Raw genomic sequence first — 72,089 nt, forward strand, 5'->3', positions numbered from 1 at the left:
TAACGACCAGGTCCGTGGCGGCCACCGTGGGAGCAGATCTCCTCACGGAGCCCCTGCTACACAACCCCCAACTCCGTGTGCAGGTGGCGGAGTCCCGCTTGGTGCGCCAGAGGTTGGTCCTGGCGGAAGTCACGAGGGTCGGAGACCTCCTGGACTACGACCGGAGAGACTGGCTGGACCCCCTGACGCTCGCTCGGCGCATGGGGCTCTCCAGCCCTCGTACTCCCCGGCGCGTACTTCAGGAGGTGAAGGCCGCCTTGACCCCCGCTGCTCGGGCTTATGTCAACCGAGCCTTGCGCGAGGGCGCACCCCGCCCATCCTCTACCCCAGGCCCGCCGGACCTTTCCATTGGGCCCCTACCCTGCCGATCCCGACAAACCCCTCACCCTTTCACTGCGAGCCGGCTGCATGAATTGCCGCCGGTCAGTTTTCAACTTGCACCACGGAAATATTTGTATACACTCACGCTTTACACCCTTCACGCCCACACCCTGGTGTCCCGCCCCGACACAAAGTGGCGGGACCTCCTGCCACCTTTGGAGGGTGAGCAACCTCGGTGGGCCAGCCTGTACTCCACCTTGGTCCCGAGGCCCGTCGGGGACATCAGTTGGCGGCTCCTTCATGGAGCTGTGAGCACGGGCGTGTTTTTGACACGGTTTACTTCCATTCCGGATACTTGCCCTTTTTGTAATGTGAGGGAAACCCTGGCGCATGTCTATTTAGAGTGTGCCAGATTGCAGCCCCTTTTTCGGCTCCTCACAAATATTCTATTGCGCTTCTGGCTTCATTTTTCCCCCCACCTCTTTATCTATACACTCCCCATCCATGGCCCCACAAAATCGCGGGATCTCCTGGTTAACCTCCTCCTAGCTTTGGCAAAAACAGCCATTTATAAAACCAGAGAGAGGAGGTTGGCCCATGAAACGTCCTGCGATTGTAGGGCCTTTTTCCGATCCTCAGTACATTCACGTATCCGGGCGGAGTTCCTCTGGGCGGCGTCCACCGACTCCCTTGACACTTTTGAAGAGCGGTGGGCGCTGTCCGGGGTTCTCTGCTCGGTGACCCCATCCGGTTCCCTCCGTCTAACCCTTTGATTGAGGGGAAGAGCGAGAGACACCAGCCCCAGCTGTTGCCACTGTGGATACCATCGTCACTGTCATCTAGGAGGGGCCCTATAATACGTGGGTGTCTACCCCCCCACCCCCAAACCGCCCACCCCGCAGCCGTGCCCATCTTGCCGGGCACTCTCGGGGGGGGATAATCGGTGACACTGGGCGCGGCACTAGGTAACTTGAGGGGGTGGAAGACCATGAGTGTCGAGGAAGCCCCCCCGCTCTGGGCCCAGGCTAGCCTGAACACTTCTCCCTCCTGAAAGCTGCTGTGTTATACCTTCTGTTTGCGTTGTTTTGTTGCATACTATGGTTTATTTCTTTGGTAATTTTTGCAAGTGTCACAATAAAATTCTTTTGTTTCAAAAAAAAAAAAAAAAAAAAACCTTCCCTGTTACCTTATCCAGGGAAAAGGGACTTACTAAGCCTGCTCTCCTGCTGCTGCCCTCTGGCCTGGGCTTTCCTTGCTTTTTGCCCCTGTTTTCAGCTTCCCCCCTGACCAGGCCAGATGCTCCCCCCCACCTTCTCTTCCCTTTTTTTGTTGATGTTCTTTTTTTTTTCTTTCCTGCTATTGCTAGAGTACTGGCCGGCTGCTGGCCAGCTGTTAGCACCCTCCTGCTCGCCCTCGGACGCTGCTGCCCCTTCAGCTGAACCTCCCCCCCAAGAGAGGGGGGGCCTGCCGGCCCACTCCCCAGAGGGGGGGAGTGGAAGAATCCAGCCCCCAGACCGAGCCGCTTGCTGTTTGTCTGTGGACCCATTTTCGGTCGAGAGGATTCTTATCACTTACTCCGGCATTTCTGGAATGCTGTTGCTGAAAAAAAGAAAACCTGGAATAGACAGGAAAAAAGCCGTCCACCAGAGGAACACCGACCGGGGAATCTACAAATCGCCGTGGAGGGGGCCTAAGACTGAGTAACTTTCGAACTGTGCTCTCGTGTGTGGGGAGGCCTTGACTGTGTCTTACTTGTGTTTGTATGGACATGGGGGGTGTGGCACGGAGCTGCCCCCCGATCCACCTGTGTCCTCCTAACCCCCACACTACGACCTTCCTCACTGCCCCCCCCGCCATCTTTGCTGGCTATCTAACATCTTCGGGCGAGGAGTACGGCAGGGTGCCCCCTCTCGGGCCAGGTGTACGCTCTGGCGATCGAGCCCTTCCTCTGCCTCCTCCGCAGGAGGTTGACAGGTTTGGTGCTGCGGGAGCCAGAGCTGCGGCTGGTCCTGTCAGCGTAAGCTGATGACGTGCTCCTCGTGGTCCAGTACTCGGGCGACTTGGCACGGGTGGAGGCTTGCCAGGCCATCTATTCGGCAGCCTCCTCTGCCCGGGTCAACTGAGTCAAGAGCTCTGGCTTCGTGGTAGGAGACTGGCGGCAGGCGAGCTCCCTCCCACCGGCGCTTCAGACCATCCAGTGGAGCGCGGGTCCGCTGCTCTACCTCAGCATTTACCTTTCTGCCACACATCCCTCTCTGCCGGAGAACTGGGAAAATTTAGAGGGCGTTTAGAGGGCGATGGAGTTTCCTGTGACTGATAGAGCAGCTCCGGAAATGGACGGGACTACTCTGGTGCCTCTCCCTTCGAGGGAGAGTGCTGGTGCTTAATCAAGTAGTCCTGTCCATGCTCTGGTACTGGCTCAACACCCTGGTCCCGGCCCCGGGTTTCCTGACCTACCTCCGGACATCGATTCTGGGATTCTTTTGGTCAGGAATGCACTGGGCCCCTGTAGGGGTTCTTCATCTACCCCTGAAGGAAGGAGGACAGGGCCTGAAGTGTCTGCACACTCAGGTCTGTGTCTTCCGCCTCGAGGCCCTACAGAGGCTCCTTTATAGTGCAGGCAGTTCGGCATGGAGCATACTGCCGCACGCCATCCCGCGCTGCATCCGAGGGCTCCAATATGACCGGCAGCTCTTTTATCTCTGTCCGGGAGGTCTTCTGCGAGACCTCTCCGGGCTGCTGGTCTTCTACCAGGACCTCCTCCGGACTTGGAAACGGTTTTTAACGACCAGTTCTGTGGCGGTCACCGAGGGAGTAGATCTCCTCGCGGAGCCCCTGCTACATAACCCCCAGCTCCGTGTGCAGGTGGCGGAGTCCCGCTCGGTGCGCCAGAGCTTGATCCTGGCAGAAGTCATGAGAGTCGGAGACCTCCTGGACTACGACCGGGGAGACTGGCTGGATCCCCTGACGCTCACTCGGCGCATGGGGCTCTCCAGACCTCGCACCCTCCAGCATGTACTTCAGGAGGTGAAGGCCGCTTTGCCGTCCACTGCTAGAGCTTACCTCGATCGGCTCCTGCTCGAGGCCACACCCTGCCCACCCTCTACCCCAGGCCTGCCGGACCTTTTAATTGGACCCCTGCCTCCTCGACCCAATCGACCCCCTCACCCCTTTACGGCAAGGCGGCTGTATGAACTGCAGCCGGTATGTTTCCAAACCGCGCCAAGGAAACATCTATACACGCTCGTGCTCCGCACCCTTCACGCCCTCACTCTAGTGTCCTGACCCAACACAAAGTGGCGAGACCTTCTGCCACCTTTGGAGGGTGAGCAGCCCCGGTGGGCCAGCCTATATTTCACCTTGGTTCTGAGGCCCGTCGGGGACATCAGTTGGTGGCTCCTTCATGGAGCTGTGAGCACGGGCATGTACTTGGCGCGGTTCAACCCCATCCCAGATACCTGTCCCTTTTGCAGTGTGAGGGAAACCCTGGCACGCATATATTTGGAGTGCGCCAGACTGCAGCCCCTGTTCCGGCTCCTCATAAATCTTTTATTACCTTTTTGGTTGCATTTTTCCCCTCACCTTTTTATTTATGTACTCCCCATCTGTGGCCTCACAAAGTCGCGGGATCTCCTAATTAACCTCATCCTGGCCCTGGCTAAAACAGCCATCTATAAAACCAGAGAGAGGAGGTTGGCCGATGGAGTTTCCTGTGACTGTGGGGCCATTTTCCGATCCTCGGTCTGTTCACATATCCAGGCGGAGTTCCTCTGGGCGGCGTCCACCGACTCCCTTGATGCTTTTGAGGAGCGGTGCGCGCTGTCCGAGGCTCTCTGCTCGGTGTCCCTGTCCGGGTCCCTTTGTTTTGACCCTTTGATTGGGGGAGAGAGTAAGGGACCCCAGCCCCAGCCCCAGCCCCAGCCATTGCTGCTGCGGACACCACCACCTTAGGGGGTCCTTTCACATGTGGGTGCACATGCCCCCCCCCCGGGTTGTCCACCCCACAGCCTGCCCCTTTTGTTGGGTGCTTTCAGAGGAGGGAATTGTTGGTGACACTCTGGAGTGGCGCCAGGTAACTCGAGGGGGTGGCAGACCTTGAGAGTCGATGAAGCCCCCTCGCTCTGGACCACCAGGTAACTCGGAAGGGTGGAAGACCACGAGAGTCGAGGAAGCCCCCCGCTTTGGGCCCAGGCAAGCTTGAACACTTCCCTCCCCTGAAGCTAATGAGAAAACAATTGTGATTGGTTGCTGTGTTACACATTGCACATGCTTTGTTTTGTTTTGTAAGTGTGTTATGCAAATAAAAAAAATTACTCTCCTAAAAAAAATAAAACACTCTCCTGTAGCCCTCTGGCCTGGAGGCAGAAGGAGGGAGAGGACTGATGCTTCTGCTGCTGATACTGCTGCTGTTAGGCCCTGGGCTCTCCCTGCTGCTCCAGCTACTCCCCTGGCTGGGCCAGATACCATCCCCCTTCTCTGCTACCTGGTTGCTGGCCGGCTGCTAGACCCCCCACCCTCGGGTGCTGCTACTGCTCCAACTGCAGCCCCTTGGAGGGGAGCCTTCTAGCCCGCTCCCCAGAAGAAAGGAGTGAGGGACCCCAGCCCCAGCCATTGCTGCTGTGGACACCACCACTACCTGAGACGGGTCCTTTCTGCCTGCCTGGACCACTACTTGTAGTTCCTAGAGCTGCTGCTGTGGAGCTTGCTGCCTGGAGCTGCTGAAGCCCCGAGGAGAAGAAGAGGACCATCTCCTAGTGGGGGAGCACCTAGAGACTTTACAGACCACAGTGGAGGGGGCCTTTTGAACTGAGTAACTTTCAAACTGTGTTCTTGTGGTGGGGGTTTTGACTGTGTTTGTAGGGACACAGGGGGTGTGGTGTGGAGCTTCCCCCCAATCCATCTGTGTCCCCCTCAACTCCTACCACTACCACCACCGTTGCCCCCTCTACCACCCCCACTGGCTGTTTACCATCTGCCTGAGCTCTTGCCTCTGGATTCAGCTGCTTGCTAGGTTTGCTACGCCCTATTTCCACCCTTTGAGCCAGAAGCAGCAGCCAGCCAAATTGACTTTGTGCAAGTGCACATGGGCGCACGTGCCACCCCACTCCCCGGACTGCCCACCCCAGAGCTTTGCCCTTTGCTACCTGCCCCATTTGCCCCTTGCAGCCTTCCCCCGGTTTTTACCCCAGGCCCCCTTACTAGCTTCAGTTTGTTTGCCTGCCCCGCCCATTTCCCTCTGCAGCCTTTGTTTTATTTACCCCACCCCAGTCTCTGAAGCTAGCCCCTCGGTTTCCCTGATCTAACTCCAGCCCACTTAGCTCCTTGCTCCGTGCGCCCATGCCCCCTCCCATGCACTTGCACCACTCCCCTTTTTTAGTTTAAACCCTCCTCACTGCACCCCCAATGCTGTTGTTTCCCCCCCTCCCCTAGTGTAGCTAGAGGAGCCAGAATCCCAACCAACGTTGGTCATTGACCCCTAACCCCAATTGCCCCCCTCCGTCCAACCCACCCACTTTGGTGCCCTCCTCCCCTGCCTGCAGCCTAGCGGGGAGGAGTGCTCGACCTGCTTCCCCTTTGTCCCCTTCTGTCTCTGGTGCTCCCCTTCCCTCCCTGCTCATGATGGCAGGGGACGAGACGGGTGGGGCCCCTCTAGTAAACCCCACTGCCCCTCCCCCACCTGCCACCCCGTTGCCCCCCCGAGCCTCTACCTCCGCTGCTGCAGCCGAACCACCTGCTACTGCCTCCGCTGGGGCACCGGCAGCGGTGGACACCGGGGTGACCTCCGCTGCTGCCACGTCCCTCACCCCCTCCGACCCTGGGGAAGCCCCCCCAGCTGGTGGGAAGGGCCAGGGAAAAAAGAAGGGTAAGGGCCCCTCTGACAGGTTTCACTCGGTCCACCAAGCCTCTAGGGGGCGATGGAGAGCTACTGTCCCACTGGCCGGCCTTAGTTACACCTTTCGGGCACTGGGGAATTAGCAGAGAAGGTGTGCCGGCCAGAGTCTGCGGCACGCCCCTCAGGCAGGGGAGCGCCGGCCAGAGTCTGCGGCACACCCCTCAGGCAGGGGGAGCACCAGCACGAATCTGCGGCACGCCCCTCAGGCAGGGGAGCGCCGGCCAGAGTCTGCGGCACGCCCCTCAGGCAGGAGAGCGCCAGCACGAGTCTGCGGCATTCGGGATTCTGCTACTTCCTGGTCCACCCCTCCCCTTCTGGGGATTGGAGTAAGCTTGGTCTGGCCCCACCCACTCAGGCTGAGAGGGTGGCTCTTTATCCTCTGGTTCGGAGGGAGGCCACCCTGGCTCCCTATATCCCCGCAAAAAAAACCAAGCCCTCCATGGCAGGGGCTGCCCCCACTGCCGCGGCCCCACCACTGGCTACGGCGTTCCTCCCCGCTGTTCCCTCCACCAGCTCTGCGGGTGTCCCTCCCCGGCCCCCAGGGCGTACACCCAGGTGGCGGCAACCCCCCCCCCCGCCTGCCGCTACATCATCTTTCCCGCCCACCACCTCCACTACCATCTATAGCGGCCAGGGCCCCTTCCCGACCTTGACCAGGAAGCATGGCATCCGTTGCCTCCTGGTGCCCACCTTGCCCCATGTGGAGACCTACGTGCGGGCGTTGGCGAGGGTGGTGGGGCCCACGGCCATTGTGGCAGCCTCCAAAATGTACGGAAAGGTCGTCTTCTTTTTAGCTTCGGAGGCCGCCGCCCAGGAGGTGGTGGAGAAGGGCCTGGCGGTGGGGGGCGTGTTCGTCCCCCTAGAGCCGCTAGAGGACCTGGGCATCCACCTGGTCCTGACTTCCGTCCCTCCCTTCCTTCCCAATGCCGCCCTGTTACCTGCCCTCTCTACCCTGGGGAAACCCATCTCCGTGGTCAGCCCTCTCCCACTGGGCTGCAAAGACCCCGCCCTCCGTCACGTCCTCTCGTTCCACTGGCAGGTGCAGCTTCAACTGCCGCCGGTGGCATGTGGCGGAGAGGCACTCGAGGGGTCATTCTTGGTCCCCTACCAGGGGACCCATTACCAGGTGCACTACTTTACGGGGGAGGCCCAGTGCTACCTCTGCCAGGCGATGGGGCACGTCCGGACTGCCCATTGGCCCGGCAAGGAGGGCCATCCGGGACCCCCGAGCCCCGGCAGGGCGCCAGCCCCATCATCGCCGGTGCACATGGCTGCCCGGCACACGAAGCCACCCCTCCTCCTTCCCAGTCCACCACTACTCCCGCTCGGGGCCAAGGGGCACCTCCCCCACTATGCCCAGACAAGTGGGAGAGTCCCACCTCCACTGCTTGCAATCTTGCGGGGCCTGTGGAGGAGGGTGCGGCAGGGATACCGCCGCGCATGGGAGAGGGCCCGCACCGGGGGAATCTTCCCTCCCTCGTGCTGCCCCACCGTTACCACCCCGAGTCCCTGAGCCATCACCCCTGCCCCCTGACCTGACCCCTGCTAGCCAGCCCCCAGATGATGCCACGGCAGGCTGGGCCCTAGTACAGGGGAAGCGAGGCAAGTAGAAGGCTCGAGCTCCACTCCTCCCATCCGATGGGGAGGCCCCCCGGAAGACCAGGAAGGGGAGCACCGATGCCAAACCTTCAGCTTTGCCCGCGGGTGTGTTCCATCCACCGGTGCCGGCTGGGGAAGACGTGGCAGCACCGGAAGGTAGTATTTCCCCTCCACCGGAGTCCCTCCCCTCCGAGGCCCCTGAGGGAGCCGTTCCTGCCCTGGTACAATCTGAAGCCTCTGTGAGCCCCGAGGTGACCATTGCGTCTGGTGGCGGTGGGGAGAATCTTGGGGTGGTGGAAAGCAATCTGCCCTCCATATACGAGGAGATCGAGACCCTAGGTCTGACCCTGGTCACCCAGGGGGAGGACAACCCTTTGCCAGCGGGCCTCGATCTGGGCGACCTCACTCCAGCCCCCCTTTCCCAATGTTCCCTCCCCCTAACCGTTGCTTCCGCTCCCACTTCCGCAATGTTGCTGCAGCTAGGGTCTGTGCTGGCGGACGTGGTCCACCCAGGCCAGACCTACACCGTCCCAGGCCGCAGCATCTTTGACATTGGTGAGGCCTCATCTGGAGTACTGTGTCCAGTTTTGGGCCCCACACTACAAGGAGGATGTGGAAAAATTGAAAAGAGTCCAGCAGAGGGTAACAAAAATTATTAGGGGACTGGAACACGACTTATGAGGAGAGGCTGAGGGAACTCGGATTGTTTAGTCTATGGAAGAGAAGAATGAGGGGGGATTTGATAGCTGCTTTCAACTACCTGAAAGGGGGTTCCAAAGAGGATGGATCTAGACTGTTCTCAGTGGTAGCTCATGACAGAACAAGGAGTAATGGTCTCAAGTTGCAGTGGGGGAGGTTTAGGTTGGATATTAGGAAAAACTTTTTCACTAGGAGGGTAGTGAAACACTGGAATGCGTTACCTAGGTTGGTGGTGGAATCTCCTTCCTTAGAAGTTTTTAAGGTCAGGCTTGACAAAGCCCTGGCTGGGATGATTTAGTTGGGGTTTGGTCCTGCTTTGAGCAGGGGGTTGGACTAGATGACCTCCTGAGGTCCCTTCCAACCCTGATATTCTATGATTCTATGACAACCTATATCTGGTCCGGGACCTTTTGGAACTCGGATGTAGGGATGGTCTGTCGTTTGCCCTCCTGTCCTTGGATCAGGAGAAGGCGTTTGACAGGGTGGATCATGGGTATCTCCTGAGCACTCTGCGAGCGTTTGGCTTTGGACCCCAGTTTGTGGGTTTTCTCTGGGTGCTGTACGCCTCTGCAGAGTGTCTGGTCAGGATCAACTGGACCCTGACCAAACCAGTCAGCTTCAGGCGAGGAGTACGGCAGGGGTGCCCCCTCTCGGGCCAGCTGTACGCTCTGGCGATTGAGCCCTTCCTCTGTCTCCTCCGCAGGAGGTGGATAGGGTTGGTGCTGCGGGAGCCGGAGCTGCGGCTGGTCCTGTCGGCGTATGCTGATGACGTGCTCCTCGTGGTCCAGGACTCGGGCGACTTGGTACAGGTGGAGGCTTGCCAGGCCATCTATTCGGCAGCCTCCTCCGCCCAGGTCAAATGGGTCAAGAGCTCTGGCCTGGTGGTCGGGGACGGCTGGCAGGCGAGCTCCCTCCCACCCGTGCTTCAGGCCATCTGGGGGAGCCCGGGTCCGCTGCTCTATCTTGGTGTTTACCTTTCTGCCACGCATCCCTCTCCGCCGGAGAACTGACACGATTTAGAGGGCAGGCTGATAGAGTGGCTCCGGAAATGGACAGGACTACTCCGGTGCCTCTCCCTTCGAGGGAGAGTGCTGGTGCTTAATCAAGTAGTCCTGTCCATGCTCTGGTACTGGCTCAACACCCTGGTCCCGGCCCCGGGTTTCCTGGCCAACCTCCGGACATTGATTCTGGAGTTCTTTTGGTCAGGACTGCACTGGGTCCCTGCAAGGGTTCTCCATCTACCCCTGGAGGAGGGATGGCACGGCCTGAAGTGTCTCCACACTCAGGTCCATGTCTTCTGCCTCCAGGCCCTGCAGAGGCTCTTTTATGGTGCAGGTAATCCAGCATGGAGCATACTGGCGCATGCCTTCCTGCGCCGCTTCCGAGGGCTCCGATATGACTGGCAGCTCCTTTATCTTCATCCGAGAGGTCTTCCGCAAGACCTCTCCAGGATGCCAGTCTTCTACCAGGACCTCCTCCAGACCTGGAAACTGCTTTCAATGACCAGGTCCGGGGCGGCCACCAAAGGGGCAGATCTCCTCGCGGAGCCCCTGCTACACAACCCCCAGCTTCGCGTGCAGGTGGCAGAGTCCCCCTCGGTGTGCCAGAGATTGGTCCTGGCAGAAGTCACAAGAGTCGGAGACCTCCTGGACTACAGCTGGGGAGACTGGCTGGATCCCCTGACGCTCATTCAACGCATGGGGCTCTCCAGACCTCATACTCCCCAGCGCGTACTTCAGGAGGTGAGGGCTGCTTTGCCGCCCGTTGCTCGGATTTACCTTGACCGGGTCCTGCACGAGGGCGCGCCCCACCCACCCTCCACCCCAGGCCCACCGGACCTTTTCATTGGGCCCCTGCCCCATGGACCCAACTGACCCCCACCCCTTCACCGTGAGCCAGCTGCACGAGCTGCAGCCGGTCTGCTTCCAGACCGCGCCAAGGAAACATCTGTTCACGCTCGTGCTCCACACCCTTCACGCCCTCTCGTGTCCCGCCCCGATACAAAATGGTGGGACCATCTGCCACCTTTGGAGGGTGAGGAGCCCCGGTGGGCCAGCCTATATTCCACCTTGGTCCCGAGGCCTGCCGGGGATATCAGTTGGCGGCTCCTTCACAGAGCCGTGAGCATGGGCGTGTACTTGGCGCGGTTCACACCTATCCCAGACACCTGCCCCTTTTGTGGCATGAGGGAAACCGTGGCACACATATATTTGGAGTGTGCCAGGCTGCAGCCCCTATTCCGGCTCCTCACAAATATTTCATTATGCTTTTGGTTGCACTTTTCCCCTCACCTTCTTATTTATACACTCCCTATCTGTGGCCCCACAAAGTCACGGGATCTCCTGGTCAACCTCCTCCTGGCCCTAGCTAAAATGGCCATCTATAAAACCAGAGTGAAGAGGCTGGCCGATGGAGTCTCCTGTGACTGTGGGGCCTATTTCCGATCCTCCGTCCATTCAAGTATCCAGGCAGAGTTCCTCTGGGCGGCATCCACTGACTCCCTTGATGCCTTTGAGGAGCAGTGGGCGCTGTCCGGGGTTCTCTGCTCGGTGTCCCCATCCGGTTCCCTTCATTTGACCCTTTGAGCACACTCCTGTCCCTGTTATTTCATTAGTTGTCCCCCGTATTTATTTGGTGTCCAGGTCCTGTGGATCCCCCTCTTAGGCTGGGGGGGGGATCCTTTAGCACTTCCCGGATCCCAATAGGATTACTCTCCTATAGCCATCTGGTCCGACCCTGTCACACTACATAAAACTCAAAAATTGTTAAAAATAAACACTGAAAAATGAAATTAATAACCCCCCAGAAAGCAAGCCCTAGTTAAGCTACAGTCTTGCCTAATATTAAAGGAAGTCTGTTACAGAGACAAGAATAGTATTCAGCTCTCCTGAGTCCCAATCTGTTGCTTTAAACACAATCCATTTTCTTCTTATATCCCTCTGTCTATCCTGTACACCAAATGAGGCAGGACTCCTGAAAAAAAAAATAGTATCTGATGACAAAAATAAAAACTATAACAGAATGCCAATGCACAAGGGGCCAAATTAAGTTTGCACAGGCAAATGTAATTCTGTCATTTCCTAGCTTTTGCATGCTTGACTTTGCAACCTTAAAAAATAAATAAAAATGGAAAGATAGAAAATCCATCATGAGGAACCACAATGACCCTCTGTATGGATCACTAGCAGAGTCTAAGCTCAGAACCTGTACATCCACAGCACAGACCTTTGAGTTAAAATATACTTGATAGCAGTAATAGGCTAAGTATTCTTTATGTTTTAATTCAACAGTTTTGATTGATGACTTAAAGAAATGAAAATAAAATGTTTTTGATTTTAATCCATTAAAATTCATGGAGTTATTGAAGAGACAGTGTCTGAGAAATGTTGGCCTGGTTGAAGTGGGGAGCTATTAGTTTCATTTTACTAAAGGGGCTTTCAAAAGTTTTGGAACATTGCCCTAGGGCCTTGGCTTAAGGGGCAGTGCTGAAATCTTGTCCTATCTGCAGCTCAAGCTATGATGAATCACCAGAGAGTATTCTTAGGCCTGGTCTATACTACGGGGTTAGGTCAAATTTAGCCGCGTTAGGTCGATTTTAAAATGAATGCGTCCACACAACCAACCCCCATCCATTGACTTAAAGGGCTCTTAAAATCGACTTCTGTACTCCTCCACAGCAAGGGGAGTAGCGCTAAAATCAACCTTGCTGGGTCGAATTTGGGGTAGTGCTGACGCAAATCGACGGTACTGGCTTCCGGGAGCTATCCCAGAGTGCTCCATTGTGACCTGGACAGCACTTTGAACTCTGATGCACTAGCCAGGTACACAGGAAAACCCCAGGAACTTTTGGATTTCATTTCCTGTTTGGTCAGCGTGGCAAACTCAGCAGGAAAGGTGACCATGCAGTCCCCCCAGAGTCGCAAACGAGCTCCAGCATGGATCAAAAGGGAAACACTGGATCTGATTGCTATATGGGGAGAAGCATCTGTGCAGGCAGAACTCCGATCAGAAAGAAGAAATGCAAATATATTTGCCAAAATCTCACAGGGCATCTTGGAGAGAGGCTACAACAGGGACACACAGCAGTGCCACGTAAAAGTTAAGGAGCTGAGGCAAGCCTACCAAAAGACAAAGGAGGCAAAAGGTCGCTCCGGGTCAGAGCCCCATACATGCTGCTTCTATGATCAGCTGCATGCCATTCTAGGAGGGGACCCTACCACTACCCCACCACTCTCTGTGGACACCTGCAAGGGGGGAGTCTCATGCAACAGGGAGGAGGATTTTGTGGATGAGGAAGAGGAGGAGGAGGAGGAGAATGCGCAGCAGGGAAGCAGTGAATCCGTTCTCCCTGGCAGCCAGGACTTTTTCATCACCCTGGAGCCAATACCCTCCGAAGGCAGGATCCCCGACCCTGAAGCCGGAGAAGGCAGCTCTGGTGAGTGCACATTTGTAACTACAGTACAGGGTTTAAAAGCAATAGCGTTTAATGTTTGATTTGCCCTGAAGAATTGGGATGCAGTTGCGGCCAGTATAGCTACTGGAAGAGCCTGTTAACGTGTCTGGGGATGGAGCAGGAATCCTCTAGGGACATCTCCATGAAGCTCTCCTGGAGGTACTCTGAAAGTATTCTGGAATCATTGCAGCACAAAGCATGGCAGCGAATGGTCCTCGGTTCTGGTCTCATTCAAGTAACATTCAGCCTATACCTTTCTGTGTTAGCCTCAGGAGAGTGCTATCATTCATGGTTACCTGGTTGAAATAGGGGAATTTTTGTAAGGGAACAGTAAAAGGACCCCATTCATGCTGGGTTGTTTGCGCTTGGCTAAAAGGGATCATCCCAGAGAATAGCCATGCGATGGGATGGGGGGAGGTGTGTGCTGCACATCCACCTGAAAACCACAGCCCCTCCTTCTAAATGTGAAACCCAACCCATTGCTTGCTATGGGAAAGGATAGTGCTGCAGTTTGAAACGATTCCCACATGCTATGCATAAGAAGCCAACCCCACATACCCTTCGCCTTACCATGGCTGCATGGAAACCGAATTGTGTTGCCCAGCCGTGTGTGATGTGTCACCATACCGGCAGGCACTCAATATAAAAGGCAAAATGTGACCTTGTACCTAAAGCACATGTGCTGTCTGCTGTGAATTCCTTGATTCACTGTGAAAGAGTCTCCCTTTTGTTCTCAGAAATGTATCATCTGAAATTTTACTCTCCCTTCTTATCTCCCCTCAGGTGCAAATGTTTCTAGGCTCCCCCTATCATCTCTGTCCCTGAGGTTATTGCAGATTAGAAGGCAGAAAAAAACGCACTCACGATGTCATGTTTTCCGAGCTCATGCAGTCCTCCTGCACTGATAGGGCACAGCTGAATGCATGAAGGCATTCAGTGTTAGAGGCTAGGAAAGCATTAAGTGAGTGCGAAGAGCAGAGGCAGGAGTGGGAGAAGCGGAGGCAGGAGGTGATGCTAAGGCTAATGGGGGAGCAAACAGACATGATGAAGTGTCTGGTGCAGCTGCAGGAAAGCCAACAAGAGCACAGACCCCCGCTGCATCCATTGTACAACCGCCTGATCTCCTGCCCAAGTTCCATATCCTCCTCACCCAGACGCCCAAGAACGCGGGGTGGGGGAGGCTCCGGGCACCCAGCCACTCCATTCCAAAGGATGGCCCAAGCTGTTGTGCTGTCATTCAAACAGTTTGATTTGTAGTGTGGCTACAATAAGCAATGTGGCCTTGTCCTTCCCTCCTCCCCCATCCGGGCTACCTTGTCAGTTATCTCCCTTTTTTTTTAATTAATAAAGAAAGAATGCATGGTTTCAAAACAATAGTTACTTTATTTCAAAGTGGGGAGGGTGGTTGGCTTACAGAGAATTAAAATCAACAAAGGGGGCGGGTTTGCATCAAGGAGAAATACACACAACTGTCACACTGAAGCCTGGCCTGTCATGAAACTGGTTTTCAAAGCCTCTCTGATGCGCAGCACGCCTTAATGAGCTCTTCTAATCGCCCTGGTGTCTGGCTGCTCAAAATCGGACACCAGGCGATTTGCCTCAACCTCCCACCCTGCCATAAACGTCTCCCCCTTACTCTCACAGATATTATGGAGCACACAGCAAGCAGCAATAACAGTGGGAATGTTGGTTGCGCTGAGGTCTGACCTAGTCAGCAAACAGTGCCAGCAAGCTTTTAAACGTCCAAAGGTACATTCTATCACCATTCTGCACTTGCTCAGCCTATAGTTGAACTGCTCCTTACTACTGTCCAGGCTGCCTGTGTATAGCTTCATGAGCCATGGAAGCAAGGGGTAGGCTGGGTCCCCAAGGATAACGATTGGCATTTCAACATCCCCAATGGTAATTTTCTGGTCTGGGAAGTAAGTCCCTTCTTGCAGCTGCTCGAACAGCCCAGAGTTCCTAAAGATGCGAGCGTCATGCACATTTCCTGGCCATCCCACATTGATGTCGGTGAAACGTTCCTTGTGATCCACCAGTGCTTGCAGCATCATTGAGAAGTACCCCTTGTGGTTTACGTACTGGTTGGCAAGGTGTCCGGTGCCAAGATAGGGATATGCATTCCGTCTGTCGCCCCACCACAGTTAGGGAAACCCATTGCAGCAAAGCCATCCACTATGACCTGCACATTTCCCAGAGTCACTACCCTTGATAACAGAACGTCAAGGATTGCATTGGCTACTTGGATCACAGCAGTCCCCACAGTAGACTTGCCCACTCCAAATTGATTCCCGACTGACCGGTAGCAGTCAGGCATAGCAAGCTTCCACAGGCTATCGCCACTCGCTTCTCAACTGTCAGGGACGCTCTCATCTTGGTATTCCTGTGCTTCAGGGTGGGGGAAAGCAACTGACAGAGTTCTAGGAAAGTGGCCTTATGCATGTGAAAGTTTCGCAGCCACTGTGAATCATCCCATACCTGCAACACTATGCGGTCCCACCAGTCTGTGCTTGTTTGCCGGGCCCAGAATTGGCGTTTCACTGTATCAACCAGCCCCACTGCCACCATGATGTCCCAATTGCCACAGCCCGTGCTTTCAGGAACGTCTGTGTCCATGTCCTCATCAAAATCCTCCTCTTAGCCCGGTTCTGCATATACTCCAGGATAATGTGCAAAGTGTTTACAATGCTCACAACAGCACCGGTGAGCTGAGCAGGCTCCACGCTTGCCGTGGTATGGCGTCTGCAGGACAGCAGGAGAGCAGAGTTGCAGCGGAAGCGGTGGATGACGATGGATGCCACGAGAATAGATATTTATACAGAACGACGAGAGGACCTGCGAGGTGGATTTATGGCACCAGGAGAGCAGAGTTGCAGCGGAAGCGGTGGATAACGACAACATGGAGAAATTTGCTATTGAGACTGAGCTTATTTACAAGAGCAGGAGGGCAGAGTTGCAGCGGAAGCGGAGGATGATGATGGTTAGCAGTTGTCCTGCACCATCTGCTGACAACAGCACTCAGGACACAACAGCGGTGGTGATGGTGAGCTTAGCTAAGCAGGCTCCATGCTTGCTGTGGTATGGAGTCTGCAAGGAAAAAAGGCGTGAAATGATTGTCTGCTGTTGCTTTCACGGAGGGAGGGGTGACTGACGACATGTACCCAAAATCACCCGCGACAATGTTTTAACCCCATCAGGTATTTGGAGCTTAACCCAGAAGTCCAATGGGCGGCGGAGACTGCGGGAACTGTGGGATAGCTACCCACAGTGCACCGCTCCGTAAGTCAATGCTAGCCACGGTAGTGAGGACACACTCTGCCGACTTAATGCGCTCAGTGTGGACATACGCAATCAACTGTATAAAATCAATTTCTAAAATCGACTTCTATAGAATCGACCTAATTTAGTAGTGTAGAGATACACTAGGCTATATCTACACTTAAATCGCTGCACTACTATAATGCTTCAGTGTAGACACTACATACACTGACAGGAGGGGTTCTCCCTTCAGCATAGGCGGGGCCAGCTCCAGACACCAGCTTTCCAAGCAGGTGCTTGGGGTGGCATTGAGAATGGGACAGCAATCCGTGTCCCACGGCGGCAATTCGGCGGTAGCTCCGCCTCTCTAGCAGCGGCAGCAATTCAGCAGGGACTGGCTGGGGCGGCAAAATTGGTAGAGCTGCCCCTGAGCATAGGTAATCCTTCTCCCCAAGAGGTGGTAGCTAGATTGATGGAAGAATTCTTCCATCAACCTAGTGCTGTCTACACCAGGGGTGAGGTCAGTATAGCTATGTCTTTAAGGGGTGTGTATTTTTTATCCTGATGTGTAGACTAGGCATCAGTGTCGATGAAGGTCAGTGGAGACCAGGGAGCATGCTCAGCGCAGATATATATACACCTAGTTTTAACTGCACTGAGTACCTAGTTTTGAAAAAATACCTAGTTTTGCCAAACTTCAGGTTTGGAAAAAGCATAACTGTTTTTGCTGAAACTTAAAAAATAAACAAAACTCTTCATGAATTTGTGAAGAGTATATATATGAAGAATCCTTAATTTTTAGCTTTTTTCTTACATATCTGCTTCAATTAAAAAAAACTGTATGTCTTCATCACAAATTCATACATATATATATATATACATGAATCATTCCTTATTGATGATTCATATATATATATATGAATCATCAATAAGGAATAGTCACTTTAAATTAGCCAAACATTTACAGCGTGATCAGTTCAATGGGTCAACAGGCATTATTTTAAAGGAGTGGGGCCTAAAAGTTTTGGCTAGTGTTAGCAAACTGACTATCGCTTACTGAAGGCCATAGCCACATGTATTTACATCCACTATTCACAGGCACATACACACATACAGTGCAAAAGTGACCATGCCAACCACTCTGCTCCACTTTCACATCTCCACTCAGCATTCAATGGGAACTGTTGTTCGGATGTGATGGTTGGCTTCTGTCATAAATATAAAGGGAAGGGTAAACCCCTTTAAAATCCCTCCTGGCCAGAGGAAAAATCCTCTCACCTCTAAAGGGTTAAGAAGCTAAAGGTAACCTCGCTGGCACCTGACCAAAATGACCAATGAGGAGACAAGATACTTTCAAAAGCTGGGAGGAGGGAGAAAAACAAAGGGTTTGTGTCTGTCTGGCGATGCTTTTGCCGGGGACAGAACAGGAATGGAGTCTTAGAATTTAGTAAGTAATCTAGCTAGGTATGTGTTAGATTATGATTTCTTTAAATGGCTGAGAAAATAGCTGTGCTGAATAGAATGAATATTCCTGTCTGTGTGTCTTTTTTGTAACTTAAGGTTTTGCCTAGAGGGATTCTCTAAGTTTTGAATCTAATTACCCTGTAATGTATTTACCATCCTGATTTTACAGAGATGATTCTTTTTTACTTCTGTTAAAAGTCTTCTTGTAAGGAAACTGAATGCTTTTTCATTGTTTTAAGATCCAAGGGTTTGGGTCTGTGGTCACCTATGCAAATTGGTGAGGATTTTTACCAAGCCTTCCCCAGGAAGTGGGGTGCAAGGGTTGGGAGGATTTTGGGGGAAAGACGTTTCCAAACTATGTTTTTTCAGGAACCCAGATAAAGTTTGGTGGTGGCAGTGGAAGTCCAAGGGTAAAATTAATTTGTATCTTGGGGAAGTTTTAACCTAAGCTGGTAAAAGTAAGCTTAGGAGGTTTTCATGCAGGTCCCCACATCTGTACCCTAGAGTTCAGAGTGGAGAAGGAACCTTGACAGCTTCCTTGACACTGGTGCCACTGACCAAAAATTCTTTTCAACACAGGTCTGAAGTGTTTCACGAAGGCAGATGAGGGGGTGGGCAAAGAGTGAATCACCAGAGGGCGGCTGTTTACAGGCACTGTTGCCAACTCTCGGCAATTGCTGGTGATATCTGATGCTCTTATTAAAACCCCTGCTATGTAATTACCTAAGCTCTGCTTCTGTTTAATGAGAATCATAATAACAGAAGTCTGAAAACATGGCCTGGTTGTACCCTAAAGGCTCAAAGGCAAATAAAAGAACCCCAACATTTATATCTCTTTCAGAGTAGCAGCCGTGTTAGTCTGTATTCGCAAAAAGAAAAGGAGTACTTGTGGCACCTTAGAGACTAACACATTTATTTGAGCATAAGCATCAGATGAAGTGAGCTGTAGCTCACGAAAGCTTATGCTCAAATAAATGTGTTAGTCTCTAAGGTGCCACAAGTACTCCTTTTCTTTTTATTTCTATTTCTAGAAACCCAACCAGACATGATTCTCTGCGTGAGCCTGACTCAGGATTTGAAGCACTGAACTCCCTGCACGCTGGACTTCACTGTGGCTCTAAGCCCCTCACCCCTATTTTTAGGCCCCCCCTCCTCACAGCCCACAGCCCCAGTTCCCCCCAAGGCTCAGGGATCAGCACGCCGCCGCCCCGCAGCCTGCTCCGGGCATGCTCAGTGGGAGCCCCGGCAGCCTGCCACGGCGCCCCGCCCTCGCCTAACCCGGATACGCACGCTCCGCTGCCTTTCACCTCTGCTCGCCGGGGAACGTGGAGCCGGGAGCCAGCTGAGCAGCGAGAGAGGCTGCCGCCGCCGGGCTCCCTGTGGCTCCATGCGGGCGGGCGCTGCCCGCGGGCCGCTGCCGGGCTGGGTGCGGGGTGGGCGGGCCGCTATGGCACGCTGGTGAGCGCCCGCCTTCGGCCCCCGAGAGCCCGCTGCGCGCCCGCCCCGCCGCTCTCGGCCATGGCCCCCATGGGGATCCGCCTCTCCCCGCTGGGAGTAGCCGTGTTCTGTCTGCTGGGCCTCGGCGTCCTCTACCACCTCTACTCCGGCTTCCTGGCCGGCCGCCTCGCCCTCTTCATGCTGGGCGACCAGGCGGAGCGGGCCGGGAGCGGACTCGACGTTCCTCCGGGCCCCTTGCCCGAGGGCACCGTGGACCTGCGGGAGCTGCTGGCCGTGTCCGTGCTGGCCGCCGTCAAGGGGGGTGAGGAGGTGAAGCGCGTCCGGGAAAGCAACGTCCTCAACGAGAAGGCGAAGGGCAAGACCCGCGAGGGGGCCGAAGAGAAGATGACCAGCGGGGACGTGCTGTCCAACCGCAAGATGTTCTACCTGCTCAAGAACACCTTCCCCAGCGTGCAGGTGGGTCCCACGCCCGCCCCCCGAGCCCTTGGTCAGGGCCCCCTTCCCTTAACAGAGTGAGCCGCGTGTCTCTCAAGCCCCCTCCGTATAGCTGAACAGCACCTCCCCTCCCCCCTTTAGGGGAATCTCTTCTCTGGTACTTCCTCCTTATCCAACATACCTATCCCTAATCATAAATCACTTGAACCGGTAGCTCAGTATCCTGTAATGGCAGCTTTCTGTTTGGTTAAACTGGGTGGCCCCTGAAATACTTTGTCAGTTATTCTCAACCTTTTCCTTGCCAGGATCCTCTTAGGCTAAGGTCTGAGCTGCACCCAAGTTTTGTACCAGTATAACTCTTTCAGTTAGGGGTGTGATTTTATGTTTTACAGTAATGGTTGTCTTAGTGTAATGTTGATCCCGGTTGTCATCTGCATAAATCCTGGGACGGACCTCTGGAGCTTAATGCATGAGCCTCAACTGTATGAGCTAAAAGACACATCTCTCTTGGCCAATGTAACAGTCTCATCAATCTCTAGTCACAAGAGGGGGATAGAGTGCCATACCAAGCAGGCCTGGGTTATCCTAGGCACAACCCATAGTGTAGATGCAGTTATAAAGGTGTCTTGTACAAGTATAGTTTATTCCCTTTCCTATGTGGGATTAGCTATACTAGTATGAGGTATCTTTATAGCGGTATAATTGCGTCCACGCTACAGGTTTATGTTGCTTGAACTACTTCAGTGCAGTTAAAGCAGCACAACTTTCTGGTGTAGAGAAGACCTTAGTAATACAATATAAGAAGGGCAGGACACCTTGTTGTGATCCCCAGATTGAGAACCCATGTTTTATATAAATATAGTTGTACTGTAAACAGTAGGCACGTTAATATGAAACGTCCAGTTTTTATACATTCTGCCCCAAAGTGCTATAAAGGCTTTTGTCTCTCAGTAGGTTGAATGAAAAGAGGTATATTTCACATCTGAATTGCAGGGATTAGGGGTGGAGTTGGGAAATAAGTTTGCTTACATATTTTGACATGATAACTAGTGTAAGGTAGTCCTACATACTACCTTACATGTGTTGTCATAGAGTGATAAGAAATAGCCAACATGGATATGTCAAGAACAAATCATCCCAAGCCAACCTAATTCTTTGACAGGGTTATGGCCTAGTGGAGGATAGGGGGGCAGCTGTAGACCTGATAGATTTTGATTTTAGTAAGGCTTTTGACACTGTTTAACATGACATTCTCATAAGCAAACCAGGGAATGTGTTCTAGATGAAATTACTATATAGTGGTGCACTCACTAGTGGCTGAAAAGCTGTACTCTCAGAGTCATTATCCATCGTTGTCTGTCAAACTGGAAGGATGTATTTAGTGGCATCCTTTAGAGGTTTGTTCTTGGTCCAATACTAATCAATATTTTCATTTAATGACTTGGATAATGGAGTGGAGAGCATGCTTATAAAATTTGCTTACAACACCAAGCTGAGAGTGATTGCAAGCACTTTGGAGGACAAGATTAGAAATCTAAACAACCTTAAGAATGTTAGAATAGCTGCAGCAACGGTCCGTCTAGCCCACTATCCAGTCGTCCGATGGTGGACAGTGCCATATGCTTTAGAATGAATGAATGGAACAGGGCAATTATTGAGTGATCCATCACCTGTCCTTCAGTTCCAGCTTCTGGCAGTCAGAGGTTTAGGGACACCCAGATCATGGGGTTGCATCCCTGACCATCTTAGGTCCATCAATGGCTGCTATTCATCACCCATGAATTTATCTAATTCTCTCTAGAGTCCAGTTATACTTTTAGCCTTTTGGTTGGAGAGGTTGACTGTTGTGTGAAGAAGTACTTCCTTTTGTTTGTTTTAAACCTGCTGACTATTAATTTCATTGGGTGACCCCTGGTTCATGTGTTATGTGAAGGGGTAAATAACATTTCCTTATTCACTTTCTCCACACCAGTCATGATTTTGTAGACATTTATAGTATCAAACCTTTAGTTGTCTCTTTTCTAAGCTGAACAGTCCCAGTCTTTTAAATCATTTTTGTTGTCCTTCCCTGTACTGTACTTTTTCCAATGACAAGATACCTTTTTTGAGGTGAGGCAACCGGAACTGCATGCAGTATTCCAGGTGAGGGCATGCCATAGATGTATATAGTAGCATTATGATATTTTCTGTTTTATCTATGAGTTTCCTAACATTCTGTTTGCTTTTTTGACTGCTGCTGCAACATGAGCAGATGTTTTTTTAGAGATCTATCCACAGTGACTCCAAGAACTTTCTTGAGTGGTAACAGCTATTTTAGACCCCATCATTTTGTATGTATAGTTGGGATTATATTTTCTAATGTGCATTACTTTGTTGCCCAGTCACCCAGTTTAGTGAGATCCCTTTGTAACTCTTTGCAGTCAGCTTTGGATAAAATAAAATATATTGAGTAATTTTGTATTGTCTGCAGACTTCGCCACCTCACTGTTTACCCTTTTCCAGATCATTTATGAATATGTTTACCAGCACTGGTCCCAATACAGATCCTTGGGGGACCCCCACTATTTAATTCTCTCCGCTATGAAAACTGACTATTTATTCCTACCTTTGTTTCCTATCTTTTAATCAGTTACTGATCCATGAGAGGACCTTCCCTCTTATCCCATGACAGCGTACTTTGCTTAAGAGCCTTGGGGTGGGATCTTACCAATGGCTTTCTGAAACACTATATCATTTGAATCACCCTTGTCCACGTGCTGGTTGACAAAGAATTGTAATAGTCTCCTGTGACAACCTGTTTTTTGTTTAAAAACAAGTGTCTTTTATGGAAGCATTCGTTGCTACTACCCTCTGAGCTAAAGGTAATCTAAATTTCCATTATAAACCTCACTTTCTAATGCCACCAACTTTGACTGGTGAAACCAATTTGTTTGTAAATTAATATGCTCAAAATAAGTTAGGAGTAATATTTTTCTGAAGACTTTGAAAGTTGCTCCTCCTGGAAAATTACAGTAATACTGAAAAGGTAATGAAGGTTTCTGTTCTTTAAAGAAACTGTGACTGAGGGTATGTCAACACTTAAACTGCTACAGTGGCAAAGAAATAGATAGACACACTACAGCTGTGGAAACACTTATGCAGCAAATAACTTCTTGCATGAGTAACATTATGCAAGTGCCTGTGTGTTTGTGGCATCCCTTGCTGGGATATCTCCTTGTCAGTTAGCAAAAGACCAAATTTTGCAGCGAGGCAAGAAATATTGATATACCAAAATGATACACCTTTAATGCAAATAATTTTTGAGATCTGTTTTTATAGGTAGTCTCAAAGAAAATGTGAAAATGCCATTTTTGATATTTCTACTGGAAACAGTTCTTTCCAGAAGGCAGGAGATTTGACTATGTAGATAATGATTCTCTGCACCAAATTTTTCTCTTCTGTAGCTAACAAGCAACTCTTGATTGGGTTCTTTATATGGATAGTGATGGTTCACTTGTTCAGTTAACCATGAAAAACCTGACTTTATTTTATGTGGATTTACACTTCCTTCATTAACCTGAAATAGTAATTCTCAGCATTATTAATAGGATGGATTGTGATCAAGTGTCAGTAAAATGTTCAGATTAATTGCTGTTGGTTAATACTTATGAAACAAAACTCAAAGATAATGTTTGTAAGAAACATTTTTTTAAAAAAAATAAGGCATTCACTACCTGGCATAAGTCAAGTATGCGCTGTTTTGGTTTTAGTTCTCTAAGGCTTCAGTCTTGCAAAGAGAAGCATTTGGGCCATCCCCTATGTGAAGCTCTGTTAAAGTCAGTGATTCCCTACATGGGTGCAGGAATAGGGGCTTAAATCAGGTTTGGTGTACACTGAAAACTTACACTGGCAAAGCTACATCTCTCAGGGGGTGTGAAAAGTCCACACCCATGAGAGATGTATCTATACCAACCTAATCTCCAATGTAGACCGTACTAGGCTGACAGAAGAATTCTTCCATCAACCTAGGTACCACCTCTTGGGGAGGTTGCTTAACTTCAGCAATGGGAGAACACCTCCCATTGCTGTAGTGAATGTGTACAATGAAGCGCTACAGTGGTGCGGATTAAGAGTAGGCATAGCCTCAGTCACAGTTTATTTAAAGAACAGAAACTTTATTACATTTTCAGCATTATTGTAATTTTCCAGTATTCAAAAATAGCTTAATTAGATAGTAGGAAATAGTGTTTGTCATTTGATCAAAGTAGACATACAAACCAATGAGCCACTGTATTCCCAGCGGTTCTGTCTACCCTGCACTACGCTACTTAACATTACAAAGAAGAAAAGCATGTAAACAGTCAGTAGTTGAAGCAGAGTTTCTTGTTAAGACCTCGTTATCCATAGAAAAGGAAGCGTTAGACTTCCTTGTTATGGGATTTGAAATAAACATGGAAAGAGTCTTGGATTTCTAACACCTGTGATTTATAAATAAAAGCACTTGAAATCTGCAGGGGAGAGAAATCCATAGAAAATGTACCTTTTTTTTTTCCTCTTAGGAAAAAAATGTGCAGTGAGTCTCCATTATGTGCAGAATGGGGGAAAAATCCACTGTTTATACAAGTTATTCTATTTGATGTCAGCTGGCTAAATTCACACCGTTTACACTAAGACTTCTTACAGCAAAGATAAATAGGAGCAAGGAGTAGCTTGTAATTTTTACTATATGCTACAATAAGCATGAGCACCTTTTACTGAGGGTTATTCTTTGATATTTGTATTACAGTGGGGCCTTTAGATGCTTCTTGGGGCTGGTGCTCCCACAGCCTGGTTGCTATTCAGGCATGAAGGCATGGTATGTCACAAAGGGCTTACTGTCGTAAAGCATTAAACATATGATGACATACAAACACTGCCTTAGAAGAGGGTTATTTAGGTTGTAAAGTCGCACACTCAAAAGTTAGAAAATGCCAGAATAACGGTTGCCAGTACAACTTTAATTCTGCCTCTTTGTGTTTATGCATTTTGATAGTATGTGATCGTATAATTAGGAACCATATATTTTTCCACAGGACCTCTGCCTTTTTCAGTGTATTCACTGGCATGAATTCCTCCAGTATACCTCAAACCTTAGCTGTAGCCACCCTACTTCTGCAGTCATGGGCCTCATGTGAAAGGGAATGCAAATCATTGTCAAATTCTGACAGTTATACGTTGGGTTTTTTGGTTGTTCAGCCAATGTTAACTAGAAAATGAGTTTGGTTTCATCCTATTTTTCCTTGTGACCTAGACAGAATGAAGGGAAGAAAAGCTCAGAAAGATGGTCCCAATCAAGCAAGATTCTTAAGCACATGCCTAATTGCAAGCTTGTAACTAGTGCTATTGAAGCTAAACTTTAACTTGATTTCAATCCATAGAAATAAGGAACTGTTTCTTGTAAATTGCATCTGTATTGCCCAGTTCCTTTTTTCTTAAGTTCCATGCCACAAAGCACTGTTTGCCACACACAAACTGTGAAACCCTTTCATTTTTATACTTGCCATATCCAAACCTGCTGTGTGTGGCAGCAAGTATCCTGAAAAGTGATTGTAAGAAGTAATTGGAGTTTAGTCTGAGACAGTAAATCATGCTTTTAATACCAGTTTGGCAATGAAAATATAAGTGTTAAGGAAGAAGTTTCAAAGAGCTAAATGCTATTAAAACCCTGACAGGCATTCCTTTGTCATCCTGTGAACTGTCACTGCACCGTGCAGAACAAGATGAGTACAACTCTCTGTGGGAAGAACTCTGTCCTTGATTTGGGCAGTTACGTTGTTGCAATACTTTTGTGACATTGTCTCCTTTTTTGGCAATCTCCAGCAAGTACCTAAGTAGAACAATGAGCTAAGATGTAAACCCAAAATTCCACTGACAGGTATTGTCTGGGGATTTATGCAGGCCCTCTGCACTGAAGTGGATTTCCCATTTAATATATTTTCTTCAGTGAGCTTTAATTCAGGCCCTTAACATCCTGGGGCAATGTGTTCTGTTATTATCTTTTCAAATGTATTTAAAACTATTTCAGTTGGTATTTTTATTTTAAATTTCCAGACAGAGACCTTTGAGACTGAATTCCTCTGTCCATAAATGAGAAACAGTGCAAGCTTCTGCATGCTGTTTAGCCCATGTGCCTCAAATCTGATCTGATCGGGATGCCTTTAAGAAAGATGGTGATTAACTCTCTATGCCCATCCAATCCTGTCCTGTCTGCTGAAACGTGCAGAGAAGTGGCCAGCTAGAGTGGTGACTTTTTTGTGATGCGGGCACTTGTTCACTAAGACATGAACAGCAGCTATTAACTATTTTACATAGGACACTGACCTGCAGAAAATTTAGAACAAGACTGAGTCCAGGTGACAGCGACAAAAACTGTTACACTCCTTAGGTACCTGTGAAGAAAGGTTGGGGGAAATAAGGTTTATATTAATTAGAAACAAACTGAGATTAAACATGACTGAGACAAGGTCATGCCTTTGCTTAGAAACAGTTTCTTATCGCTGCAAGAGTTTATCTACTTCATCATATATGGGAGTGGATTAGCTACTGCCATGAGAGCAGATCTGTGTTGTGAGTGAGGGGATAAATGTGCCATCCTCTCTGACTTTTAAGGAGCCTTGGCAATGAGAGTGTGCACTTCAGGGAGCTCTGAACTGGGTCTTGCATTTATGTCCCCCGTGGCTAGTAATCTGGAAGAAAACATTAGTAATCTCAGTCGGAGCATAAAGTACCAGGATTCCCTCAACTCAGAGGCTTTATGAGCCATGCTGTTTGTTTTATTTATTCCTGTCTCTAGCTGCTTCTATCTCCAGGTGTGTGTACACACACACCACCACCACCACGCCCCCCCCCCTCCCCCCCCCCCCCAGCAACTTCTTGTGGCAAAGCAATTCTAGCATAATAGAGAATCTTCTGACTGTTTTGAGAGCATTCAGTCTAGCTTTAGGTGGTTAGTCCACTGATCTTATTGGTTGATTTTCTGTTAGTGGACAAAGTTGGCATTCTTGTTGGTTTTGTTAATTTCAACAGGGGCTTTTGAAACTGTTGACCATAAAATCTTAAGTCCTCTGCAGTTCCTGTAAAGGGTGAATTGGAGTGAAAGTGTTAAGCATGATTTCTGCACATGTGCCTAATTGGTAAAGGCTGCCTATAAATTACAAGCAGGCAGTATTTGAATGAGTTAATCCACAGTTTTAATGAAATAATAGTGGGATTTGTATTTGGGAGTGCTTACTTTACAGCTGGACATATTTACACTTCACATGTAGATAACTTTTAAGATTTTTTAAAATTATCCTACTTAATTCCTAAAATTAGGTTGCTTATGGAATTCCATATTGTGAAACTAAATTTTATCACTTTCAATCAATTCCTTACTCTTCTTTTTCAAAGTTTAGCATTGTATGATGAGCTCATTGTGTTTTGAACAAGGAAACAATTTCTTCCTTAGAAATACTGCATTTTCCATTAGCTGCACTTGCTATCTTTTAAACTATAAAAATGTATCTCCTTAAAAAGCTGCCAAAAGGATTTGACTATTCACATGCTTAATTACAATTATTTTTATATCTTCAATTTTCAGTATAATTGAGAGACTTCATAGGATATAGCTGTAGTTTTGCTTCCCAAACTGGAAAATGTCTTATTTAATGCACCTTTTCATGGACAACTGGCTAGTATTCCAAGCACGTTTGGGAGGAGGGTGGGTGAGGTAAAAAAGACTTAATGAACTGTTGTTAAGGAATAGCCCAGCACAGGAAAATGAACCAGTGTGAGGTTCCTGTAATGCTTTATGCAGGCTGAACTGTGGTTTGTTTGTTCAGATTACTGGATTAATCAACATGGATTTTTTTTTTAGTATGTTTGACTTGTCTCTCAATCCCAGCTTTCTGTTTTGCCAACAAATTATGAGAGAGAATGTCCTCAATATAAAGAACCAAGTGCTTAAGGCCTGGGAAGTCCCTTGTTGTACAGCTTTTTCGGGCCCAGATGTTCTGGTTGAATTTTCTGCTCGTACTTTTCCAGAATAAATTGCCTTCATACTTCATGAGATTCAGATAAACCACAAATTCATTTTAAAGTAGTTCTGAATTTGTGGGTTGCAATTAAGTTGCCTTTTTCATATAAGAAAATAATTGATAGTCATTCAAGAGTAGCCTATTTGCCACTTATAGATGTGTTTAGAAAGCTGCAGGGAAGCGAGAAATTTGTATAGCAGAAGGCCGTTTTTTGTGAGGAGTGACTTCCTTCAAACTCAGTCAGGAATGTTACTGAAGTTTCATGTTACAAAAGTCAGTTTTTGTTTCTTGTTATAAAAGCCGATTTAATGAAGCTCTATATATTGCACATTTATTGTAACTATATTACTAGTATTTAAGAACAAATTTGCAATGGCCATAATTCTGCTCCTACTCAGAATCTTGTACATGCAAATTATTTAGCTATCTAATTTTTTTCCCATGAAAACAGAAGTTTTGAGGGCACCCAAACTATGGAGATGACCTTGTATATGCAGATCAACAGCATGAAAGTTACCTAAACAGAAGTGGTTCCATTGATTCGATGGCTTTTGCTAAAACAGAAGTTCTGTCTTTAAGGCATTTGGGGTCATAACAGTTTGAGACCTAAAGCAGGTCTCTAGGCAAAGTTTTTAAGATGGGCTAGGTTATACATTTGTATCGCTTTTGACAGAAGTTTAGAAATTAAAAAAATACAATCTGTAGATGAGCAAGTGGTGGTTTTTTGGGGATTGGAACTTGGGTCAAGCTATCCCAAAGAACTCTGTAATTTTCCTTTGACATAGAAGAGTTTTGGTAGGATTGGGGGGAAATCTTTTCTACCAGCTTATCAGTATATAAAGCTATTTTTCAGGATATGCCTTAATAAATTATTGCAAATTAGAAGTAAATTTAAAAGCTTGTGGCATGCTATCTGGCATAGCTAAAGATTGTTATACAACTAGTGCTTTAATCCAGTTTATCTCTCTTTAATTTTAATGAATTGTAAGTGATTCTTTGGTCAGTGTTTAATCTTTGAAGGCCTTCTATTAAGAGCACATTTGTGGAAAGTAAATGTCACACAAAGGAAAAACTTTCTAGCACCTTTCGTTAATTAGCCCAGGGTTTCCCAGACTTTCAGAGTTGGTGACCCTCTTCCAGACTAACATGATTTGCAGACCCCCTTATTTAGCCAACATCTCTAACCCTAATCAAGAGGAGGAAAGAATTTGTAGCTGCCAACATGTAGAAATTAATATGAAGTTTGTTGTTTTTGTCACCACCATTAAAGAGAAAACTTTAATGCTGCAGAGACACACAAACTAATATTGGAATGAAAACTTTAAAGGCTTATCCAACTAAAGCCAGACGTTAATCCTTCAGAGAGAGCCAAAATCTGCAGCATTCATGGTTAGACAGTCAGTTGCAGTGGTGTTTGCAACCTTGTAGATGTTTTGGTCCCAGGATATTGGAGAGACAAGGTGGGTGAGGTAATATCTTTTATTGGAACAAATGCTTGTTGACACTATGTGTCCAGTTGCATCACAACTCTCTCCCACAGTTCACTGTCTTAAATCGTGTGGGGCTTATTTTTAAGACCTGTTTCTTCTTTATTCATTAGTTATACCCACAAGTTTGTGTGATGATCTGTGAAGTGGGCAAGAATCCATTATGGGTGAGGGTGTCCAATAAAATTCTACAGTGCAACGATGACTGACAGCATCTTTTTTATGGAGGTGCATCTTTTACAAATTACAAGTCCTTATGTGACACTGTATAGAACAGGGGTCTCAAACATGCATCCCGCGGGGTTATTTTCTGCGGCCCGCTAGTTCCCCGTGCCCCCCCAGCGTTTACCTAAAGCGGCTCCAGTCCAGCCCAGCGCACACCGGGGGCAAGGGCAAGCTCCCTGCCTGCCCTGCCGCGCCACTCCGGGAAACGGCCGGGATCTGGGGGGGGATGGGGGGACACAGGGGTCTGTGTGTTGCCCTGGCTGCGCCTCCAGGTACCTCCTCCAAAGCTCCCATTGGCCGCGATTCCCCGTTTCCAGCCAATGGGAGCTGCAGGGGGCAGTGCCTGGAGGCGCGGCCAGGGCAGCACACAGACCCCTGTGCCGCCCCCCCCCCCCCTTCCCCCAGGTTCCAGCCGCTTCCTGGAGCAGCGCGGGGGCAGGGCAGGCAGGCAGGGAGCCTGCCCTGCCCCCGGTGCATGCCGGGCTGGAGCCCACCCCCCAAACCCTTCCTGCAGCTGAACCCCCTGCCGCACCCCTCCTGTACCCCAACCCCCTGCCCTGAGCCCCCTGCTGCACCCTGCACCCCTCCTGTACCCCAACCCCCTGCCCTGAGCCCCTTGCTGCACCCTGCACCCCTCCTGCACCTCCTGGGGGCAGGGAGGGGGTGGAGTTGGGGTGGGGTTTTCAGGGAAGGGGTTGGAATGGGGGCGGGGCCCGGGCAGCGGGAGTTGAAGGGGTCAGTGATGCAGCCCTCAGGTCAATGTACTAGTCCTCATGTGGCCCTCATGGTCATTTGAGTTTGAGACCCCTGGTATAGAAAGAAAGATGACCATGTGTACACTAAAATGTCACCACCATTGCACAGGTGTGATAAATCTTATACAAAGTATGCCTTGAAGGTAGCAATGGACAAGTTATAATCTGCTATGTATTATTATCCTATTTAAATCCATGTATTGGTGTATCTGAAGTTATGAATATTTGCTATGTGTTTGTATCTCACACCTGTTGTGTTTCTGGGTGACACCTGCAAAACAGATTTACATCAAGGCTAACCAGCCTGGTTGATGGCCCATTAAGGGCAATCAGCTCTTCCAGGGCCCCTTCCCAAGGTTTGTTCAGGTAGCATGTAGGCAATGAATGCCTCATAAAACAGCAAGGGACATGTGACCCAGGACTCCATGTTTGTGCCAGTAACTTTCAATGCACCTAAGAGAGAGAAATTGCAGACTGTGACATCATTCTTGGTCTTGTTCCTGCTCCACATCTCTGGACTATGGTTTCTAGCAAAGAGAAGCTTTGAACAAAGGACTGATGACCCCCAATATTTATGATGATCCAGAGAGACTTATTGCAAGCTAACAGATTTAACATCATGCTATTATCCTGATGTACAAACTCTGAAATCAACTGTAATGTATATGATTCCGTTTAACCTCTCAATAACTCCCTTCCTTTTTTTATATATTAATAAACCTTTCATTTTTATTTGCTAAAGGATTGGCTACCAGTTTAATTTTTGGGTAAGATGATCTGAAGTACATTTTGATTTGAGGTGTTTCTGATTCTTTGGAATTGGAAGAACCTAATATGTGATTTCTGATTTTAATAAACCATTTGTCACATAAGTCTGGTTTGTCTTGGTGGTGTATGAGGGTTGAGGGCCTGAAGGGGACTGTCTGTGGCTTTATGATAACTAGTACAGTATTTTGGAAGCACACATTTGTTACTGGCTTGCTGAAATCTTATGTCAGTTGTGACACTGGGCCAAAAAGGGTTAAGCAACTAGCAGGCTACGTGACCCAAATTCAACCTTCAGAGACCTACTAAAAGGTATTTAAATGGTAATTAGGGCCATTCCATGTTAGATAGACTAGAGCAGTGGTTCTCAACCACTGTGGGTATGCAGAGGTCTTCTGGGGGTACATCAACTCGTCTAAATATTGGCCTAGTTTTACAACAGGCTACATAGAAAGCACTAGCAAAGTTGGTACAAACTAAAATGTTATACGACTTGTTTATACTGCTCTATATATTATATATTGAAATGTAAGTACAATATTTATATTCCAATTGGTTTATTTTATAATTATATGGTAAAAATGAGAAAGTAAGCAATTTTTCAGTAATAGTGTTCCGGGTAGTCAGGGTAGCACATCTCAACCACTGCTCAAATTACTAGACAGCACTTCCTTCCCAGAGCCCGGAGTCCTGCTCTACTGCATTCTTTAGTTGTCCAGCAAATATTTATGTAATCCCCAGAAAAAGTATATGCGTCGATTCTTCATCTAGTGATTGGTCCATCTATAGGATAACTTGCTCCAGTTATCCTTAAGTGGTGAAGTCTGTGCTGTGGAGCTGAAGGTGTGGAATTCCAGCCCTGCTGTGACCCTTGTGGGAGGTCCTTGTGACTGCTCATGATGGAATTTTGTGGCTGCAGTTTACTTTATTTATTTTTAAAAAAATGTGGTTTATTTAATTCACACAGCAATGGTAATATCCTTAATAACAGGGTTTATAGTTAAACTCCATGATCTGGAAATATGGATAGCTTGTAGCAAAATACAGGAGTTCTACGGTTTGGTCACTTGTCATGTATTCAGTTTTGCACATGGGCAGATCTGAAGGTTCAGAGGTATGATTTGGTCTCCAAACTCATTAACTGTTTTGGGATTTCCCCCTCCCCCCCCCACGTTGAGTTAGAAATGAAATTCCTCAAGGAGAAGGGGAAGGCTGTTAATTGCCATTATGTGCACAAATATTTGATAGACATTAACCCAGAGTGTTGTACCAGGATGATCTGTTTGTATCATTTTTAACATAGATAAATACCGAAGAACACATTGATCCACCTGATAAGGAGACAGTTTTCTGGGATCGCAGTATTCCTGAAGACATAAAGGAAAAAATACAGCCTAAAAAGGTCCCAGCAGAAAGTGTGACAGTGTGGATTGATCCATTAGACGCTACATATGAATATACAGGTAACTGCTTTTTATTTTTTAAACTGAGCCAAATATTTAATTCTGATTCTTTCCCCTTTAGATAGGAGACAAAAATGAAATGTATTTTCAAGATAAATTTTATACAAGAGTTGTTGCTTATTAGAGCTGTTGTGATTTTGCAGGTAGATATCTTGGTCTTTTTTTTTGTGCTTTTAACCTATATGATGTTGAGCTAATTAATTTGTCTAATTTCTTGGTCCCTTCCCCCTCATCCCCACCCTTAGAGGATCTTCGACAGTATGTCACTACTATGGTGTGTGTGGCTGTGAATGGTGAACCGGTAGTAGGAGTAATACACAAGCCCTTCTCAGCATATACAGGTATCAGTATGCATGTCTCATTCTTTGTTTCTGCCATTTTCCCTGATGTACAGTTAAAGTTTTACGTTTGAGGGAGAATCTATAGTTATAAATGGATACAATAGTACTTAATACAGGAAAACAAAAATGTGTCATTACTTATTTATATTGTGGTAATGTCCAGAGTCCTTAAGATTGGGGCACCCACAAAACACAGGAAAAGGTGGTCTTTGTGGGGCAGAAAAATGGTACATGGAAGAAACATAAACCAAAAATAGAGTGGTTGATGAAGTTCTTTCATTGAAACATTAAGAACAATCTCTTAATAAAAAAAAAAAAAAAAAAGCACTGCAAATATAGGCCTCTGTTCTATCACCCTTATACTGAGTAGCCCCTTGCTCACACAAGCAGTCTCATTGAAGTCCATACGAGGGCTCCCACGAGCAAATTATTTTTTATAATGAGTAAGGGTAGCAAAATCAGGACCTTAATGACTAGGGGTACCCACAGAAATTTTTCCTATCAGACCCGCTGTGGCCTCAGCACCTCACCCGTCAAAGTCTGTGCCTTCCGAACCGGCCTGTCCAGGTCCAGTGTCCTGATGCTTTTTGGGATTACCTGAGATGACTGTGGTGAATCACTACCACCAGCTCACAGCAGGAGGGAACCCTGTCTGTGCCCACCCAGGGAAAACACTCCCAAGCCACCTGCTGCTGGCAACATAGGTGCTCTGTTCTGGGTGCCCAGAGCGCCGCTCTGTCCCAGTGCAGGCTAGCAGTTTACACATCCCACTCTGTTACATTCAAGTGCCCGGTCCCTTATCTTCTGGACGCCCGCAACATACACCAGTTCACTGCTTCCAGAAAAGCTATGCATCCCAGTTCACTGGTTTCACCTTAGTTCAACGCACTTTTTAGCACAGGATGTTTAGGGCTTGTCTACACATACATTTTATAGCGCTCTAACTTGCTGGTTCAGGGATGTGAAAAATCACCCCCCCTGCGCTCAGCAAGTCTGAGCGCTTTAAAGCGCTGGTGTAGACAGGCTCTGAGCGCTGAGAGCCGCACTCCCAGTGCTCTGAGCTAATCCCCTTATGGAGGTGGAGTACCAGGAGCGCTGGGAGAGCGCTCTCGGGCGCGACCTCACTCGCACTTCAAAGCGATGACGCGGGAGTGTTCCCACGGCAGCGCTTTGACGTTTCCAGTGTAGCCATGACCTTAGACAGGTTTGTAGTAAAACCACATTGAAGTTTATTTAACAGAGCTTGTAGGTAAAAGAAAAACATAAGACACAATCTAATAGCCTATACTTATTCACACATGACTTTCCTGTCTAGTAAGGTATTTCTCACCCAAAGGTTAGTCCTTGCAGCGCTTGTTCAGTCCAAAGAGATGCCCCATCCCAAGCACAGCAGTTGCAATGCCACTCACTCAGTTTTGGCCCTGCAGTCTCTCCATCATGATGGCCAAACCTGAGTGGGCAGTGGGGTGGCCAGCACTGCTCTTCCTCGCCACAACCCGTGGTATGCACCCTGCGTAATGTGCGTCTGACTTCAGGAACCACTGTTAATAACGGCTATGCATCCCTCTTTCACAGTTGTTTTAAACACAAGACTTTCGGGGGGGGGGGGGGCGGGGGGGGGGGGGAAATCTGTGTATTCCAAACCAGCAGCACTCTCATACAGAATCTATTGAGTCTGTTGAAGCACTGATGAGGATGGATGCGAGTTTAAACATACACATTCGTAGATACTAAGGTCAGAAGGGACCATTATGATCATCTAGTCTGACCTCCTGCACAACGCAGGCCACAGAATTTCACCCACCCACTCCTGCGAAAAATCTCTCACCTATGTCTGAGCTATTAAAGTCCTCATATCGTGGTTTAAAGACTTCAAGGAGCAGAGAATCCTCCAGCAGGTGACCCGTCCCCATGCTACAGAGGAAGGCGAAAAACTTCCAGGATCTCTTCCAACCTGCCCTGGAGGAAAATTCCTTCCCGACCCCAAATATGGCGATCAGCTAAACCCTGAGCATATGGGCAAGATTCACCTGCCAGATACTACAGAAAATTCTTTCCTGGGTAACTCAGATCGCACCCCATCTAACATCCCATCACAGGCCATTAGGCGTATTTACCATGAATATTTAATTACCAAAATCATGTTATCCCATCATACCATCTCCTCCATAAACATTCAAGGACAGGGTATTGCCAGTAACTTCTGAAAGGCTTAAACAACAAATCCAGTGTTGAGTGTATTTGAAGGAAATGTATGTTATGTTCCTGGATAGTTAAAACAGAGGCTGATAACATGTTTCCCTTTTCCCTTAGGCCATACTGACCTCTAGAGTCCAGAGCAGTTATGTAATAGCTCTGACTACCACAACTAAGCTCATTCAAATGAACTAGGTTTTCTACCTGTTAGAATATTCAATGTTGTGATTTTTTTCCCCCCACCTAAGTATTACATTCTTTAAATGCTAACTTTAATTCCAGTTTATCATTAGGACTTTATCTTCACATTTTATATGTATCTTGGCTTCTTCTGAAGCACCTGCCGCACCTATTATTGAAGAGCTGATTTTCTTTCCAACAAAAATTCTGTCATCGTAACTGGGAATTTGCCATAGTCGTTCTTTTAAAAAAAGGAATCTGCAAGGATAGCCCATCAGAAATCTTCAGGAATGGCATCCAAATAAGATTTTTTTTTTTTTTTTTTAATGTAAAAATATAGTTAGTTCTATTACCCTCCTCAACCCCTAATCTTGAGTAACTTTCCGAACTGGAAATGCCATAACCCTTTGTTTTGTCATGATCCTGCTCTACCACATAGATATAAATCAATAAGAGAGAGCCATATTTAAAGATTAGAGTTTAGTTCAGTCTCTGCCCACATAGTGTCAGCCTCTCTACTGTGCTGAAATCACCAGCTAGAACACCAAATAAATGTCACATTGTAATGGCTTTTGGACACAGCCTATCAAGGGGTGATTTTTTTGAACCAATGATCTAGAAGCGGAAGGCTATGCATCCTGAATTCATCTTTTGAATGAATCCGTGTTTTCTGAAAATAAACGTTCATATTCTTCTCTCTTGATCTGAAAGATGACAGTATTTTGTTGACTGATGGGAAGGAAATAAAAGGTAAAATTTCACTATCTATTTGAAATACAGTCAATTTAGAAGAATGAGCTAAAGGAATTTCAGGTAATATCACCTACATTACATCTGCCCCTGAATCTCCCTGTGAATTTTACAATCACAGTTTTTCCAGGTTTACAATATGTTACTTATTATGAAAGATTACAGTTGAACTTAACAACATAAAGTGTTCTAAAATGCACTAAGTACACAAATTCCAAAAAGAAATTTTTGTTTCCCATGAATTCTATTCTAGTAATCTTATGTGTTTTCTTCTAACAATAATGGCGGGGGGAATCAGGCAGAAGCACTAGTTTTTGTTTTGTTTGGTTTGGTTTGTTTTTTTTAAGTTAGCATCTCTTTAATTGCATCTCTAAAAGAGCAGATGTCTCCAAAACCCACTAATGGAATGTATGTTTCTTTTGTAGCATGGGCAATGGTTGATGGTGGGTCAAATGTAAAAGCTCGTTCCTCCTACAGTGAGAGAACTCCAAGAATTATTGTGTCCCGCTCTCATGCAGGAAAAGTAGAGCAGGTTGCACGGCAAACATTTGGAAATAAAACTGTGATCATCCCAGCAGGTGGAGCAGGTTTGTTACCTTTAAGCATCCCAGACATTTTATTGCTTGTGGATTACTTAGTAAGGAAATTGTTATTAAACTGGAGAAGTGACAAAAACAAGGAATTTGCAGCAGAAGTACTGTATTTCATGCACCTAGAACCCAAATTTAAACCTATTTCAGATTGTGGGATGGGAACTGAGTGACTGACTAAAAGCACTGGTATTATAGTTGGCAGGAAAAGGAGTAAGTACCCAAATATTAGGCACAACATGAAACAAGAAGAGAGTACTGGGTACATTGAGAGGAGCATTTTGGGTGACTTTTGCTCTATCCCGAATGTTAGAAAAGATCAGAGTGAAACTGGCTGCTATGTTAAGAAAAGGCTGATAATCATGAACAGAAACAGGAGTTGTTGCACTGTTTTACTGGTGTGAGAAAACAATAAAAAGATCATATAATTTCAGATATACAAGCTGAAAATTTTAAGAGAAAGGAGTTCAGTGATTTAAGAATCTAATAGTCAGTCCCAGGAGTGATCTTACTACAAGCAAGCAAATTGGTTGGAGGGTTTTTTATATTAAATGTCTTGGCAAAATTGGTTCATGGTATAAGTGGAGTGTGCCTATATGAAGGGGAAGCACAAGTGTGAAGTAATTACCCACTTCAGGATATTGCAAAATGCAGGTAATTTCTGAATTTCACAACAGGGCATCTTCTAATTTCTTTGTATGGACAGCTATATCTGGTTTGGGGTTTTGTTCTTTTTTAGAAAAGGTGCACTTAATATCTCATGTTGATGAGCAGTCATGGGAAAGAGAATGAGTCTAAAGAAGTCAGGTTATGGTTAGCAGGAGAGATGAAAGTTTAATTGACAAAGCAAATATTCCATTCCAGTTGGCAGCATATAAAAAGGGGGAGAGGTTTAGCATGAATGAAGAGGATGAACTGTACTGTGAAATGAGTGAGTAGGGAGCTTTTGTAAAGAATGAAGTCAGTCAATAAAATGAAATCTGATTACATGCAAAGATTTTTATGAACTGGAAATATGTTTGATACGCATGCCAGCTAGAATTAACAAAACATTTGAGATTAACATTTGAGAGAGAAGTGGAGATAAGCGATACAATTGTGGCAAAGCAAACAAGCCCAAGAGTAAAACACTATCATTTAGTTAAATGCATACACAGTCTGATTCTGTTGATGTATCTCTTGATGTGTCTATGTATCTATCAAACCAGTAGAGGATGGTGCAAAGGAAATAATCATGGTCAAAATGGATTTGTTAATTTCAAGTGTGACATGTAGTGGAAAAATCTTGATTTCAGCACTTTGCAGGAAGTGTAACAGAAGGTGAAGGTTTCTGCTGCATGTACCATTACATTCTCAACTAACATGACACGGTTAACCAAATCATTTTTGTAATTGCTAATAAATGCCATTATTTTGTGATGAATTAGGAAAGTTGATGTTTTCATTAACTGGTGTTACCTTTCTAATCTTCTAGGCTATAAAGTTTTAGCCCTCCTTGATGTGCCTGACAAGAAACAAGAAAAAGCTGATGTATATATTCATGTGACATACATCAAAAAATGGGATATATGCGCCGGGAATGCCGTGCTGAAAGCATTGGGTGGTCACATGACTACCCTGACTGGTGAAGAAATCAGTTATACTGGTTCAGATGGCAATGAGGGGGGACTCCTAGCCAGTATCAATGTGAATCATCAAGCATTGGTTGACAAACTCCCAGATCTGGAGAAGGCATCACATAAACAAACATAACTGCTGAAGAGTACACAAATGTTTCTGCAGCCTCGAAATGTTGAGCCTAAGGAAACGGGCGTGAGAAGAACCTTCTGGGGGACTAGGTACTGAGAGCCAAGGCCACTCAGTGTTTTCTGGGGGACTACATATAGCATCGGGCTTCTTCATTGGTGGTAGTTACAAATTCAGAATTAGGAAGGTGACTGAACTGTCCCATGCCATCTTTTATCTTTTGAGACTTTTCCATACAGTTATACTCAAGGTGCATATACAGTATATATTTGTGAATATAGGCAAACTAAAAGAAAATCCAAATGGGTACTTAAGATTATTATAAGTGGTACTTTTCATACAGATTCTTGGAACACATCACATTGTTACAGTACTGTAGCTTTATCCATCTTGAATTTGGTAGAAGAAAGAATTGATTTATGTAGTCACTTGATAACCCTGTAATCCATCTAGTAGGAAACCTATGACCATGTGTTCCATATTCCCTTGGATAAAAAGCACAAGTTGCATACACATTTGTGTCTGCTTTCAACAGTTCTTCTGACAGAACAGTATTTTTGAATGATCAGACATGTTCTGAACTAGTTTGCTGATATTTTTTTCTGAAAACTTAAACGAGTTTAATTCACATGAGAAAATCATGAATATTTCTGGTTTATTAATCAGTATAATTATTTCTGTATATCTTTTTAAAAGAAAATAAGTGATTCCTTGTATGGGTTTTCAACAAACTCTTGTCCTTGATTTCCATTTGCAATGTTAAAGGTGCATGCTAGATTTTTATCTAATGTGAGATTAGTTCAATGTTTGTCTCTGTAGAAGCAGCTTCCTTTCCTTTAATGTCTTTTTGTTCACTAAGTTGCTAGACAACACATATGACAGTGTTGTTGGCAACAGTAAGTAGGTGGTTTAGCTTACAATATAGATTTAAACTAGCAGTTTTTTAGAATTCCAAAATTAACTTGCTGGCTTCTTAAAGGTTGTCTTGTATGAATTCCCTTCAAAAGATGTACTCTTTCCTTCTTTGCTGTAAGCACTCTAATTCTGAACAGTCTGTGGCCGCATGTTCACCATGGAATTTAGCTCTGCATTAAATTACAACATTTTCCCATAACCCAAAATGGGGTTGGGAAATTTTGGGGGACCTGTGGCATTGATGTACCTCAGTTTGAAGTAGGGCACTTTTTAATTCCACTTCCGAGTTTTAGCCCAGTTCATATGGGACAAAACACTAGTCCATTGAGGTCAGATAACAAATAGCTGCACCACTAAAATATGTGGATCTTTCTCTTCTGAAAATGTAACTGTCTAACTGGGAGTTGTCTTAGGGAGGCGGAAGAATAGTATTTAATAAAGCAAGTTTTAAAATATACTTTTTTCTTTTTAGTACCTGTGGGTAAGTGTCTCGTCTTCTCAAGAAAGCTAAAAGTTTCATTTAAACACAAATCTTTTTTTTCGTTCTAAGTTTATTCAATACAAGTATAGGCCATTTATGCAAAATTTATATTCCCCTGGTAAAAATTTTAATCTTCACTCCAGTTATCATCCAAGTGGTAAAAGGAGGGTGACACTGCCTATAAAATAACTTTATAGCTCTTCTTAAATCAAGAGCTTAAATACATCAATGACTTCCTTATTTTGCAAAATAAAACAGATTTGCTCCTTTTCAGTGGGCAGATTTATTCTGGACAATTAAACTTCACTGAAGAACTAAAGTCAGTGATTTAACAAGGCTTCAGTAAGATTATTTTGCAGGAGCACAATGTATTTTTTTTTTTCCTTCTGGCTACTTTAAAACTACTTGAGGCCTGATTAAAAAGATAGCTCTTTTACTACTAATTAAGGAACGGGTTAATTTTAATCCTAGAAGTAGCTGTAGTTAGCATATTAGTAAAAGCTGAATGCATCATAGAGAGAGGGCATAAGGTGTTAAGTAATACTAAGGCAAAGATTTATTTTGAAGGTTCGGATTGGAAGACCATGTAAACTTTTCCAAGTAAGTATATGACTCCTTCTTTCTTTGGGGCTGATTCTGCCAACCCTACTTACATAGAGCTAGATTGTGAACAGACTACGTGCCAATGCAAGGAAGTAAGAAGGGATAATAGCTCCCCTTACATCCCTACATAGGGAGTAAATGGGGATATTCATCTGCTTAATCTCTCCCCACAGCAGGTGACCAGGGAATGGGCAAAGCTGTGGCTCCACTCCCCTACTTGTTGGCCACAGCAGCTAGCCTTGAGTCAGTAAGACTGTTATTTGCTTACAGTTACTGCATCCTTAGGTGTTTTGCTGCATCAGGTCCAGAGTATTCAACATATTGCAGGATCAAGCCCTTATTGTGGGTATAGGCCAGCCGTAAATTACTGTCTCCGAGGCCATGGAGGAATTGTGATTCAGAGGCATGCCTGAGTCATAGTACTTCCTGGTGCTGCCTGAGTTGGTGCAGCTTTCACACCACCTCTCATGCAGGGCTGTGCCTAGAGTCTCACAATCTAGCCCAAAGAGGCATCCCCTTGAAGTTGGCAGAATTGGGCCCTTGGTTAACATCAAGCTTTCTGATGTTCTCATATTAGGAAAGTGTAACTTTTTTGCACAGATGAGCTAGTATTTAAAAGTACTTTAAACAGTGCACATCTGGGTTATTTGTGATAAAACTACTATCCATTTTACCATGATTGTGCTGTGTTCCTAAACATGGTATTAGCCCAGCTTGGATATAACACAGTTTGGTCTTGCCCATGTGTTAGGGACTAAATCATGTGTTCAGCATGGTAAAGGATCATTCTGTAACATGGTCCTCCACAAGGCCTGGAGCACAGGTCCTTACTTTGGTTACAATCCTTTGGTCTCTTCCACATAAACCAAACCCTATTGTACAATGGCAGTACAATATTTAGGCATGCTGCTGAAACATAACATTTACAGTGCAGCTGGGGCCTACAATAGTACCTCTTCTATAAATTTGTAATGTAAAACTTTTATCATAGCTACTAAAAGGGAAGCCCAGGATAATGTTTTATTTTTGGCACTGGTTTATATTTTAACTTGATATTTCAACCAATGTTCTAAGGCTTTAGAGTACCTTGATTTGTAATACGCTTCGTTTTGATCAGAACCATAGTTCACAGTAAAAGGTGGCATCGATGCTACATAGCACTTGTACCAAAAGTTCTAATTTGCATTCCTTGAATGCCAAATATTTCTGAATAAACAAACATGGAAATAAAAGGGTTGAATATTGTACTTAAAAAATGGCTTTTGGTTTAACATATTTTTATGATATAAAAGCTAATGTACGGAGGGTTTGTTCTTAAACCCACTGCTCTTTCATAGATTTTAATATCTATTTGATGGTTATAATAAATTGGCTCAGGGGAGGTGTGGGGTTTTTTTGTTTAATTTTGAAAGCAAGTTGGGGAAATCATTTAGAGAAGCTGACCAATGGTGGAGTAGGGGAAACAGTTACTTAGATTCATCTTTTGGTTACTTATTCCAATTCTGATACCATTTCCCTAGTTTAAAAAACATCAATCCGGTCATAATACATCATAATGTTCTCATGTATCTAATGGTGGAAATTTTGCTCTTGCACAATTAACAAAATGATGCTACAACACACACGTTAACAGTATAGAAAGAGGCAGTCTATTCCTTCCCTCCTCCCAGTGAATTTGAATTCTGTGCTGCCAACTGTACCCTGTCAACTTAGCCCTGCAACTGCACTGACACGATCTTGCTGTGGCTTTAAACTGATTGGGTATCAAATGAATAGGAATTCTATAGATAAATCCTCTGGTGGACTGTGTTGTTGGCTTTGCACTTTTCACATTTTAAATGGACACTTCAGTTGATTTGGATGGTGGGTTTTTTTGCTTTTCTGCCAAGTTATTTTCAGATCCTGCTTATCTTCCTGGGAAGGACAGGCTCTTTCAGCCATAGATATCCCCATCCCTCACATTTGGTTACCACCCAGAGGAATTTGCATCTGCCATGGGTTCTGGCAAGCTGGGCCCAGAGCCTGGATTTGAAAGCCCTACTGCCAGTAACTTTTGTAAGTGAACTTTGTTCCTCAGGCTGATGTATTTTTATTACTTAAGAGAGCTCTAAGAGGTCAGTGTATACACTGACATACTCCAACCTAACACAGTCCAGCCATTCATTTCTTTAGAAACTTGAAGATGGATGTTGCTGTCACTGAAGCCCCACAGTATGGTGCTCTTACACACATGACAGTGGAATAGGGCAACGTAAGTAAAATGACCTTACTGAAGCAGACAGAGCTGTTTTTCTTAGGGAAGTCTGAGCGCTCTGTATTGGGTTTTATTTTAAATTGTTTCCTGTTTTCATTTATGATGGTTAATAGGGAAGAAATTTCAAGTACTGATTCTATAGCTCAGTGGTTCTCGGGCTGCTTGCAGCCCATTCAGCAAACAGCTGCGGCCCATGTTACATCCTCAGGGCCATACAGCTAGTATGTGAGCTGCATCCACACAATATATATAACACACACACAGCTGCATATGCAGCCCACAATGGTAAATAGGTTGAGAACAATTGCTATAGCTCCATTTGACAAGATGCTTGTCTTGAATACAGTACTACCACAGTAGTGTCACGACTTTGTTTTTGTAACTGGAGCCTGGAAATGTCCTTTAAAATATAAATTGTATTCTCCAGAGACCAGATCTGTGGTGCACTCATTTTAAGCGTATGTCTCACTTTCAGATGAGAAGGGAAAACAGGCTTGTCTAGTGATGTTTGGTGTAGTGTGTGGGGGTGGGAACTAGACTCTTTGCAATGGTTTTGGTGTTAGGAGTTACTTTTTTTTTTTTTTTTTTTTTCTCCTCCCCCTCTCTGGCTACGTGACCTCGGGAAGTCATTCATAGCCTGATTGTTTTTTGTTTTTAGTTTTTTTTTCAGAGGTATAAGCACCAGCAGCTTCCATTTAAAGTCAGTTTTTCTTCTCAGTAGAGCAGAGGGGAAGATTAATTCCTTTGAAATGTAGCATTTCACACCAGCCAGTAGGCAATAGACTCCATGGATTGCATTCTCTAACACAGTTGGATTTACTAATAGAGTGAAAGTCTGTTCAAACGTGAAGGGTCAAGCTTGAAGCAATTTCTCATTTACACAGTTCCATTATGATATTGTTTTCATATTTCTTTGACATCTTGTTAAATCTTACATACTTACCTTTGCTTTAACAGTGCTCTATACTTCATGGATTAAAACTTGTAATAATGGCATGAACCAAAAGAATTGTAATAAATCAAAAGATACCATAACATCTCATCCCAATAAGTCACAAAAGGGTGTCTGTTAATATGCTGTTGGAGCACCCTCACTACCTGGGAGTTTGAAGGCCTGTTAAGTAACCAGTTGTTACAGTGCCAATGGCCACCTAATGCATATCCTGATGTTGCTAATTGTATTAGAATGTGAGGCTTGGGAATTTTAAAATGGTGGTGGTGTGGGGAGGATTACCTAGTGGATATTTCTGCTGTGAAAAATAGTTGCTAGGAGAAGGATAAGAAGAGTAGGGGCGAAGGAAGTGCTGTGTTAGGCACTCTTCTGACCCTATTTAAAAGTAGGAGGATGATGAATAGGGGTTATCCCCTTATTTATGGTGACTGCTTCTAGACCAAGCACTTTTTACCAAAAGTGTGCAACTGGATACTTGGCGTCTCCAACTAGTTTCCAATATATGTTGCTTTTACACATCTCTCCACATCTTAGAATATTAATTGGGGGGAAATTAGTTTCTAGTCACCTACTCCAAGTGGTTCAGTAACACAGTAGAATACTCGACGACAAACTGAGTAGTGGTACACAATGCAGATTTACATTTATTTTAGCACCTCTTAGGCAAGAACACTGTAGAGGAGCAGGGTGTCTCTAATCTGTCAGAGTGGGGGATGGCTGCTTCCCCATGGCAGTTGAACAAACCACTTCCCTGTTCCATTCCTGTTTGCGTAAAACTCCGAGTTTGAAAACTGTCCCTGGGTGGGGAGTGTAATAACGTGCTTGTAGCAACACCCTCAATAGAGTAGCATTAGGAAAGTATTTAGAGTATTTGTAGTTATTTAATGTGATTAGCTGCTGGAAACAAAGAGAACCAGCACCATGTAACCAGCCAGTTCTCCGTGGACCAGTTTGGAACTATTGCTGTAGGGATGACTGTTTTTATGCATCCTGTGTGAAAAGCTGAAATTGTTCTCTACTGTATATTATACAAAAGGCTATGCCTACACTAGGATCGCTTTACCAGTGTAGGAATACTGGTACAGTATAGCAGCAAAGTGCTCCTACTGTGAACGCAGATATGTTGGCAGAGCTGCCTTTTGTATCACTACAGGAAAACCACCCCCATGAGTAAAACAAGCAGTACTGATAAAAGTGCAGTTTTGCTGGTATAACTGTCTTCACTAGTGGCTTCTGCTGGTACAGCTATGTCAGTCGGTGGTTACATCTTGTCACAGCCCTGAGCGACAGTGCTATGCTGGCAGAAGTTGAATGTAGACCTGACCTAAGACTCGTGAAAGACAAAAGAACATTGACGGTGCCACACTGCTGTACAATAAAGGAAAATACAAACTCCGAGTAATGTATTAGTTGTAAGAAGTTAATGGATACATAACTGACTTTTTAAAAATTAATGGGCCTTGGGAAGGAGTGAAAAACTGGTTCAGAGTAATCTTTTGTCTAAACATATACCGTGCTTTGTGAGTCGTAAGTGAAATGACACCAACCACAAGCATAGGACTATTAAAAGCCAACATACTCTATTGAGATAGTAGAGAAGAGATTCACCAAGGGCGGTGGGCTTTTTTTAATGTGTGCAAGGTTTTTTTAAAACAATTTAAGTGCTTTGTAGTGAGGAAAAATAAATTGCTAGTAAAAGCAATTGTAAAGAAAACGGGAAAGTCTTCCAAAATGTAAGATTATTAAAAGTTAGAGAACTACTAACAAATTATTTTACTGCCAGGTATTTTAGGTAATATCAAGTAATTCCCCTCAGCTATATCTTCCTTTTTCCTCCCCCTCTGGTTTGGTTAATTATTACCTTTGCCACTATAGTACAAAGAACTCATATAAGGTGGTTTCCCTCCTGCTGTCCTGCCTCCCCCCACCCAAAAAAAAAAAGAAACCTGGGAGTAACAAAACTAACATGGATTACCTTTCAAGAGTAAGGCAGCAAACTGTTTTAGCTTCCTTGATTGCACAGTTTATTCAGTTTGTTGCAAAATTTCAGGAATCTCTGAAGAAGTTTGTTAGCATCAAAATTACTCACTCATGCAGGAATGGAGAAGGCAAAGCTAAGACCTAGTCTACACAGGAAATTTATTATTATTATTTAAGGGGTGAATTTAAATAGTTTATACCAGTAAAACTACTCGTATAAACTGCTGTGTGGACTCTTATTCAGATATGAGCGAGTGTTCTGTTTCCCTCAAGTCTAGCTTAAACCTCTTCCCAAATGATATAAACTAAATACAAAAGCCACTCTTCTTCCAGAACAAGAACGTCCATGGGGGGAGGTTATACCAGTATAACTATATCTTTATATCTGATAAAACTTTCCCATAATGACAATCCCTAACTGAAAAGAAGTTAGTTTTCTAGAAGTAAATGTATATGTATAAGAACCTGGAAACATTGCTTAGGCCAGTAGGGGGCTATATTTTTCCATCAATACAATGAACACAAATAGAAAGTTAACTAAAGTTTTGCAAAGATTTACACACATGCTTAACTTTAAACATGGCAGTAGTCTCATTGACTTACAAATTAAGCATACGTGTACATCACTGCAGGGTCTCATCTAAAGGCTACAGTAATTTAAAAAAAACAAACAAACCCACCTCTTGTTCATACCAAGATCTACATTTATGCAAAGGTCACTTAAATTAGACTGTTTTTGCATCAGTAAATCATGAGAATAAGTACGGTCTAACACCTGCTCAAATTTACTTCTGCTTGATGCAAAAAAAACACAAAAAACCAACACATTCTAACCATACCGCTTTCTACCCAGCATATGTGTGGCTCTCACACCCCTGAACTTTTAGCCCTTGATTAGGGCAGAGGAATTACATTCCTTTTCATGAAGTTCAGTCTTGGGCAAATATTACCTTTATTTTCCCTTGCTTGGTTTGATCACTACGTATGATTCTCAAACTACAGATGGTTTGTACTTTGAAACACAGTTGGTAATGGCTTTTGTTTGTATAGTTCACTTTTAACATGACTTATATGTGAGTTTTGGAGCAGATGGGCTGGGAGTTGCATAGATGTTAGAGAGTGATTTAACTGCCTGGGCTTGATTTAACATGTTTAACTGCTGAGCGTTCTCAGAGTTGAGTGATTATGACTATGGAACTAGCTGTTTACTCTAAAAGGACAATTACATCTGGATGTGATTTCTTCTTTGTGAGGCGAAGGTGAAATAACTGACTTGGAGGGCACATACTGAAAACTTGCGCAAGTCTGCCCTAGTTTAGGCTCAGTGAAATAAATGCAGCATCTCCACAGTTAATCAATATTCAGGATGGCTGGCAGTTTCTCAAAGAGACAATATTAAAGGTGCAACAGCAAACTATCCCTATGCGAAGTAAAATTATGCTCCATCGCTAAGGATGAGTACAAAAGATTAGCACAAGCATGTAGGCACTAAATCAGAAAGACTAAGCCAAAAATGAGTTATACCTAGCAAGGGATGTGAAAGGAAATACAGTACTCCTTGCTTAATGTTGTAGTTATGTTCCTGAAAAATGCTACTTTAAGCGAATCCAATTTCCCCATAAGAATTAATGTAAATTGGGGAAATTTTTTTCACCAAACAAAAGACTACACACACGCACTTTAAATAATTTAATACTGTACACAGCAATGATGATTGTGAAGCTTGGTTGAGGTTGTGGAGTCAGAGGGTGGGATATTTCCCAGGGAACGCCTTACTGCTAGATGATGAACTAGCGCTTGGCTGAGCCCTCAATGGTTAACACGTTAATGTAGCCTCACGCTCCACGGGGGGGGGGGGGGGGAAACAGCATGGCAGAGAGAGACAGAGAGACAGACTCTGTGTGTGTGTGTGTGTGAGAGAGAGAGAGAGAGATGTGCATTGCCCCTTTACATACTCTGACCCCACTCTAAGTACATTGCCTTTTTAAGTAGATCAGCAAGTTGAGACAGCAGCTGCTGCTAGCAAGCTCCCTCCGTCCTGAGCCCTGTCGTGTCCCCACCCTGCTCTGTGGAGATGAGATAAAGGAGAGGGGCCAGGGGGACACCCTGACATTAGCACCCTCTTTCCCTCCCCTCCCCCCATGGCAAGCAGGAAGCTCCTGGGAGCAGCTCCAAGGCAGGGGGCAGGAGCAGCACATGGGAGTGGGGGGAGGGGCAGCTGAACTGCCTGGCAATGGAGAGCCTGCTGGGTGGCTGCTGCACAGGGATCTTAGGGGAGCGGGGAGCTGATGGGGGGGCTGCCGGTCCACCCTGATTCCAAGCCCCCACCAGCTAGCTGCAACGGGCTGCTCTTCCTGCAAGCAGTTGGCAAAGCAGGCGTCTGCCAAACAACGTTATAAGGGAGCAGTGCGCAACTTTAAATGAGCATGTTCCCGAATTGATCAGCAACGTAACAAGGAAGCAGTGTTAAGCAGGATGATGTTAAGTGAGGAGTTACTGTAACAGGAGGTTCTATAAATACATGAGGAGCAAGAGAAAGATGAAGGATAGCATAGGCCCTCCACTTAGCGTGGAAGAAGAGCGAATAACCAGCAAGAGTATGTCTACACAGCATTTTGGGGCAAGCCTCCCAGCCAGGGTTAACAGACGTGGCCGAGTGGGATTCTTGCTAGCATTCTACAATAGCAGTATGGGCAGCGCTCGGGCTGGAGATCAGATTCGGAAGTATGGGGGGGAAGTGGGCTTCGGAGCCTGAGCTCCAGCCCGAGCCTCAACTTCAAATCATTGTCTATACAGTAGAGCGCTAGCACAAGTCCTACTACCCCAAATCTGCCATCCTGAGCTGGGAGGCTCGCTCGTACTCATTCCAAAATGCTATGTAGACATCCCCAAGAAGACTGAGGTATTTAATGCTTCTCTCTCTTCAGCCTTCACTACAAAGATTAACTGTGACCAGATAGTTAACACCATTATTGGTAGCAGGGGGTAAGAAACACAAGCCAAAGTAGGAAAAAAACAGGTTAAGAAATATATAGATAACTTAGATGTACTCAAGCTAGCAGGGCCTGATGAAATTCATCTTTGGGTACTTATGGAACTAGCTGAAACAATCTCAGAACCACTAGCAATTATATTTGAGAATCCCTGAAGGACGGGTGAGATCCCAGAGGACTGAAAGAGGACAAACATAGTACCTATCTTTAAAAAGGGGAACAAAGAGGACCCAAGGAATTTAGATCTGTCTGCCTAACTTCAGTACCAGAAAAGATACTAGCACAAATTATTAAACAATTTGTAAGCACATAAAGCAGTGATACTTACTCCCCAGTGATTCAGGAGCTAAATTAGCAATCAACAGTATCCAAAAGAGCCATAGTAGTATGAATTGTTTAGTTTACTATAGAGATATGGATATATTTTCTCTCAGGAAAATGACTGACCAAGTATTATTTTATCAACTACAATTGGTTAATAACATATTAGCAGTATCCTGATTGGTTAATCTCTGAGATTGGTTAGTAATCAAAGCATACAATGCTTTAATATCGTATGCTGTGAAGAGTCGGAGGAGATATATTAAAGAGCCACTTGCAGCTCTCGAGCCCCGTCTGACTATCACTGGCCTAGAGGATAGTAGGGTTATAGGGAAGAGCCAGCATGGATTTGTCAAGAGCAAATCATGCCAAACCAGCCCAATTTCCTTCTTTGACGGAGTTCCTGGCCTAGTGGATAAGGAGGGAACCAGTAGATGTGGTCATCTTGACTTTAGTAAGGCTTTTGACACAGTCCCACACAACATTCTCTTAAGCAAACTGGAGAAATGGAGTCTAGATGAATTTACTAAAAGGTGGGTGCACAACTAGTTGACAGACTGTATTCAAATCGTAGTTATCAGTGGTTCCCTATCAAATTTGGAGAGTGTATCCAGTGGGGTCCTACAAGGATCTGTTCTGGGTCCTGTACAATTATTTTCATCAATGATTTGGAAAATGGAGTGGACAGTATGCTTATAAAATTTGTTGATACCACCAAGCTGGGAGTGGCTGCTAGCACTTTGGAGGATAGGATTAGAATTCGAAATGACCATGCCAAATTAGAGAATTGATCTGAAATCAACAAGATGGAATTCAATAAAGGCAAGTGCAAAATACTACTCTTAGGAAAGAAAAATCCACTGCACAGCTTCAAAATGGGGAGTAACTAGCCCAGGTGGTAGTGCTGCAGAAAAGGATCTGGGGGTGATAGTGGATCATAAATTGAATGAGTCAGGAATGTGATGCAGTTGCTTATAATGCTAATATCATTCTAGAGCATATTGACAGGAGTGTCGTATGTAAGATGTAGGAGGCAATTGACCCAACTCTACTTGGCAAGGGTGAGTCCTTAGCTGGAGTTCTGTGTTCAATCCTGGGTGCCCACACTTTAGGAAAATGCAGACAAACTGGAGAGAGACCAGAAGAGAGTAACAACAATGATAAAGGGTTTGGCAAACCTGACCTATAAAGAAAGATTTAAAAAACTGGGCATGTTTAATCTTGAGATGATAAGACTGATGGGGGACCTGATAACTATATTCAATTAAGGGCTGGTAGAAAGATGATAACAACAAGGAGCCCTTGTGGTACCTTAGAGACTAACAAATTTATTTGGGCATAAGCTTTCATGGGCTAGAACTCACTTCATGAGATGCATGGAGTGGAAAATACAGGAGCAGGTATAAATACATGAAAAAATGTGAATTGCCTTGCCAAGTGTGAGGTTAGTCTAACGAGACAATTCAATTGACAGCAGGATACCAAGGGAGGAAAAATAACTTTTGAAGTGGTAATGAGAGTGGCCCATTTCAGACAGTTGACAAGAAAGTGTGAGTAACACTAGGGAGAAATTAGTATTGGGGAAATTATGTTTAGGTTTTATAATGATCCAACCACTCCCAATCTTTATTCAGGCTCAATCTTATGGTGTCCAGTTTGCAAATTAATTCCAGTTCTGCAGTTTCATGTTGGAGTCTGTTTCTGAAGTTTTTTTGTTAAAGAATTGCTACTTTTAGGCCTGTTATTGAGTGACCAGGGAGATTGAAGTGTTCTCCTACTGGTTTTTGAATGTTATAATTCCTGATGTCAGATTTGTGTCCATTTATTCTTTTGCATAGAGACTGTCCGGTTTGGCCAATGTACAGGGCAGAGGGGCATTGCTGGCACATGATGGCATATATCACATTGGGAGATGTGCAGGTGAACGAGCCGCTCCATATCCACTGAAGGACAAGAAGTAACAGGCTTAATCTGCAGCAAAAGAGATTTAGAGTAGATATTGGAAAAAACTTTCTAACAGTTAAGCCCTGGAATAGTCCTCCATGGGAGGTAGTGAAATCTCTTTCCTTAGAAGTTTTTAGACAAACACCTATCAGGGATGGTCTAGGCTTACTTGGTCCTGCCTTAGTGCAGGAGGCAAAACTATATGACCTCTTGAGGTTCCTTTCAGCCCTGTATTTTTATGGTTCTATATTAAAAAGAGGCAGTGGAACTATCATTTTATTTAAACAGGAGTCTCAAAGTCCCGGCCTGCGGGCCATCTGCAACCCGAGAATCTCCCCAATGTGGCCCGTGGGGCTCCAGCAATTTTGGGGCCAGGTCTCTCCCTTGGCCCCTCCTGCTGCCCCTGGGCGCTCCCCCACAGTGTGTCCCCAGGGTGATTTAAAACGGCCCGGGGCCCCGTCCATCACTGGCAGCACAGCAGAGCTGAGCTGCTTCCTGCACGCTCTCTCCACGTGGCTGCTGGCCCCTCCCAGTGGCGGGGCTGTGCCTCTGTGCACTGCCCCCACTACGAGCGCCCCTGCGGCCAATGGGAAGCTGCGGGGGCAGTGCCTGGGGGCAGCAGTGCATGGAGGCCCCCCCGGCCTGCCCAGCCTTGGAGCCCCAGGTAAACGCCACACCCCCCGACCTCCTCCCAGAGCCTGCACCCCCTCCCATCCCCACATACCCCCTCCCGCTCCAAACTCCCTCCCAGAGCCTGCACCCCCACCCCTTTCCACACACCCCCTCCTGCTCCCACCTTAGTCCCAGAGCCTGCAATCCCACCCCCTCCTCCTGCACCCCCATCCCCTGCCCCAGCACAGAGCCTGCACCCAAGCTCCAACCCAGAGCCTGCACCCCAGACCCCCTCCCCCACCCGAACTCCCTCCCAGAGCCTTAGGCAGGTGGGGGGTGGAGTTTTGGGGGGCGGGTTCTGGGCGGCATGAGTGATATTATTGGCCCGCTGGGAGGATTTGAAGACTGGCACTGGCCCTAAAGTAAATTGAGTTTGAGACCCCGATCTAAAGTTTGTTTAAAGATTTTATCTGTTAGATCCTAGAAAACTTTTGTCCTTTTCTTTTTAGCTTAGAAAAACACTGGCTTAAGCAGGACTTGAAACTGGAAGTCTCAGCCATGTTAATCAATGGGAATACCCTGACCCTGGCATTAGAATTCTACAGCCTGATTCTCAGCTGGTGTAAACTAGCATAGCTCCACTGAAGTAAATGTGCTAAATTACACTACCTGCAAATCAGTCCCTTACTGCCTGCTCTTGCACCAGGTGCATTAAACAAGAGTACTGATGTCAAATTTATCTAGCTGGATACCATAGGCAGACAGTTATATGGGCCCATGGTACCTGTGCTCCACCAATATTCAGGAACGTGGGCCCCCCTAATGTTTGGAGCTCCGCTGCCGGCCCTGCACTCGGGATCCTGGCTGCTGCCTGGGGCTCTGCTGCTGGCCTCGTTCCCAGGGTCCCAGCCCTGTTCCTGGGGTCCCAGCTGCCAGCCCCGTGCCCGCTCCCAGCCTCAACCCCCTTACCTCTGTCCAGGTACCCCCTCCCGGAGACATGGCCCTTCTCCTGTGTGGACCCGTTGGACCCGTTCTGGGCACCACCAAAAATTATACAAATGTGGCACCAATGCTGGATACTTACCTATCCCTCATCACCATACCATCTGAGCACCCCTAGCAGTATGCCCATCTCCCCTGCACGGGCACCAGTAGTTATACTGTAAGTGGTATAACACTGGTGTTCCAGTCTCTCATGCTACCAAAATCACAGACCTCAGTGGGAGCAGGATTGAGCCTATATCATCTGATTTTGTGTCAGGTAGTGTTGTTCAGTCACCACATGGAGGAAATATTTTTTGGAGGTGGGAGGGGATTGTTTTATTCTTTGCTTTTCATTGCTGGCTATTAGCTCTGTCATTACATTTTCCATTTACTATATTATCCTGTTTATAACATATGGAAAACTAATTACTGTATTTTCTTTCCAAGAAGTTTCACTTACACTGGGCTAACTTTTTATGTTGCAGTATGGTTTTCCCCCGTGTATATGCTCACATGGTAAAAGGATAAGGATGTCCCCCTACAAAGAAACCACTCCTTAAGCCAAACACCTGAGAAAAGAGAGACTGTATTGTGCTTTAAAACTCCACAGACTCTCATTTGATCAGACCTGGATCAGGAAGGAATAGCATGTACTACATTTGATAGGTCTCTTCCCAGAATACTCACTGGCCTTCAGGTGTTTATAGCTAGGTATTCTCAGCTTAATGTCCCAGCTGACCTAGCTTTCATTGTAGTATACATTTATTTGAAAGAAGTGATGGTCTCAAAGGAGCCGGGGCCTAGCCTGATCGATTCAATCCTCTCTTCATGGGATTGGCCAGAGAAGTAATCAAAGGGAAAAAGAGAGGGGATTATAGGTCTCTGCAAATCAATGGCGGTACATGCAGTGGAAGGCATCTAAATGGCTCATACCGCAATCTCCCTACACCTGGACGTAATGATCTCTATCTGTCACTTCAAGGTTATTAGTGATTGAATCATGTGTATCTTTCTCCTGCCTGCCTGCACTACAACGTGATGGTACTCATTTATCCAAAATAATGCCACCCCCAGTGGTGCAAGTACGGCAGTCCGGTCCAGTACGCTGTACCAGTAAGATATTTATAGCTGGTACTCTACCGGAAAGACACAGGAGGAGCAGGATCCACTTAGAGCTGGATCTTACCACTGTGATTCATGCCTTTGTCACTTTTAGACTTCATTACTGTAATGTGTACTGTATGGGCCCACATTCACAGGCCATTTGGAAATTACAGTAGGAAGAATGCAGCTGCTCACCTGCTTGGCAGAGTTAGCCATATACAGCATACTAGATCTCTACTCTGAAAATTTCTCTGACTCCCTATTTGCTTCCAGGTGCAATTCAAAGTGTTGACTTTGAGCTATAAATCACTAAATAATTTGGGTCCTAGGTTCCTGAGAAATGTCCCTCAAGCAGTGAGCTTGCCATGCCAGTTCATGTAACCGAAATGCGTGAGCTAACAGATCCAAGATTCAAACCACTGGGCAATGGTGGCTGTGCATTTAATGTGAACAACCCTCAACTCCCGAATTGGCTCTCCCAGGTGTTCTAACAGAGAAAACATCTCAAGTAGGAGACTATGGTCAACAGTCATGACACTCTCTATGTGATACAAAATACAGTCAGACCTCACTGTGAGCAAGATTCTGCTATCCTTTCTCTTGTTGACTAATACTACACTCCAGAAGTAGTGAGAAGTATCTCTTTGGAGCTACTCATGGGGTAAGGTACTACTCAGCAAGTGTGAAAGTGGCAGAATCTGATATGGTTCGATGCTGAGAAGTGAATACATGCATCTGTTGCTCTACCTGGTCAAATGAAACCTGTTTACCTGAGTGTTCTTCATGTTCCTGAAATGTTTTGGCTAAGAGATATAATTAAAATTCTTTGGAAGGGAAAAGATTTCATTTTTTTCATATAGGCTAAAGATACAAATAAAAGTTTAAATTCATGAAACTGTACGTCACTCATGGAAAAGGAAAGTTTTGATTCCTTGGTCCCTACTTTGCTTCATTGGATTTTGCTGAGCATCTGAAATCAACTGAGACTTTGATCAACTGAACATCCAGAGTCACTTCCAAAAGCATTCATAGCCCTGTGCGGATACAGATTTCTATTCACGGATGCCAATATCCATGGATAGAAATTGATATCCTATCCGCTGAACCGCAGGGCTCTCCGGAACCGCAGGGGCGAAAGGAGCAGAATGTGGGGCTGTTGGGCGGCCCCATGCTGGCAGCTTCTCCAGAGCATCTGTACAACTTCCAGCCCCACCCCCTCCGGCCCTGTGCTCTGGTGAGGCTGCTGTACAGACCCCAGGCAGGACTCAGGAGATGCAGCTTCTTGGAAGGGCTGGGGGTGGGGCTAAGGGTGATACAGCCGCCCCGGAGGAGCTGCTGGCATGGGGCTTCCCAGTGGCCCCACGTTCTGCTCCTTTTGCCACCGGTCATGTGGGATGGATGTGGATCATGGGGAGGGGACGGGGAGAGCATGGGATGGGGAGAGCATGGGAGCCCCAGGCTGGTGGCTGGTGGGGAGGAGTCACGTGGGGAGGTCACATGCTCCTCCTTTAGTTGGTGCCCCTCCACTTTGTGTCCCTCCCATGAGTGCAGCATACCAGTAAGAAATGAATTCTACTTTACCACTGGCAACCCCTCTCTTCTTTCTCTGCAAACAGGCTTAGGAAAGTTTGGAAAACAGGAAACTGAGGAAACTAACACCAGCCACTCTTGGTAAGTCATTTAGGCTCAAGTCAAGGCTCAGTAAGTAAGTCAAGGCTCAGAATTGAACTCTCTTCCCCCCAAAGAGAGACAAAGAAAATTTGAAGCAAATTTGTTTTGAAACTCTTGAATCAGGAGGGTTGTGAGCAACTGGATGGACCTACTTTCTATCATCTGGCATGGTCCTCTGATGGTGTAGCCAGCTAACTTACATCTGGGCTCCTCCTCTCCCTGTTTCCATCTCCTCCGTACACCCTTTTCCTGCCCAAGGTACCCTTCTTCCCAACCTTATAGTTTTTGGGGTTTTAGTTAAATATCCTGATAAAGACAATCTTACATCTCACTTTACCTTCTGTGATCTCATTTACTACTAATATAATATTTCTATGTCTGAAATCAATATGAGCCAAATTTATTTTCTAGTCCATGTATTGCTCAGTATTGTATACTTAAAAAACTTGTATCATTCGGGTTCATCTTCCATCTATTGAAGTTAGACACCAATTTCATGGACTGCAGGGCATACAGAATCAATCCCATAATGTCCAACCAGCAATGTTGAGTTATCTGGGGGTGTGTGGAGAGAAGGATCGCCAGGTCTAAGGGGAACATGGGAAGCAAGCGGAATAGAGGGAGACTTCTTTGTGTTTAAATGTAAATCTAAAAAATTATGTTAATTTTAGACCTTTGACATTTGTGAGGTTAATTCTGTTAGTGAAGGTGCATGCATACATACAGTATTATATTTCATACAGGCAGTATCACACTTATCAATCAGTTACTTAATCAAACTTAAGGAACACCCACCTTTTAGGAGCATGATCATTTTATAACAAGCCATTTTAAAAGACAAGAGAGACAGTGCTGTTTTAAAAAATAAAGTAAAGAAGATATTAGTCTTTTGTTCACTCCAACCTCCACATATAAATAACAGCACTTTGAGCAGTTAACATCAGCAATCCCATGTTAGCCTCAGGCTCATTTTACATATGCATTTATTGAGATAATCAAAATGAACTGAAGTCTTGTTATGTATCTATCATAGGACCTAGAGGGATAACTTCTTAGTTCAAAATGCTGATTAGGATCACCAAAGAAAAATCCTCTTGTTGGATAACAACACTTAGATTTCCATTTTTGTATATAATACTTTTATCTAGTGAAATTGCATTAATACTAATTAAATCCTTTGGAAAACTTCACACACACACACACACGCAAACCAACGAAGGTGGTATTATGGCTATGCTATCTTAGGTTCTTTATGATTTTCATGGTTAAGAGTTAATGTGTTTTTCCTTAGCACATGTCTGCTGAGTCACTTGAATGAGCAAAATGGGTTTTGGACAGTAGAATTGAAACTTCACATTTAACTTCTTGAATTGGGGGATCTAGTTTCCAATCAATGCCTGTTCAAGGGAAAAAAGTGTATGTTTTTGCACGTGCATGCCTGCCTTTTAGAATGGAGATCTGAATGTTTTGGCTTGGGATCCATCTCTAATTACATATCTAGAAGGTTAAGAGTCTGGAGGCACTGGAATTAACTCTGAAATATTTGATCTGAGCTTGAATGAAAGTGTTTAGGATTCAAATCATTTTATCAATATTTGCTGAAATAGAAAAGCTAGAGTCTACTAAAATTACTGATATCCTCAATTAGTTGTGAGGCACAGAGGATTTGTAAGAATATGACATATTGAGTCTTGAGAGGAAACTTACTGTGACTGAGATCTTATAAATAGTTCTATTTTAAAATGAACATAGATCAGCCTAGCCACTTGGCTGAATTAACCCCCCTCCCCCCCCCCAAAAAAATCCCATTACCATATTGTAAATGAAAGATCTGTAACTGTGTTTGAAAGTGCTTTGAATTATTTAGATATTAGCTTCTGCAGTAAAGAGAATCTAATTTTTTAATTCTTTGGGGCTCAAATATTTTATCCTATCATAAATATATCATTGACGAAGCACAAAGGGCTTACTTGAGAAATATTGAGCACTTTTAATGTTTCAAAGACATTTACAAGGTTATAGGACATGCCATCTCCTCTGTGTCTGAACTGTCCTTATTCATGAATGACCCTCTTGGAATAAATGGGCCATCTAATGTGAATAAAGGTTTCAAGGATCAGCCCCTTAAATTCCTATGCAGCTCAAACCTGGCGTGTAGGAGTCACCTCTAGGAAAGAGTAGTGTTTAGTCTCAAAGTATGTTCATTCATTCCTTGGATGCCTTTTCATTTAAAAACTTTAGTGTCCCCATGCTTAGGAACAGGGACGTGAAATTTGGCAGGGGTAGCCTTTGTCTCATCCCCATGAAAATCCACCCAAGTTTGGTAAAGTTACTAGTTTTGAAAAAAAGTGCAGTTCGCACATGTTCAGTAGAATCTTAGATTTTGGGAGATAAATTCCCCAAGATTCTATTCACATTAGGCTTACTCCAGCCTGGGGCTGAGCAGGATTTTCCTTGCAATTGTGGCTCTGGATTGCTGTGGGCCATGATAGGCACAGGTCCAGATACCTGAACTTGGAGCAGGGAGATTCTCTTCTGAGCTCTCAATGACTATGCCGCTGAGCACAGGCAGCCCGGATGGGAAAGATGCCTGAACTGAATGTGGAGGGACAAGAGCCAAACCTGTGGGGAGGACTGGGAAAAGGATCTGTGGACGGGAGGTGACTGGGACTAGAGGCTGGTGGCAGAGGAAGATGGAAACTGATTGGGAATTGGGATGGGTGGAGAAACTGGGACTATGGGTAAGGAGACTGGGACTTGAAGCCAGGGTGGAGGCTGAGAAACAGTTTTGGGGGAGAGGAGATAGATCTGACAATCAACCAGGGCATGGGAGGAGAACTGGGACTGGCTGGACAAAAACTGGAGCAAGAGCCCACTGTGTGGGGGAGAGGAGAAGCACAAGAAATTGGACAAAGGAGCCAAGGGGACAGAGACTGGGATGGAGAACATAGGTGAAGGCATTGGTCAGGGAGAGAGAGAAGGATTAGATAAGGATCCAGGAGGGGGGAGCTGGAACTGGTTGGGCAAAAAAGACTGGGACAAGAAGCCTCAGGAATGGAGAATGAGACTGGGTCTGCGTGGAGAATGGGACTGGGACAAGGAGCCAGGGTGGGGATGAAACAGGACTGGGACAAAAATGGGGCAGAGAGATTAATCTTTGGGCAAGGGGGGTGGAGGGAAGTGCAGAAGACTATGCCCATTAAAGCCCCTCCGGAGCCTGGAATGGATCCCAAGATTCCTTAGTCTCGTCTTCATCAGCAAATATCCATGAAACCAACTGTTAAAGTGTCATCCCTTTGTAGGGCTAATCCACATAGAGTAATACAGCCCAGAGTGGCGGTCTGTTAGCTCAAGTGGCAGAGGTCAGTGAGGTGGATGTAAATGTTCCAACCCTGCTGATGACCCATGTGGGGATCAACATGATGCCACATGATAGAATTTAAAAAAAACCCCAACAACCTAGTTTTTGTGTGCGTAATATCCTGTTGCAAAGTCAAGCACTCAAATTTAGGAAAATGCCAGAATTAAGATTATCTGTGCAACCTTAACTTACTCCATTGGGCATATGCATTATGATGCAGTCTCTAATTATGTGATCACATAATATTTTTTCCACAGGCCCCCTGCCTCATTCAGTGTACTACAGGATGGACCTGCTTTGGGGGGTGAATCAGGGTTGCATAGTGATAGAGACTGCTGTCTATAAGACCCCTGCCTTATTTATTTCAGCAGTTGGAAGGTCTGTAGTGTATAAGGCAGGGGATTGTAGGAAGAGACAGGGTGATCTTGTGGTTCAGGCAATTGAATACAGCCGAGAGAGCTGGATTCTATCACTGCCTCCACTACAGAGCTCCTGTGTGATGCTGGACAAATCATTTAAAACATCTGTGAAGTATTCAGATACTGTAGTGATGAATGCCTCAGAAAAGCCCATGAGGAAATCTAATAATTCTATCTTCAGAGCAGGTTTTTTGTGGCATGCAGTAAATAAGGCATGGGGCCACACATGGAACAACAAGGAGAAACCCAAAATATTGAATAGCTGTTCATTAAGTGAGCAATATCCATTCTCTGCACTGAAAGAGACTGGGGTCCTCTGCACAAAATAGTATGTGATTATTTCATTAGAGACTATATCATAATGCATATAATTTCCTAACTTTTGAGTACTTGATCTCACAATCTTGATCAAATTTTTAATGTTTTGTGTCTGTGTGTAATTATTTGGATAGGGCCTAATAGGCCCTATGAAGTTAATAGGAGCAGCACATCTAAAATCAGGCCTTACAGTGTGTCACTCACTTCACACAGAGCTGAAGAGGGCAGAATTTACAATCTCTAGTTAACCTTGATGTACTTTCATGAGTTACAGCTAAGCAAAGGCTATCAGGGTAAACACATAGCCACTCTCCCTATAGAACGTGAAAGGAAAATGGCGAGGCAAATTGGGGCTATTTCAAAATAAATCTGTTCCTCCCTGGAGATAGCATTGTTCCTGTTTGAAAGGCACGGCTGTAGAAGTGAGACTATATGATATCAGTGATATGGGCATAACTGTTCAGGCCCAAGTCTAAAAACAGGAGAAGAGTGTCACTGAATTACACGTTGTATGGCTGTGACACAGTGGCTCATTGGTGATTCACTACTGTGTGTCGGCAGATCTTGTCAGGACTGACAATCATTACACTTAAACACACTGTTGTCATGGTACATGCCCAAAAGGCAGCATGTAAGATATTACTGGAAAACTTGAAAAGTCACTGGTCGTTAATATTCTTGCATGATGTATGTATGAGGTGTGTACAGAGAGTTATAATATGTGCTAAAATTATGTTCTTAGAATGTCTTTGGCAAGCAATGCATAAGCCCTGTCTGTCCTATACCATGGAATGTGTATTTGCTTGACTGTCCAGTCTGGTTGTCAGGCAGAGACAATAAAGGTATATTTACATAAAAGCTAAACAAAGCCATCAAAAAAAGGGGTGTCTGAACCTCAACTGATAAGTAATTGAACCAACTGATTGTATACAATATTACTGCATTATAAAAGTATCAGTAAGGTCTGTTATGAAATCGAATGGCACACTGGTGATTAACAATTGTAAAATATATGTATTAACACTATATGAGGAATTATGAATATTCATTGGTATTATGCTTTCAAATCTGTGAGCAAAACAAAGGGAGTAACAGGTTCTCTCAGACAGGAGGAAAAGTAGCTATCTACAATAAAATTAAGCAAGTGTGATCAAAAACAATGGAAGGCCTATTTACATATGAATCAGCAAGGGAATGTGAAGCCCATAGGAAGGGAAGAATATGAGGTCATCCTGCATCTGGGGACAAAACAATGAGTTTGGGAAGATATACGGAGAGAGAAGAAGCCATCATGGCATCCATCACTAGACAGGCACAAGGGACCAGAGCTCTTGGAAGATGAGAAGGATGAGACCTACAGCCAAGGGGGTTGAAGTCTCTGGGAGCTGAATATAATTGGAAAAACCTGCTTAGGCAAAGATCTTTCACCTAGGAAGACAAGGGAAATCAGCACCTTGTACTTCTGTGGAAGGTCCTGACTGAAAGTCAACCACAGCTGGAAAGAAGAAAGCGATTGGTAAGAATTCTACCTTGAACCAAGGCTGTAGCTTGTTGAGTTAAGTCTTAGTCACCAGCAGTTGTGGGTGTTCTCAAGCACACAATGTATTTCAATACTTTATAACTTCACATATAATGAGAGCACATACAATCCAACAGGATATCAACGTTCAACAGATCAAGACTTTTAAAATGATGCCTCATAAGGCATACTTTGTACAAAACATAGCATAATTATATGACAGTGGTGAATGTGGGAGTTCAAGGGTGCTACTTTGAGGTACGGAGTGCCACGACATATTACTTGTGTGACTTTGCAAGTCACTTAATCTCTCAGTGCCGTAATTTTCAAACTGTAAAAATCAAAATAATAGTAGTTCCCTAGTGTATTGTGAGGCTAAATCCAGTGTTTATGAAGTGTTTAGATACTGTGGTGACAGGGAATCATAAAAGTACCTACATTCATTTCAGTGAGCAATATAGTGACAGCTATCTCTGAATATTTTACACTTTTAACTTTTTAATATTCCTGACGTGGTCAAGTCCTCAGGCTCCCCCCTCCCCCCACATCCCAGATAATTTCAAGTGCTTCTTTTTAATTCTACCACATCCTGCCAGTACCTCAAGTGACTTCCATGATCTTTATAGATGGTCAGTTCACAAAGGAACTTGCAAAAGCCCATATGGATCACAAAACTTCTAAAACAACTAACATTTAGTCTAAAAGTCAGTGAAAGAATGGTATTTTTAGAAATCACTCTATGCTGATTAATCTCATCAAAGTATCCCCAAAGACTTTGCTATAGTAGCATAATTTCAGAACTTCATGTCCCACCATGCATTGTAAAACCTGATTTTTATTTTATTTATTTCACAATTCCAGTAGCAACTCTTTATTAGCTAACTATTAGGCTGGTTCTTATATCACAAATTAAAATGCAAATAGTAGGTTGACCAAGTCTGGTGTTCTTAGGGTATTTACATTTTGTTATGCCTGTCAAGGTCTATGGTTATATCAAGTGATTCCACAGCTGCCTGACATCTGCATTTGTTTGATCAAATGGAACATTGTCATGACAAGTGTTTAAAACATTGTGTAGAAATGTTCCAAAAGCAGCTGTTGGATGGATCATTTTCCACTGTTGCGTGGATTCTTATTCCTTAGAGATGCGAAGAAAAACTGCTCAGTAAGTCAAACAGTTCTTTCATGCCTGCAACTGTCTCTAACGTCTATAGATTAAAAATTAAAAATGGAACATTTGGGACTAATCTAAAAAGGAACCTTGTGGATTGATACAATTTTTTTATTATATGTAATGTACCTAGAGCTAGTAATAAATGGAAAAATATCAGATGGGAAGATCAGATGTACTGGAGTAAAATACTGAAAACTGGTTTTTAGAGTGACAGATCCTTTCCCTAAATCACTACAGTAAAGGTGTGAATTGGGCAGTCCTGTTGCTTTCATTTCAGTAACTTCAGCAGCTCCTTTTAAAACAATGCTTTTTCTTGATTATTTGAAAATTGTTAATACTCTTGAGATACTATATTGTAAACTATAGCAAATATCATTCAAGTTCTAAGCAAGTATATTTTCCCCCACAAAAGCTAGAGGTTGAAAATACATATCAGTGATTTAGGGTGAAATACATTACAGCAAAATTATATTAAAAAAAATTACCAACCCAGGAAATTCAGAATTAATCTTAACATTAAATCCAAAACATGTTAAGGCATGGAAATGCATCACTAAATCCCGTAATAATCTTGACTCCAACCTGTAGTGATATAATCAAATAACCCAACAGTTCTGATTAGTGCATAAATCTGTAGTCCCAAACTAAAGACACACTAGGTGTTCTTTTCCCTTCCTCATGGCTTTACTGCTGGGAGGAGTTAAGCTTGTCTGGGTGCATTAACTGTGTATTTCTATCCCTTAATACATTTGGATTTGTGACCCTTAGGATCTCTCAATTTTATAGGAAAATATGCATAAATGTGTAGGTTCACTAATGGCTATTACCACAAAGTAATTAGAGAATATTCCCAATGGATCTGCTCTTTTTTTTTTAGTTTATGTTCATATTTAGATACAGAACTAAACCAGAGTCAGGCAATCTTAATACTGAATAGCTTTTCTGTGTCAGTAGTATTAGAGTTAACAAAAGTTTTAAAGAGAAGTTCAACACTAAGATTATTTCGCTGCCTTAATGTGTTAATACAGAGTGACTGATTGAAAGAAACAGCTTATACCACTAGAAGACAGGAGAACATGCAGAAGTAAATGATAACATGAAATATTGTTCCTGATGCCTTTGGGTAATTTCACCTTTTTTCCCCTTAGAAAAGCTGACAGTGATCATTTTTACAAACCTCTCCTCTTGTTCTCCATTCCTTGCTATACTGCTTCATACACGATGAATTATCAAACTTCACCACAGAGGGGAAGCAGAGCATCATTCTTTAACCCTGTGCCATGGTGAGCAATATTACCTGCTGATTTGATATCTCCCCATTAGGGGGTGGGGCTCACTACTTATGGGATCAGCAAGAGGCAGCAAAAGACTTTTAATAAGTTGGCTTTGTAATTTGCCATCTATTACAGAAAAGTGTTGCTGCTCTGGGACGAGGCACAGGCTATCGTGTTGCCTTTTCCTAATCCATGGCAAATTGAACAGAACTCAGACAGCCCACGAAATAAGAACTGTGCCTTGATCGTGATTTTTTTTTCAGATTGAAAAATCAGAATAAAAATGAACATCGTTAATTTGAGTGTTTAGTAATTAGCAAAAGGGACTACATGTATTTAGGCACTGGAATCTCCTTGCATTATAACATGCCTGTGTTTTGTTTTGGAATCTCAGTTCTTGGTTTCAAGCTCTCCTTGGCTGTGACAAAGGGGTGCCTCTGTGTTGCAGATCTTCACAGCCTTATGAGGCTGTGGTGGTAAACTTGAAAAACAGAAAGCACTGTGTTTGTGTAATCCAGATCTTATTTTAGCAAGGTTAAATACTGAACAAAAAAAAGGAGAAATTTTCTAGACTCATACCACCATGCTACAGGTGTGGGACACTCAGGGAATCTTGTCCCACATTTTAATAGCAGAGGATACTAATTACTTTCAAGTGGTGACTATTTACATTTTAATGGTGGCCACAGAAGTTCACCTTCACAACCCCAAGCTTGTAAGCCTAGTGTCCAGGGCCACTTTGCCCCACTCTCCTCCCTACCTTCCGCACAGAGAAGAACATAGAATAGTCATAGTGGATCAGAACAGTGGTCCATCTAGTTTAGAATCCTGTCTCTGACGGTTACCCATACCAGATGTTTCATCACAAGATTCAAGAGGTAGGAAAAACTTTGTGAGCTTCTCCATTCAGTTCTTGAATATGCCTATAGGGTTCCCATAACCAGTAGGTATCCTGCAGTCTCTTGAATTTCAGGACCACAGGCCAGTCTCATATGCATGGATATCCTGTCCCTCTACACTGCCTCTCTGACTTCCTGTTGCCCCCTCCAGTTCCTCAACAGTGTGGCTTCATTCAGTTCTTACACAAGCAGCTGCCTCCAGAACCCACCTCTATGGGGGGTTCCATGCCATATGTGATTCTGCTTGGGGCTCTGCTACCTTGTGTGCATATTTACCAGGGTTTGGGGAGGAAAAACATTCAGCCCTTCTATCCACTCCCAATGAGTAGATAGTCAGATCCACTGAGCATCCTTGACAGGCACATGGAGGGTACTACATAAGTGATTGATTATCCCTGCCTCCCATCTCCCTTTCCATATGTCCAGGGATATATTCTGGCACAGATGGGTTGCATTAGGATTAAACTTTTTCTCCCTTCCCATCTGTACAACTTCAGTTTTCTCCTTCAGATGGGAAACATTTCTTTACTGATGCAGTTGTCTGCTCAGCTGGAGAGTGATTGATCTCTCATCGTTCATACAGTCCTTGATTACATCCTTTCTAAAATGTGACACACTAAGATGATAAGGAAGAATTTGAATAGTCACTGAAAGTCATCTGACGAACTGTTGAAAAGCCCACATAGCATCAGCAAGAATCTTGGGTTTGATTTTTGCATTAAAAATGGTTATTAAAACTATTTTAATAACAATGGGCCAAATCCTGCAGCCCTGAGGTAACATTTTTTTGCTCAGTTTAAGGACTGTAGAATGTAGCCCAGTGCACTAGGTAACCCATTTAAACCTTCTTAAAATGCTATTTCTGTACAGTCAGTACATGAAATTTCAAATCACAGTAGCTTTTCTTATATAAATTACAATTATAGGCCTAAATGGGGTATAATGAAGCTATGTTCTCATTGTGTACCGTGTGATTAGCCCTTGGGGGAAATCAAAGATGCAACCTGCAAACCAAATTTATTGAATCCCAATTACTGTGGACCTAGAAAAAGAAAAGGAAATTTTAAAAACGTTGGTCCTTCCCTCAAGTTGCTACAGCCCTCTGTTCTTGAAACATTGCCTCCTGACACGTGGATGTCATAGAATCATAGAATATCAGGGTTGGAAGGGACCTCAGAAGGTCATCTAGTCCAACCCCCTGCTCGAAGCAGGACCAATTCCCAGTTAAATCATCCCAGCCAGGGCTTTGTCAAGCCTGACCTTAAAAACCTCTAAGGAAGGAGATTCTACCACCTCCCTAGGTAACGCATTCCAGTGTTTCACCACCCTCTTAGTGAAAAAGTTTTTCCTAATATCCAATCTAAACCTCCCCCATTGCAACTTGAGACCATTACTCCTCGTTCTGTCATCTGCTACCATTGAGAACAGTCTAGAGCCATCCTCTTTGGAACCCCCTTTCAGGTAGTTGAAAGCAGCTATCAAATCCCCCCTCATTCTTCTCTTCTGCAGACTAAACAATCCCAGCTCCCTCAGCCTCTCCTCATAAGTCATGTGTTCCAGTCCCCCGATCATTTTTGTTGCCCTTCGCTGGACTCTCTCCAATTTATCCACATCCTTCTTGTAGTGTGGGGCCCAAAACTGGACACAGTACTCCAGATGAGGCCTCAAATGTCAATTGCCTTCAGAAAAAACAATGTTAATGCCCTTATTGCCTGTTGGTTCAAAATCTGTGGTTTCTACCTCAAAGTACAGCCTGACTGAAAAATGTGGCTGACCCACTTATGTAAGATCTAACTTAGCTCATGTGGAGATTCTACCATCTACATGTGGCTACTGTAATATCAGAGGGATCAGCCAGCTTAGAATGGCTAACGTCTTCAAGACTCTTAATCAAATATGGCCTGCTCCTGCTCTACCATCACTCCAGCATCTTGCCATCTATATCAGAGATTTAAATACCTACCATACTTCCTGGGGCTATAGAGAATCTGATCAAAGTGGGATTGACCTTGCAGACCGTGCTTCCCTCTTTATAAAAGCACACCTTATTCATGAACCTAAGCAACCAGCAAATTCTCACTATGCCTGTTGGAACCAGGGATACTCCTCTGACCCCAGCTGGGTCACTTCTGCTGGAGACCACCCTCTATCCGCCATCTGCAGGGTCCTTGAAAATTTCCCCCATAGCAAGCATCACACTATCCACATGCAAATAGGGATTACCATACCTGTTGTGACCACTAGCTCCAGGCTACACTGGAACTATAGAAAGGCAGACTGAGGCAATTACACTAAGCTCATTGACCAATATACAGTCTGTAGCCTTCATAACATCTCAATAGATCAAGCATATTCAAGGTTTACCAAACCAATTTTTAAGGCCACCTCCAAGTCCATCTGATGTGGTTGCCAAAAAAACCTATATACCATCTCTGGATGAAGACTCTGCAGACCTCTTTACAAAAACTCTGATGATTCAGAAAGAGCCAAGCACCTCCTAGAGAGCCAAGATCTAGCAGGAAAGCATGGACACTCTTCAGGAAATTAAGTGCAGCACAAAACCCACTAGATACACAGCAACAGAAAGTCTCTCCAAGCTGTGTCATCACACACCTGACCAACATCACTAACACAGTCAGAGATAGAATTGTTGAGGTGTCAATCAAAAGAGAGTGGTGTCAAACAAGCAATCTCCACAGCTTGAGCAAGAGAAAAGCTTCCAACCATTCTCTAGGAAAGAAATAGAAAAGGCACTGAAATTAATGAAAATAGGGAAAGCCTGTGGCTGTGATTGTCCATCTTCATGTCCTGCATCATACAGGAGAATGTGACGTGCAAGATATGGCAAAAAGCTAAGGTGATAGCTTTACCAAAGCCAGATAAAGACCACTCTGCTGCAGCCAGCTATTGTCCAATATCACACCTGCATTGTAGCTACAAAATCCTTCAGTGGATGATCCTACCAAGAATTACTCCCATGACAGAACATCTTTTGAAAGATGATCAGGCCAGTTTCCAACAAAACTGAAGCACTCACTATGTACATTGAGAATAGATTTTAAAAGAAGAAGAAAACTGGAGCTGTCTTTTTTGACTTTACAGCTGCCTATGACACCATCTGGCCCATTGGTTTTCTGTACAAGATGTCAAGAGTTCTTCCTAGATGGGTTATCATGGCAACCCTGCTGAGGCTCTGAAAATTATGTTTTCAGGTGGCTCTGGGTCACAAAACCAGGACATCGAGATTCCAGAAGAATGAATTCCTGGAAGGCTCAATTCTTGCACCAACTTAATTTAATAGTATTCAGTAAGTCATTGCTGAGTATATCTCCAGGCAGCTCATGTACGCCAATGACATCTGCTTGGCTTCAGGGGTCCTCAACTTCCAAAAGACTGCGGACACCTGAACTGTGGTATGGCTGCCAGAGGTGACTATTGTAAGAAATGGAGACAAAAAACAACTACATCAAACACTGTGTCAACATGCATCCACTTATAACATGCTCAGAACCATCAATGTAACATCTTTTTGAATGGTCAGTGGTGGGCAGATGATTAAAAGGCAATGTATTTTAGCGGTCACCCTAGATTGTGCACTCACATACTATCGCACTAAAGTCACTTGAAAGATCAAGAGCAGAAATTGTCTCCTGAACAAACTGGTAGGGTCCATCTGGGGACCCAATGTGCAAACACTGTGTAGTTTGGGGCTCACTCTTTGCTACCCAGTTGAAGAATACTAAACCTCAGTTTGGTTACACTCTACCCACACTAGACTTGTAGACACACAGCTTAATCATACCATGAGCATTATCACAGACACACACATGCCAACAAAACTTGTATGGTTACCATTTGTAGACAATATTCCCCCACCTAAGATCCAGCATCAGAATGCAGCCAGCAAACTGATCACCAAGGTACAGCAAATGGCACACTTACTACTGTTCAGGGATATATGGCATAAACTCTGCCACTAACTGCATAGAAGAAATCCTATCGGGACAGTGCTGCCCACTCACCATCCAGCTGATACCTTCATAAGCACACTGTGGCAGACAGAATGGAAGATAGCTTCTGTCACTACCAGGAACTCCCACATCAACATCAGGTGGATGAACAGCCTACATGGCTTTCTGTTCCCATGCCACTTCTGGAGCCATCTGAATAGTTTCAGATTTGGCTTGGTTCACTGTACCAAGACCAGCCACACCTGGGGCACCTAGGACAGCCCACTGTGCAGCTGTGGTGCTGTGGAGGATGCTGCACATATGCTGGATGGTTGCGCTTTCCATGTTGGGCTTCTAATTGACCTTCCCAAGCACAATACTACTGCCTCAGAGACCAGGATGGTTCAGGACCATTTATCTAGATGGTGGTGATGTTTTAAACCTTGCCTTGCTTCTCGTGCCCACATGCAATCATTATCTGCCTCCTTACCTACCTACTAACTAGACTAAAATCATTGACTCTTAATGAGAGTTAGGCACTGTGATGGGGCATCTGCCCCACACTGGCCTGTAAGGGGTTAATGGATCCCTAGGGAGCTGCACAGAAAGCAGCCAATAGCAGAGGGGCTGTGAGGAGCAGTCAGTTGGGGCTGGGCAGGCCCATATAAGAGGAGCTGCAGGGCAGAGCAGGTTCAGTTGCTCCCTGGAACTTGAGGAGGGAGCTCTGGCTGCCTTGCAGGAGGAAGAAAGCTAGCATCTTGCACACAGCATTGCTGGGCAGGATCAGGAGAGTGAGAATTAGCTCCTGGCAGACTGCCAAGCCACTGAGGAAGTGGCTAAACTGTTGGACTGTGGTACTGTCCCCCGGAAGGGGGGATCACAGAGTATAGCACAGCTGGAGGGCGGTGTCCCAAAGAGAACACCATGATCCTTGGAATGACATGAGTGTGACACTGTACCCCATATTCTTCATAGTGATATTATGATATGGTTATAGCATAATTATGTATTTTATGCAAGATGCGTCATGTAAGGTGTCATTGGAAAGTTATGATTTGCTGAATATGATTATTCTATTTGTATCCATGTATCATTTTTGTATGTGAAGTTATAAATACTGACTATGTATCTGTACCTTCAAATGTAGTTACATCTGGGTAACACCCAGTAGACAAGATGCTTTCAGTCTAGATAGCTGGTTGGGAAGGCGTATTTAGGGCAATGAGTCATTAGGGAAAACAATAGGTCTTAGGAGAAGACCTGGTGAGCCTTCCTAAGAACACTCCAGACAGCCTGTAAGTAATGGCTGCTATGACTCTACAAGGACATGTGACCAGGCCAAATGACTCTGGACTCCATCTTGGGATGTCAGTATTTTTCCACAAACGGTCTGGGAACCAAGTTTTGAAAGAAAGGGTTCCCGTCATATGCTAAAGCTCTATAAGGCAGGGAGTGACATCATTTGTTGTTCTTCACTCCCCACACAAGAAGACTCTTGAAAACACCTGAGGAACAAAGACTGAACTGGGGGAAGTGCTGGACCCAGGCTAACAGGATTTCTAGCCTGCGTATGAAAGACCTGGGGATTCCAAGCTGCAAAGCAAGTGTAGCTTGTGCCTTAAGAATCTGCAGCCCACTTATTCCATCAGTTAGGGTGATAATCTGCTAATTCATACCCAGTCTATCTAGTATATTAAGCTTAGTTTGTGTTTTTGTTTATTTGCTAGGTAATCTGCTTTGATCTGTCTGCTATCACTTCTAATCACTTAAAATCTATCTTGTGTAGTTAATACATTTATTTTATGTTTTAATCTAAACCTGTGATTTTGGAGTGAAGTGTGTGGGAATCTTAGCTCAGAGGGGCTGTTGCATATTCCTCTTCACATTGAGGAGTGCAGCACAAGATGGTATAATTTTGGGTTTATGCACCAGAGGGTATGCATGCCAGGGGAGCTGAAAGTTACCTTGGCTTTAGCCTTTCTACTTTTGGTTCACATGCAGTGGCTAGTCAGAGAGCATGCATGTAACTCAGTGTGTCCCTACCTGTGTATATGCTGGTGGAAATGTAAGACCAGGAGCGGGTCTGCAACTTGTCATAGCAGCAGCAGTGTGAGAGGGAGCCCAGGCTGGTGGGACAGAGGGCTCAGTGGTACCTCAGTTCCAAGTGGCACCCCAGGGGGAACCCATCACAACGGGTTCAGGAGCAGAAGTGTTGGTGGGCAAGACACCACCAGGAGTCAGCGTACCGACCTGTGGAGCTGATCTGCAAGATGACCAGCAGGATGCGCTAGTGTGGGAGTCACACTCTGTCATAGGAACCTAACTTTTGAATACGGGACTTAGTGACTTAGATGTGTTAGGTGCTTTTGAAAATTTCTCCTGAGGGCTAGCTTGTTGGTTAGGAGGGAAGGTAAAAGAAATCCCCTCCATTATCAGCATAAGATCCACTTACTAGTCAACTTGTTGAAGAGTAAATTCTACCAAGTGAGTCATAGTGTGTAAGAATGAAATAGAAAGGGAATGAGGATCCTGTTGTATAGCTGCAGGTTAATACATAAAATATTTTTTTCTGAAGCACATGTTATGAGTCACAAAAAAACCCTCTGTCCTTTCCTATGAACTCAAACCTTGTGCAAGAGAGGAAATTGAACTATTGCTTAATCCCCTTAAGGTAGATTTAGCCATTCAGGTAATTCCTGAGTCAGTGGAAATGTTTCTGATAAGTATACTCTTCTTATAGTAATTAGTTTAATATCATGGGAAAAGGAAATACAAAACTAATTTCAATATTGATGGGTAAGACTTCATCAAGGCCATTGGCTTGCGAGTTATTGCTCTGATATAACTGAATTAATTAAGGCTTCCTCACTGTAATGCACACATTGAAAAATCTTATTTCTGGAAAACATAATGCATCTTTGCATATAGCTAGTAATTCAGTGACTTAGGCTCCAGTCCTGTGAAGTGCTGAACATCTCGCTGAAAGTGTGGCTTCCCCTCAACTCCCATTTAAAGTCAGTGGGAACTGCGGGCACATAGTGTCTTGCAAGCCTGAGGCTATGTCTACCCTACAGCTTATGTCAGCATAATTAATAATGCTCGGGGTGGTGGTGAATAAATCATTCCCATGAGCAACATAAGTTACACCAAAATCAGTGTCGCTGTGGACAGCACTATGTCAGCGGGAGAGCTTCTCCCACCAACATAGCTACTGCCACTTGCAGGGGCTGGAGAAGTTAAGCTGATGGAAGAACTCTCTCCTGTTGGCTTAGAGCAGCTACATTAGAGAGCTTACAATGGCACAGCTCCATCGGTGCAGCTGAGCTCTGGTAAACTCTCTAGTGTAGCCATGCCCTGAGCTCACTGAGAAAGGATTGCACAATGAAATGTCTGTAAATAACGATTACAAAGCTCAACGCTCAGCCTCTGCCTTCATCCTGTGTTCTGAGGACACAGCTCAGGTATGACAGGTTTCAGAGTAGCAGCCGTGTTAGTCTGTATTTGCAAAAAGAAAAGGAGGACTTGTGGCACCTTACAGACTAACCAATTTATTTGAGCATAAGCTTTCGTGAGCTACAGCTCACTTCATCGGATGCATTTAGTGGAAAATACAGTGAGGAGATTTATATACACACAGAACATGAAAAAATGGGTGTTATCATACACACTGTAAGGAGAGTGATCACTTAAGATGAGCTATTACCAGCAGGAGAGCCAGGGTGGGTGGGGGGAACCTTTTGTAGTGATAATCAAGGTGGGCCATTTCCAGCAGTTAACAAGAACGTCTGAGGAACCGGGGGCAGGGGGTATAAAGGGAGGGAATAAACATGGGGAATAGTTTTACTTTGTGTAATGACTCATCCATTCCCAGTCTCTATTCAAGCCTGAGTTAATTGTATCCAGTTTGCAAATTAATTCCAATTCAGCAGTCTCTCGCTGGAGTCTGGATTTGAAGTTTTTCTGTTGTAATATCGCAACTTTCATGTCTGTAATCGCGTGACCAGAGAGATTGAAGTGTTCTCCGACTGGTTTATGAATGTTATAATTCTTGACATCTGATTTGTGGCCATTTATTCTTTTACGTAGAGACTGTCCAGTTTGACCAATGTACATGGCAGAAGGGCATTGCGGGCACATGATGGCATATATCACACTGGTAGATGTGCAGGTGAATGAGCCTCTGATATTGTGGCTGATGTGATTAGGCCCTATGATGGTGTCCCCTGAATAGATATGTGGACACAGTTGGC

The 72,089-nt window shown here is 45.0% G+C and overlaps 1 protein-coding gene across 2 annotated transcripts; it reads left to right on the plus strand.

The window, feature by feature from the left end:
- Positions 1-18,849: 18,849 nt before the first annotated feature.
- On the plus strand, positions 18,850-41,366 carry BPNT2 (3'(2'), 5'-bisphosphate nucleotidase 2). Of its 2 annotated transcripts, XM_027834616.3 has the most exons (5): positions 18,850-19,601; positions 32,149-32,308; positions 32,554-32,649; positions 36,201-36,362; positions 37,840-41,366. In XM_027834616.3, the coding sequence occupies exons 1-5, from the start codon at positions 19,206-19,208 to the stop codon at positions 38,115-38,117; spliced, it is 1,092 nt and encodes a 363-aa protein (XP_027690417.2). In that variant the 5' UTR covers positions 18,850-19,205; the 3' UTR covers positions 38,118-41,366. The 2 variants fall into 2 exon arrangements, with proteins under 2 accessions (XP_027690417.2, XP_037748511.1); XM_037892583.2 differs by lacking the exon at positions 36,201-36,362 and having other exon boundaries at positions 18,965-19,601.
- Positions 41,367-72,089: the final 30,723 nt, after the last annotated feature.

The sequence above is a fragment of the Chelonia mydas genome, chromosome 2 (assembly GCF_015237465.2).
Source record: "Chelonia mydas isolate rCheMyd1 chromosome 2, rCheMyd1.pri.v2, whole genome shotgun sequence".
NCBI classification, from domain to species: Eukaryota; Metazoa; Chordata; order Testudines; family Cheloniidae; genus Chelonia; species Chelonia mydas.

Bases quoted from the DNA above. Each gene is read 5' to 3' on its own strand.
- BPNT2 (XM_027834616.3), top strand. From the start codon at position 19,206: ATGGCCCCCATGGGGATCCGCCTCTCCCCGCTGGGAGTAGCCGTGTTC. The intron at 19,602-32,148 runs GTGGGTCCCACG...TTTTTAACATAG, and splicing joins ACACCTTCCCCAGCGTGCAG to ATAAATACCGAAGAACACAT. The intron at 32,650-36,200 runs GTATCAGTATGC...TTTCTTTTGTAG, and splicing joins GCCCTTCTCAGCATATACAG to CATGGGCAATGGTTGATGGT.